The sequence below is a fragment of the Hoplias malabaricus genome, chromosome 4 (assembly GCF_029633855.1).
Source record: "Hoplias malabaricus isolate fHopMal1 chromosome 4, fHopMal1.hap1, whole genome shotgun sequence".
NCBI classification, from domain to species: Eukaryota; Metazoa; Chordata; class Actinopteri; order Characiformes; family Erythrinidae; genus Hoplias; species Hoplias malabaricus.
This window is the reverse complement of record NC_089803.1, coordinates 15,185,352-15,257,440: the sequence shown is the minus strand read 5'-3', so window position 1 is coordinate 15,257,440 and position 72,089 is coordinate 15,185,352. Positions and strand designations below refer to the sequence as shown.

General features: G+C 40.6%; 3 protein-coding genes and 2 long non-coding RNA genes across 6 annotated transcripts; 3 read left to right on the top strand and 2 right to left on the bottom strand.

Annotated features, from left to right (window-relative positions):
- Positions 1-10,981: 10,981 nt before the first annotated feature.
- Positions 10,982-13,489, top strand: LOC136695542 (uncharacterized). Its single transcript, XM_066669667.1, has 3 exons — positions 10,982-11,157; positions 11,841-12,842; positions 12,974-13,489. The coding sequence occupies exons 1-2, from the start codon at positions 11,011-11,013 to the stop codon at positions 12,819-12,821; spliced, it is 1,128 nt and encodes a 375-aa protein (XP_066525764.1). The 5' UTR covers positions 10,982-11,010; the 3' UTR covers positions 12,822-12,842; positions 12,974-13,489.
- Positions 13,490-31,566: 18,077 nt separating this feature from the next.
- LOC136695361 (uncharacterized) lies at positions 31,567-50,739 on the top strand. Of its 2 annotated transcripts, none has more exons than XM_066669403.1 (3): positions 31,567-31,792; positions 32,477-33,343; positions 50,468-50,739. In XM_066669403.1, exons 1-2 carry the CDS (start codon positions 31,598-31,600, stop codon positions 33,320-33,322), a joined length of 1,041 nt encoding a protein of 346 aa, XP_066525500.1. In that variant the 5' UTR covers positions 31,567-31,597; the 3' UTR covers positions 33,323-33,343; positions 50,468-50,739. The 2 variants fall into 2 exon arrangements, with proteins under 2 accessions (XP_066525500.1, XP_066525499.1); XM_066669402.1 differs by lacking the exon at positions 50,468-50,739 and adding an exon at positions 33,475-34,036.
- LOC136695697 (uncharacterized) lies at positions 47,987-50,412 on the top strand. The gene is made up of 2 exons (XM_066669934.1): positions 47,987-48,661; positions 49,332-50,412. The coding sequence occupies exons 1-2, from the start codon at positions 48,467-48,469 to the stop codon at positions 50,313-50,315; spliced, it is 1,179 nt and encodes a 392-aa protein (XP_066526031.1). The 5' UTR covers positions 47,987-48,466; the 3' UTR covers positions 50,316-50,412.
- Positions 50,740-52,830: 2,091 nt separating the features above from the next.
- On the bottom strand, positions 52,831-55,979 carry LOC136693770 (uncharacterized). Its single transcript, XR_010802106.1, has 3 exons — positions 55,934-55,979; positions 53,375-53,434; positions 52,831-53,189 (listed from the first exon to the last, which is right to left on the bottom strand). It is a non-coding gene; the product is annotated as an uncharacterized lncRNA (long non-coding RNA).
- Positions 55,980-57,044: 1,065 nt separating this feature from the next.
- LOC136693774 (uncharacterized) lies at positions 57,045-60,028 on the bottom strand. Its single transcript, XR_010802107.1, has 3 exons — positions 59,948-60,028; positions 58,381-58,781; positions 57,045-57,249 (listed from the first exon to the last, which is right to left on the bottom strand). It is a non-coding gene; the product is annotated as an uncharacterized lncRNA (long non-coding RNA).
- Between the last annotated feature and the right edge of the window lie 12,061 nt (positions 60,029-72,089).

Genomic DNA, 72,089 nt, shown 5'->3' with positions numbered 1-72,089 from the left:
ACTTAAGAGTGATTATCTTATGGTTATGACGTATACACTACCTTTATAAACTCTCTGTGAAAACATCTTCTTTGTCCACATTCACATAGTGCTCTGTGCTATTGTGTGTTGACCACCTTAAGGTTAATAAACTACTTTCTGATTGCAAATGCTCTGTTAGATTTCAATTCCTAATACTCGTACTTATTTCCTCCACCACCATGAACAGCTTAGAAACACCCTAGTTACCATGACAACTACACAAAAATACCCTAGCAATAAACAAAAGATGCAACAGTAATTGCATACCAACAACTTAGGGTACAAAGGAAGTACTTAGCAACACCCTAAGAATTATTAGAAATACCAACAAAGTTTCTAGAGGCACCCTAGCAATATACACTGCACCTTCCAGAAATCAGGGATAAAACAGAAAGGTGTATTCTCTCTTTTATTTATATATACAACAATGCTTTTATATAACAACAACACATTTCATAAATTACATTATGACATGTAAATCTATTAGGAAACTGTCATTTAAACACTTAAGACAAATTCATGTTTATAGTATTCGGTACTCCTTTTGAAGTGTATTAAGTTAAAAATGCTAAGACTCTGAACATGCATTCAAATTCACAAAACTTTTTAACAACTTAATGTCCTCTCTCTCTCTCAGTTGATTTAAAGGCCAGCTTTCCACCAAGTCCTGTCCAATTCATTTGCATAGCAAGGCCATTGGAGAAAAGTCTCCCCTTCATCCTCCTACTGCATCTTTTGTAGATGTCCCTCCCATAACAGCAAGCACATTGACCCTAAAATCATAAAATAGTAGTATAAAAAGTACGTTGACCATGTTGTCTGGCAGACACGTCTCCTTCCACACCACTCAAACTCTGCAAGACGTCTGTGTTGCGTCTGACTTGAACTTTAAGGTCCTTCATCTCTTCTGAAATCTCTCTCAGGTGCTGGAGAATGAGTCTGTAGAAATCTTAAAGCCAAAGAAAATACTAGCTACAAAAGTATGTGCAGTACAATTATCATAACACATTCAATGTGGCAATGCCAGCTTTTTACCTCGGGTGTGTACCAAATGAATGAATGAGTTACACTTAAAAACTCTATACAATGTACAAGATTTTAGAGTACTGTATAATTTATACGTCCTCTGGTTCTGTATCAATACTTTCACCAAAATAATAAAAAACACCTCACACTGACATCAGTTGAACAAGTGAAACAGAAAAACTATTTAAAATAGGCAGAACTTTGAAAAACACAAACACTAACGAACCAATGGAAAACACACAAAAACATGAAAAAGAATAATGCAAAACTATATACAAAATTAATAATTTAGGGCCCTCTTCACAGCTTTTCTCATTCTCTCATTTTTGGATTTTTGTGGGCAATGTTTCTTAGTCCAAAGTCTCCTTGGTGACACGCCTGATAATTTTAGTGGTGAAATTGCAGTCTTTTAAGCACCACACGAGGACCCATTTTCCTAAGGGGCTTTTTCCTGCCTTCATTTTTTTCCTCCTGCTGCTCCTCCTTCTCCTCTGCCTCCTGCTGCTCCTCCTCACAGCTTGTCATTTAACTGAGGGAAAAAAAACGGCTATGAGACAGTGTGTAGAATTAGGTTTTCATATTTTTACAAGTAGTGCACCACAGTATGACATACCTCTTCATGCGATGAACCACTTTCTTGGTATTTGATGTTGGCTTCCTCTTCACTTGTTGTCTCTTCTTCCTCACGTCTCTGTCTTTTTCTGGAATTTTCCTGTGCATTTTCCTTTTTGTTTCTGTTTTACTCCGGATTCATCTGCCAACACAGGCGGCTCCTCTTCAGGACCCTCCGCAAGGCTTTCAAACAATGACCTATGTTCAGCAGCCTTTTGAACACTCACATTTAGGGCATAATACTTGTTGGCAGTGGCGAGGTCATGACACATGGACTGAGATACTTTTGTTCTTTCCTGTGGTCCCAGGGCATTCCTAGCCTGTAAAGGATGACAATATATCAGGTCATTAGGGGAGAGAAGGGAAAAAAATGTGGTGTTATGATAGTCCTGCTCACACAATGCTTCACTTGCGTAGGTGGCGATGGAGCTGCTTATGTCTGTGAATGTGGGCTTCCCTGGCAGCTTCATCTTTGTCCAAGCCACTTGCATGTATTCATTTAGATTTTTGCAGGAATTCAGAGTTGAAGTTGAGAAGTAGTACTTGGAAGTAACATATCCCATCAGCCTTTGCCTGACTTTTATGTAGTCTGTCATCCACCCAAACTCTTTAGCTGTGAGGAGGAGCTGGGCGACACCAAACTCTTCGTTTGTTTTGTGCGTCTCAACCTGTTCAAATGGTAAGAGAGCAAATAAAGAACACATAACACATGTGCTGAGGAAGTAATGACGACGACTTTGTGTCATGTTCAGGTAGCACTACATCCTCCACTTTTAAGTTCTGGTTCTCCTTTGCCTGATAATCTTGGGCTATGTACATAATTATAATCTAGGGGGGTGGCTTCATTTAGTGCTGAATATTCATTTGGTCTAACCCATGTTTCTATGAGAAAGAAAACGTTGAATTTATGATCATTTATGATATAATTTACAATGACTGCTTTTGAGTTTAGTGATCTTATGTTGAGTAACCCACATTTTAGTTCTGAGGTGTTGCTGCTAGGTATTGTGTATGATTTAATATTGATTAGGTTGCTGAAACAGGCTGATATTGTTTTTCTACTTTTACGTTTAGTTTGGGAGAAAGACACAGTCTCAATACAGTTGAACCTAGGTGACGCCTCAAGGCAGTTCGCAGACGGTCTATTTAGCCTGTCTGTCTGCGGCCTGGTCCCGGCTCTGGTTTGTCAGCAGCTGTCTACACTATTCTGCTGACCAACTAAAAGGCTATGTGCTACGCTGCAAGAAAGTAAGGCAGCACCCTCCCGCGTGGGGTGGATACCATCCCTACCTATAAGACCAGGCTTGCCCTCAAAACGTAACCAATTGTCTATAAAGCACACTTGATCTTTGTAACACAACTTGGAGATCCAGCAGTTTAACGCCGAAAGTCTGCTGTAGGCTTCAGCGCCACGCCGCATTGGGATGGGACCAGAACAGATTACGGCATCAGACATCGTCTGGGCCAGTTTAATCACCTCTCTAATATTACCCTTAGTTACCTCAGACTGCCGCAGACGAATATCATTGGCCCCTACATGAATGACTATCCTCGAACATCTCCTATTAGCTATCAGTCTAAGGTTGCCACTAATATCCGGCGCTCTGGCTCCCGATAAACAGCTAACTGTTACTGCCGGCACCCCTAGAGGAGTAGCTAATTTCACGTGTTGAACAATAGAGTCTCGTATAACCAGAGCACTCTTAACAGGCTCCTCAGCAGGTGCTTCACTGAGCGGGGCAAACCTGTTTGACATGCGAATCTGAGGAGCATGGTGTCCCGGTGGGCTAGCTTTGGCCATAGTTAGAATCAGCCTTAGCTTTCCGGCTATGTTGCAGAGACGTCACCCATTCACCCTGCAGTGAGGGCTCTAACGCCGGATTCGAGGGGGTGCTAACTCCCCCTAAAGCACCCGGAGTTGCTAACACTGAATCTCGCTGTTTATCCCTTGATAATAATAAGCTCCGGATGCGCACTTCTAGCTGGTCCACTTTATCCACCAGAGAGCTAACTAGCTGACCTTTAGCACAAACACAACCACTATCATTATCACTAGAGGTGGAAAAGGGAGTTAAACTAAACATGCCACACTCTGAGCAGGCAAAGCAGCCAGTAGTAGCCATGGTATTGCAGGTACTTACTACTTTTGGTTGATTTTAGGAACTTACACCAGAAACGGTACTCCAGGGGCCGGTGGCAGTTTTAGTGCCTCTGTAATAAAGTTTCCTGTGGAGACAATCTATAAAATAGATCTATGGATGGTTAGTAAGTTGTAAAAACAGAATAAGTACAGAAATAAGAGTAGAAACAAGTAACAGGAAAGACAGAACGATCAAAACAGCTTCTTCGAAACCGGTCCAGGAACTATCAAAACTGGGTTGCCAGATCCTCAGAGATCCCCTTAATTTATTTATCCCTTTATTTAAACAAATTACACTTTCTAAAAACAAAAACACATAACAAATATGCTGAGGAACTAATGGCGATGGTAGGAAATTAAAGAAAATGCTTACATTTTATGAGCTACAAATCTTTCTTTGTGTCATGTTTAGCTAGCACTACCTCCTCCACTTTTAAGTTCTGGTACAGCCCTGTCCTGTGTCCATAAATATAGGACAGGTAGGCCACTAAATAACCATAAAACATCTGCTGCAGCTTGATTGAGCGTTTTTCAGTAAGAATCTCTGTGAACAAAAAGAGCAAACAATGAAAATTTGCATCGTCAGTGTGGAAAAGTGCATTAAGCTGGTTAATTAAAGCACCATTACCAAGAATATGCAGAATCTCTTTTTTGGTTTCTTCTTTGCACTTTAAAAGTGTAGCCTTGGAGATGATTTTGAAGTCTTTTTGGTTCTTCACCTTAATTTGGTGGACCACCACGGGTCGTCTCTGTTTTCTTATAATGCCTTTTATCTCCCTTGTGATGTTTATAAGGGAGACTCTTTTGAGGCGGCACATGGGAGCCTCCAGGACAGATGGCGGAGCTCTCCACCCCTCTCCAAGCTAAAAATCCTCAAAGTCCGGCCGTTTTCACTTCCGTTCTGCCCTCGCGCACCAGGTGGAGGGGGTCCCGGATCCAATTAATTTTAGCGCAGTTCTGATAGATTGGAAGTGTGATCCCACAAACCATATATTTGATTTGACTTAAATAGATTGTAAGTGGGATCTAGTGGGCCAAACATCCCACTCCCAATATATTCACATTCAAATTCATATATTCCACCAGTTTTATTAGTGATCTCTCTACCAGTTTCATTGGTGATCTCTCCACCAGTTTTATTAGTGATTTCAACTGAACCAGCGGCTCTCCGCCAGTTTTAGTAGTGATCTCTCCACCAGTTTTAGTAGTAATCTCTCCACCAGTTTTAGTAGTGATCTCTCCACCAGTTGTATTAGTGATCTCTCCACCAGTTTTATTAGTGATTTCTTGCCAGTTTTATTAGTGACCTCTCCACCAGTTTTATTAGTGATTTCTTGCCAGTTTTAGTAGTAATCTCTCCACCAGTTTTAGTAGTGATCTCTCCACCAGTTTTAGTAGTGATTTCTTGCCAGTTTTATTAGTGACCTCTCCACCAGTTTTATTAGTGATTTCTTGCCAGTTTTATTAGTGATCTCAACTGAACCGGCGGCTCTCCGCCAGTTTTATTAATAACGTCCACTGCACCACACCCCTTGTCTCCTCAGTGCAACACAAAATATATCTCTCCGTTCACAACTCTGTAATAATTTAATATTGAATATCTATACAGCAATCAACAATATTGATATAATATTGATTAACAATCTGCGGAGCCTGTAACCTGAAAATATGTCACAGCCTCAGCATTCATCTGGAGAAATTGTATTCATAGATATTTATTAAATATTTTGATTATTAAAAATTATTTTTAAATAATCTATAAATGATATCTTTATGGAAACAAATCTGTCTCATCAAACTTTGAAATATTACCACCTTTGAGTTTGTAGCACTGAGTTTATTTGCACTGAAATTATGCATCTGACTTTTGTTGCTTTTGAATTTAAGCCTTCAGTTTTCCACCTCTGAATATTTTTGCTTCTGAATTATCTACTGAATATAATTGCTCTTGAATTAACTTTTTCAAGAACACTTTTCACTGTTATTATTCAAGGATGAAAAAAAATCAAGCTCAAAAAAATTCAGACAATATATTTTGAAGTTGTTCACATTCGATAGCCCAAATTCAGATTCCAAAATACAAGTTACAAAAAAATTCAGAGAACACATCCAGGATACCAGTGGCGGATGCTGGTCTTTCAAGGAGGGGAAGCTCAATTTCGGCCTACATCATAAAATGTGTCGGTTTATTTATAACGTAAATTCTACCCTCCGTTCCTTTTCAAGAAAATGATCTGCGACCCTGTCGTACCAACAAGGCGTCTTTTCCAGGGACTTGACTAGTGTCCTCTCAATGACCAGCAGAGCTAAGCTACTTAAACGGCCTTGGCCCATGTGAAGTGCGTCCGCCTGTGAGTGATCTGTGACGGTGGAGGGGCTCAGCAGCACCCGCCGGACAGAAACTGCGATAGAAGTCAGAAAGAGTGATAGAAGTCAGTCTCCAAACACAAGCAGCTACAAAAAAACCCAACAGAAATAGAAGCTCGATTTGTCGCTAGTCGTTTTTAACAAAGAAAATGCCGCTAAGAGGATTAAGAAAGTCTCCGGTTCAACTCAGAACAGAAAGAAAATGTAATGCTCCCACGGATCTCTACACCAAAGGATCGCTGATTTGCTCATTTCGCTCATTTCAATCAAAAAGTGATTCAGCCTCAGACAGATCATCCAATCACCATGCAGAAGCTGAGCGTCCGGGCCAGCCGAGGCCAGCCCACTGCCCCATAGACCCCCAGAGACGCTGAGCGTCCGATGGGCGGGACAAAGCCCAGCATTTATCCAATGACTCGTTTCGCTGCACTTCACTGCTTCACTATTGAACTCTGTGGACTCTCAGCGTCCTCACTGTTTAAAGAACTGTGAAGCTGCGGGAATGATTGAGAGGAAAGCCACGTTTTTACCAGTGATAAGAAGCTGATTCTGAACAAAAGTTGAGCGCGTTGTAGTGCATATTTATTCAATTACATGTACACACAACAGTATATATTTGATCACTTATTTTTTGACATTTTAGGGGAAGCTGAGCTTCACTTGCAGTCTTAGAGCAATCGCCTCTGCGGGACACAAAGGATGAGCAATCGATTCATTAGGATTTCTCTTTCACCTTAAATGGTGCAGTAGTTGCATTCTGTCGCCGCTAGATGGCGAAATACGAACACAACTTCCACACCGTGGAAAAACTACACCTTTAGCTTCCTTCCGCGGATATTATCTCTTTATTTACAAAGTGTCTCAAAAATATGAAAGTCTCACTAAAGACACAATATAACAGACTATTGATGTCCTGAAGATGAAGACATTTTACTGTGGAGATTTTTTTGTAATGGCCCTGTGAACAGAGCATGGGATATGACAGAATCTGTGGAAACATGAACTGTGGGGGATACACGCGTGTGAAAATTAGGACACCCCATGAAACCTTTGTCTTTTTGAACATATTTAAACATATGGACATTTGACCTTCATTTGAACAGCACTAAGAAATGGAGCTTAAACAAATAAAACTGAAGAAATTACTTATAAACATTGGTTGTACAATGTAATTGGCGTTTGGCGGAGAGGATTTTCATGGGTGCAGCCCACACACTCAGCTCTACTGCTCCTCCCACAAATGCATGTTCCTTACAAATGTGGGACCATTGAAAAGAGAAATGTACAGACCTTTCAACGGTATAAGATTTATTGCCAAGAAACACTGTTACAAGAAATAAATAATCTACAATCACAAATTTCTATATAAATATTTATAATATTAGAAATAACCAGACATTGTGAATACACACACAGACATTCAGTGTTTAAAGAAACTTTATGAATTAAACTCTGCACTTTGGGATATTATATCTGTACTACACCTTCTGTAAAATCAATTTCAGATTCATGATAATCTGACAATTCAAAAATAAAAATGCCATAGGACATATACCCCAAAGTTCATGTTTCCACATGTTCATCATGTCACTTGCTATGTTCACAGGGCCATGACAAAAATTCCACAAAGACATTTCTTCATATTCAGGATATTATTAGTCTGTTATATTGTGTCTTCAAAGGGTCTTTCAGATTTTTGGGACACTGAAAAATAAAGAGATAATGCCCAATGAATTTAACCATTTGTATCGATCCAAACATCGATAATATCGATACCAACGCTGGTATTGATCAATACTCATGTAAAAAGATCGACACTCAAGCTTTTTTTCTCTCCCGCTGCTGCGCACGCGGACTCATTAAAGTGTACTCTCTCTCTCTCTGGGTGTGACTCGTAGCGTAGAGCAGCGCAGAAAAAAGTCACACATGCAGTAAATACTTATTCTACCTGATCTGATCATGTTCTCATCCATATCACAGCTTCCTTGTTTAGAAATACACAGTTCTAGGGATGTTTACAAAACAATAACTTTATTGGTTGTTTTGAAATTATTTTAAAACGTTATTTATGGGTCATGACTTATTGATGTTCACTAATGAAGTGATTAAGTTTAACTTAATCCCGCTGATGAAGCTGAGATCACTAATAAAACTGGAGAAAGATCACTATTAAGTAATTGTGTGTTGTTATGGTAATGTTTTTCTCATATTTTAAATGCATACCTTTATTTATTTAACACTTAGATCCACGTGAAAATGTATTGAAAGTACTTTGCTAAACATGGACAGTTAAGATAAGGACAGTTATTTGTCCTCATTCCATCGATGGCCTCGTTTTTCAGAGGATATTGAGTTGTGCACGGCCTGTAATCACTTTTTGGAGCGATTATTAATTCTGGAGATCCTTTCGTAAGACCAACATCATATTTGCCTTTGGACCACAGCCAAGGTTCAGTTGCCAATCAGTGACTGTTGAACAAGTTAAAATCAAATTTGACATGTCTTTCCATTGTTTATTTTTTCCCTTTGCTAAGGAAATGTGAGGTACCTCCCCTCGAAACCACTGACTCTGATGTGAGGTTAATTTTACTGCACAGTTCGCCCATTGCTCTCCATCAAATAGAGTGAATACAGAGACTAACTCACTGTCTCTACCTTGGGACACACACATTTGTTCCATATCAACAGGCCAGGTGTCCACACTAGCAGTGCAATGCACTGACATTATCATTAAAAAGGGTAACCATAGGTTTGATTTTTCTAACTGCCATCCCTTCTAAACGCGTGTAGGATTGGATGAAATAAAATAATATAATAAAATAAAATGAGAGATTAATAGATTTATATGGTTATTTTAATCATTATAAAATTAATGACTGAATTTTTCATCACAATAAGCCTAGTAAAGTGTGAAGAATAAATATCTGTACTTTTCTAGGTTGTTTTGATATCATTTGGTTCCATAACGTTTAATATTTATTTGGTTATTGAATTCATTAAAAATAAACAAAAAACAAATAAATAAATAATAACAATTTTTCACCAAAATTAACCTTAGTGTGTAAGCAATAAAAGTGTGTACATTTGCAAGTTGATGTGACATTATTAGGTACAATAAGGAAAGAGATTAATATTTGGACATTAACATTAAACACTACACATTTATTCTAATTGTGCGACGGTCCCTAACGCTGGAGCTGGGCGCAGGGGCAAAAACAGCGATGATCGGCTGCGTTTCTGCTTTAATCTCAGCAAGTACAGTTTAGTAAATAAAGGTTATGGATGTCGTTTTTTGGTTTTCTTTGTTACATTAGGAATCTGCAACTGTACCGATGAATATACGTTTGATAATTGGCGAAAAAAAAGCGGAATTACGAATGTCGAATATGAACCCAACTTTACCGCAGTGACTGTTTAACACACAGAATGCACTCAGAGGTCTTTCAACAACAAATAACACCGTTAAAACACCTTTAAACCTTAGTGTCTAACTGCGCACCCCCTGACTCCATTTTGTTTTGCTCCCCATATGTAAAAGTCCTAGGCTCAGAGCGAATATCACACTTTGTACTGATTTTATCCAGGTTACTGCATATAAATAAAGTCTTTCGTGCACAGAAAGCACTCAGAGGAACACGGCCTGGTTTGTGTACGTTATCGACAGCGAGAAGTCAGTCGTGTTTTAATCGGGTGTGACGTCAGCTGCCCGGGGGTCCTTGGGAAGGGGAATTAGGACGGGGATGTACAGTTAGGGTCCACACTGGCTTAACTGCAGTCTACACGACGAGCCGTCTCTTGCGATTTGTAAAATTAGCTCTCGATACGAGCTTAAAAACATGCCGGCACTGGAGGCTTCCTTCTGCACCTGCAGACCCCCACTGCAAAACTGTCCACAGACGCGAAAATCCTTTTAAAAACACCGCGCCTTCTACGTTTTGTTACTTCCGTGGTTAAACATGTCGAGGCAAAATAGTGAAAAAAAACAAAACAAAATTAAACTCGTTTTCTGAAATAACAACCACTGTGTTCCACGGACCCCGAGAACGCTTCTCATTGGTCGTCACTGTTATGTAGCCGATCAACAGCCGGAGTTAGCTCTCCATCGTTTAGTGCTGCAGCCAATTAGAGGGTCAGTCCCTCCTACAGGGGTTTGTTTTGCTGCAGCAGTAGGTCGTGGTGCCCACCCAAATCTCAAATGCTGCAGCTTCTAGATTATAATCGTCGTTGTAGAAAAGGTGACCGTAGTCAAGTGGAGCTGGAGTGAAATGTGCACGTTCAGCCGTTACCACAATCAGCACTGATCCAAGCCCTGCTACATCACTACAACTCCAGCGTCTGAGCTCATCTTAAAATAAAAGTCCCCTCTAACCAAGTCACATGACAGGACCCATGAGGTCAAATAAAGCAATTCATTAATTAACACAGAACAGCGTGCCGGTCCGAACAAATGAATGTTGTTTATTATATCTGAGTTCAAGATTATTGTAAATTTTGAGTTTTTTTATTTTATTTTACTGAGGTTCACTCTCCGGTTAGTTTTGCAGGACGCAGGGGAAAACGTTGTTTACTAGTTTCCAGATCTCGATCGACCAATCAGACGATGAGTTGCGTGCAGCCAATCAGAAGTCGCCCTGCGTCCACTTATCAGAAAATAGCTCACTCTCTGTCTGCCGGCGCGCGGACGAGCCGTGATGTCACAATGACCCTGGTTCCTGAACTTTACGGAACGTTACTGAACCTTCTAGAGATGAGGAAAAGGAGGAATGTGATTGGTTGCTGGTGGGGAACGGAATGCTATAAAAGCACCCCGCGACACGACTCACTCAGAATCACAAAAGTCGACGATGGAGAAAGGTTGGCTATTGTTGTCTCGCAGAGAGATGCTCAACATCTTTAACCCCTTCACGTTAAGGGGTGCCGTGGCTTTGGCCACTACCGGAGCTCTGATCTATGGTATCAGACGCGGTGGCTTTTCCTGGATCTGGGGAAGAGTAAGTTCAGTGATTTATTGGAGAATTATAGGGTTAACTAGCTCTACTCTGCTTTAGAGAGTGAAATAACCGTTTGAAAGAGCTGCAGTCGGTTTAATGTGATCGTATTACTTTAAATAGAAAGGCCACGAATGTACAAGGAACTGTTTACATCATATATTCATTCCTTCATCACACCTCGGTAAAATTAATAATGGGGCTTTAGTGTCAGTAAAGAGGCCTACTAGTCCTTCGGGAAAATAAGGGCTTTTAAATGAAGAAAAAGCTTCTGTTTTAGGGATAAAATTAAACTTTAAACAGTTTCCTCTTTTAATAAAAGTGTTATTGTGCAGTTAAATAAAGAATGTATATGGAATATAAAAACAATATTTATGTTAATTTTTAAATGTAATAGGATATAAATAACATTGTTATTAAATTGTACTGAGAATTATTACATTTACTGTATTTGGTTTTAATGTTTCATCATATGAATTTAAATGTATATGTTGTTTTTTATGTATTATTATTATTATTATTATTATTATTATTATTAATTATTACTGCGACCCTGAACTGGATAATGGGTTAAAGACAATGAATAAATGAGTGTTATTAATTACTATTATTATTAACTGACCCTAATTGGTCCTTTTAATTAACCATTTTCACTAAACTCCTCTTTTTTCCTTCTGAATTTGTAGAAATCACAAAACAATCAGGATGCTTCCCTGAACATGGGGGTAGATGGCTATATCTGTGTTGGCCTGCTGGACAATGAGGCAAACCAGCACAGTTCAGACCACACCCCTCTGAACACCGAGAGTGCCTCAGTAGCTGCATCAACCTCTGGATCCAATGAGGTTGATGACAGCAACGTCAGCTCTGAGCAGCCTGGTACCAGTCTGCGTCCCGCCAGGAGGACTTCCGCTTGGTACGATTTATCAAAAAGAGGCTGCACGACAAAGCCCCTCACAGCCTACGCTCTCGCTACAGGGGTGCACAAACGACAGCTGGAGGCACAGAAATATAGGCCACAAGTGGAGTGTCATATCGTGGTCATTCATGACCCGGAGTACGAGGAGATGGTGCGGAGGTTTGACGAAACCACATTCATAGGTCGAACCTATCGTGCGAGAGGTCCGAAGATCTTAGAGGCACGGACCTTTATCTTCTTGGATGAAGAGCCTGAGAGCAGCGTCAAGGAGGAGATGCCTTCAACCAGTCAGCAGCAGGACGTTGAAGGCAGTGTCTCAGGTGCTGAAGAGAGCGGGTCATCGGCAGGAGAAGTGGTTCAAGGTAATGGCCACAGTGAGAGCACCAGCACAGAGCAGTGTGCTCCAACTCCTGCCACACAGCCAGGTGAAGAGGACATTGAAGGCAGTGTCTCAGGTGCTGAAGAGAGCGTGTCATCGGCAGGAGTAGTGGTGGCTCAAGTTCTTGACCACCCTGAGAGCACCAGCACAGAGCAGTGTGCTCCAACTCCTGCCACAAACAGCAGACGGTGGAAGATTGGCTCCCGTCTGAGGAAGGCATTGAGAGCCTTCAGTTGCTGCTCTGCCTCCAGAGACAGCAACAGTGAACCTGAACCAGCGGTTCAGGACGAGCCCAATCAGAACCAGGGCTCCAGGACGCCTCGAAGATCTGGAGGGTTCCTGAGGAGGCTGTTCCACAAACGGAGATGAGCAGAGTCCACAGAAGTGTTGGTAAGTTCTGTCAGCTTCTGTTTATAAGCAGAAAAATGAAGGAGGAACATTGCGCAACTGGCGCTGAAAAAAACCTGGTTTGGGAATCCAGAAACACAGTGGACTGACTGAGTGAGTGAATTTTTCCACAGATGAGCGACTGTGATGCCTCGATGATGAACTTCACATCTCTCATTTGATCAGGATGTGGGTAAGATTATAAAAACAGCTTTCCTACATCTTTGTGGGGAACATCGTTGAGGTAAAAAATTCCTTCCAATCTGCTGCACTATTATTATGCCCCCAGACTATTATCATTATTGTACACTTAGTTGGTGGTCATTTAAAATCCGATCTGTAGTTTGATCAAAGGAGGATGGATCCCCTTTGTGAGTCTTGGTTCCTCCCAAGGTTTCTTCCTCCAGGCTCGAGGGAGTTTTTCCTTGCCACTGTCGCCTTCGGCTTGCTCACATTGGGCTTTGATTTAAATGTTGTGTTGTGACACTAACTATGTGAAGCTGATTTGTGACAACTTAAGTTGTAAAAGGGGCAATATAAACAAATTTGATAATCCTCTGCATGAAGCACAGTCGCACAGTGGAGTTCTCCGTGTGGATTTATATATATTTTTATATCCAAATTATATATTTTTATATACAAATGATATATTTTTATATCCAGATTATATATTTTTATATACAAATTATATATTTTTATATACAGATTATATATTTTTATATACATATATATATATATATATTTTTATATGTTTTATAATAAAAGGTTTTTCTAAAAAATTCAATGTTTGTCTGGTTTTGTACAACTTTGTTTTCTGGATTTTCACTGCTTTACTTTAAACATCTCTGCACAAAATATTTTTAGAAATGATGAAATGGTTAAAGTGGCAGATATTCATCTGAAGTGCTCACTGTAGCACAGTTTAAATTGTATTATGTTATTTTTATGAGGGTGTGTACTGAAGCCCACTGACATCTGTTTTCAGGTGTCTTTAATAAATGATTTTTCTAAGGAGTATCTGTTTATAAAATGCCAGATAAACTTCTCATTTCAAAATGTATGCATTAGTTCATGTAAATATTAGAATATAAGGTAAATAATGGTATTTTATGAATTGTGTCAAAAGTCTGACATGGGCTTTAATGGAGTGTACTAGGCTTAAATGGCCCCTTAGAGATTAATGGTGAAAAAAGACTATCCCTTCCTAAATAAAATATATATTTATGAAATCATTAAAGCTTAAATATATGGTCTAACCATTATATCATTTTGCCCACATACAGAAATATAATATATTCCCATTTTGTTGTGTCCACATTAAAAGAAAGCCCATTTTTAAAGATACTCATCTGTTTAGAACTTACAATGATCTGTAAACTAAAGTACAACAAATCAGAAAACCTTCCGTGTACAAACTTGACCAGTTTAAATATTTAGCAGTGTTTGTCTAAAGAAGATGGTGTTCAACTTCAGATTAGCTTTGTGTACTACCTCAAACTCCTCTTTCCACTTGAAAGAAAATGTCCTAAATCACGTAGTTCAGAAAAATCAAAACATATCTCTGGCTGAAAATAGCAAAGGAACGTGATGACAGGTACATTCCAAGAAACACACTTGAGCAATCGTCACAGTGGAATTTGTAGAAAATAATCAGTAAATTTGCTAAACACCAAGAATTTGTGAAGGTATAACTTTGAAGAGGTATTTGTGGGAGAGGAAATTTTCTACAACCCAAAGTTCCACTGTCACATGTGCTCATGAGTTTTGCTCTAAATATACCTCAGTATGAATGGCACATGGGGTTAATGGGTTCATTTTCAAGAGCATATATATAATACGAACAGAGTCCACAGGTCATAGTCTACCAGAAGCAGTGCAACGCCTGAAAACAGCAGCGCACCAGCACGAAGACACAGCACTTAGGACACACTCCCTCGGTCGACACCAACCACAGTCCCATCCGACAGAAGTGGAGAAGACTGCCAAACTGCGGCCATGGATGGGAGGTTGCAAAAAGCTAAAAACTCCTGGATCTTATGGAGAAATAGACCCATGCGGACACATGGCCAAAACTGACCAATGCTGCTGTAGAGAGAGGGCAAGACCGCCCACTCAGTTATCATACAAACATTTCATAAATAAGTCATTAAAATATACGAACAACAAATGTATTCATATATACACTGCACCATTTTGGGTGTAGAAATTTATTTCATGTCACACACACTGTGCACTACAACTTTTTTTTGTACCTCCCATTGTTCAAACAGTTACTTTGTTCAACTTAAAGCCAAGGGGCGGCACGGTGGTGCAGCAGGTAGCGTGTCAGTCACACAGCTCCAGGGACCTGGAGGTTTTGGGTTCGAGTCCTGCTCCGGATGACTGTCTGTGAGGAGTGTGGTGTGTTCTTCCTGTGTCTGCGTGGGTTTCCTCTGGGTGCTCCGGTTTCCTCCCACAGTCCAAAAACACATGTCGGTAGGTGGATTGGTGACTCGTAAGTGTTAGTGTGTGTGTTGCCTTGTGAAGGACTGGCACTCCCTCCAGTGTGTGTGTGTTGCCTTGTGAAGGACTGGCACTCCCTCCAGTGTGTGTGTTCCTGCCTTGCGCCCAATGATTCCTAGTAGGCTCCGGACCCACTGCAAACCTGAACTGAATAAGTGCTTACAGACAATGAATAAACTTAAAGCCAAAACTGTTATTGATAAACAGTGGTATTGGCCAATACAATCGGGATATTAATTTGCATATCGTTTTGTGTCTACTCTGAACTAATTTTACGCTCTCTCATTATCTTCGCTTTACTTACAGCTCAGCCAGAAAACAAAATGAAAACTGTTGAGAACTGAAATATAAATGGAGTAAATGTATTATAATTATATTATTACATCGTGTACTTACAGTACGTTTTGTACGTCTTACACAATGCAACGTCCTTAACTGAGAACAGACATATTCAAGGAATAAAACGTTCTATTTTAGGAGCTAGATTCTGAATTTGAGTTTTCCATTGCACCTTAAACAATGCAGCAGAAACGTTCTGACACCTAAATCTTAATTCCACTTCAAGTGGCAGCTAACATTCGGGTACATATCATTTACTTTTGTGAAACCCTTCACCTCCATCATAACGGGGCCAAAACTCAAAAGTAACAGGTTTTTGAACTGAAAGTGAGACAGAGAAACGCAACTGAGAAAACGCACAATTAAAAGCAGTCAATAATTATTTACGAAAGTGAAATTCAAACCTGACAGTTAAATGACAGATATTAGAACGAGCGGACATTTGTAGCACTACAGAAACCCTGAAGGGCCTGATAACTTCTTTCATTTACTTTTTGCTGCACTGATCAAGAATCCAATCAATGCTCTCACTAATGAAGGTGCTACTAAAGGAAAATAAAAGTTTAAAGCACGTTCCTGAGACTAACTTCCACATCATTTATTTATTTCTGCCTGTTATACGCACACCAAATACAGTTTAAATATTTATAGCATCACATGTACAAATTTAGCCATCAAAGCTTTAAATAAACAAAGACAAGAACAAATACAAAGACATTTAAAGAACGTCCTACTGGTGAGTTGAGCCCAAATGGTTCATAAATATGTTTAAATGGCTAAAATTGTACAAGTCATGCTAGAAATATGCTTTAGTGTATTTAACATCCAGAAAAAAATAGATAATGTGGAAGCAACATATATGAAACTTTTACTTTCCTTTTGTAGCACCTTCATTTAAAAGAGCATTGATTGGATTCTTGAACAGTACATTCATTTATTTGTACATTGTCTGTAAGCGCTTATCCAGTTCAGGGTCGCGGTGGGTCCAAGAATACACTCTGGAGTGGGTGCCAGTCCTTCACAAGGCAACACACACACACACACTCACACTCTCCCTCACACACACACACGCACACACACACACACGCACACAAAAACTCACACTTATGGATGCTTTTGAGTCACCAATCCACCTACCAGCATGTGTTTTTGGACTGTGGGAGGAAGGAAACCCACGCAGACACAAGGAGAACACACCACACTCCTCACAGACAGTCACCCAGAGGAAACCCATGCAGACTCAGAGAAAACACAACACACTCCTCACAGACAGTCACCCGGAGGAAACCCACGCAGACACAGAGAGAACACACCACACCCCTCACAGACAGTCACCCGGAAGAAACCCACGAAGACACAGGAAGAACACACCACAGCCCTCACAGACAGCCACCTGGAGTTGAACCCACAACTTCCAGGTCCCTGGAGCTGTGTGACTGTGACACTACCTGCACAGTACAGCACAAAGGAAAATGAAAAGATTATTAATAGTGTTTTGAGGCAGTAGCTGCGTCTTATTTGAGAGGCTGCATCCTTCGAAGGACGCATTTGTAGACCGATTACTTCACAGCGGCGTGAGTAGGCTGTCCCATTTCGGAAGTTCCTTCATATGCGGTGTGAAGCCTAATCGTATATCCTCGTCCTAATCCCCCTTCCGCTGGTTTCCTGTGGTTGATGTCATCATGTGATTGGATGAAATGTACGTCAATCAACAATTCGGCAAAGACCCTTTTAAACCTGACTAGACGGTTAATGCATGCCTGATGCATATTGGGTGTAGCTTTTACAGCAATGGTTGCTTTTATTTTTCATCTTATTTTTTCATTATCATTAATCATGACTACAGTAACACTTCAATTACTGAATCATAATCATTCTGACATGTCTTTTATACGTGAGGGAAATGGGAAATGCACTTTTATTAAATACATGTGCAATATAAAAAAACATTGTACATACAGTTGGAGCCAGAAATTTACATAGACCACATAAAAAGACACACATGCATATTTTTCTCACTGTCTGACATGAAATCAGAATAAACCTTTCCTGTTTTAGGTCAATTAGGATTACCAAAGTCATTTATATTTGCCAAATGCCAGAATAATGAGAGAGAGAGAGAATTTCTAAGGCATTTTTATTACTTTCTGCAAAAAGTTTACATACATTTCATTAGTATTTGGTACCATTTCCCTTAAACTGTATGACTTGGGTCAAACGTTTTGGATATCCTTCCACAAGCTTCTCACAACAGTTGGTAGGAATTCGGGCCCATTCCTCCTGACAGAACTGGTGTAACTGAGCCGTGTTTGTAGGCCGCCTTGCTCGCACCTGCCTTTTCAGCTTTGCCCATACAATTTCAATAGGACTGAGATCAGGGCTTTGTGATGGTCACTCCAAAACTTTGACTTTCTTATACTTAAGCCACTTTGTAACCAGTTTGGCGGTATGCTTTGGGTCATTGTCCATTTGGAAGACCCATTTGTGCCCAAGCCTTAACTTCCTGGCTGATGTCTTGAGATGTTGCTTCAGTATTGCCACATAATGTTCTTTCCTCATGATGCCATCTATTTTGTGAAGTGCACCAGTCGCTCCTGCAGCAAAACAACCCCACAACATGATCCTGCCACCCCCGCGTATCACAGTTGGGATGGTGTTCTCCGGCTTGCAAGCGTCTCCCTTTTTCCTCCAAACGTAACAATGGTCATTATGGCCAGACAGTTCAATATTAGATTCGTCAGACCACAGGACATGTCTCTAAAAATTAAGGTCTTTGTTCCTGTGTGTGTTTGCAAATAGTAATCTGGCTTTTTTATGTTTCTTTTGGAGTAATGTCTTCTTCCTGGCAGAGTGGCCTTTCATGCTCTCGTTTCACTGTGGATAAAGACACACTCTTACCAGCTTCAGCCAGCGTCTTCACAAGGTCTTTTGCTTTTGTTCTTGGTCTGAGATGCACATTTCAGACCAAAGCACGTTCATCTCTGGGACGCAGGTACACACAAAAATATAAAATACCTAAAGAGATGGATAGACATACCAGTAATTTAGCTAGAGTTGTATTTTCATGAGCTAATCACACATCTCTGTGTGTAAACAATTGACTTGAGTTCAACTAAACATGTTTATACTTTTATTTGTTAAATAAACTGCCACTATATTTTACATAGCTAAGACATTGGTTAACTTATTAGCAGCTGTTAACTTCATCATACTTGTTTTTTTTCATGCATAGTGGGGCCATTAATGTTCTTTAAATGTGATTGAGAAAAAATGCTGAACCGTGACAAAGGAGACAAAGAGATGTTTTCACTTGTATCCATTTACTATAATAAGAATTTCGAAATTATGAAGAAAATTCTCTGTAAGGTCCATCGCAGCATCCACAGACTAGTCCCCAAAAAGCAAGCCATTGGCAACGGTGGCAAGGAAAAACTCCCTGTCAGGAAGAAACCTTGGGAGGAATGGTAGACGCAGTAAATCCACAGTGGTGTTTAAAAGGCTTCTCACTAAATTTTTCAAAAGTGTCTCACCTCTCTGAATGTAAACTCAACAGGAGCCATTTCATATGAACACACACATGGACATCCAGAACCTGACATGCCTTTTGATCACCTACAAATGGATTTTATTGAATTAACACCACGTCTGAAAAAGAAATATTTGCTTGTGATTGTTGACGTGTTTTCAAATCTTTAACACACATCAGCTAAGTAATTGACATGCCACTACACAAACACTGTGCCTATCACCCTATGAGTGCAGGGGCGGTAGAAAGAGCAAGGGACACAATAAAACAAAAACTGATCAAAGTGTATCAAGAAACAGGGCTAAATCGGGTGGAAGCCCTGCCGCTGGTGTGCATGAGTCTGAGACAAAGAGTGTGGTCCAGGACGAAACTCTTCCCTTTCCAGATAATGTTTGGCCGTCGGCCAAATACAGGATGTGCTCCCAAAAGTGAAACACTGGCCTTGGAAGACGATCACATGCAAAAATACTGTGCAATGTTGTGTTCTGTTTTGTGTGATGTGCACAGGAGGGTGAGAGAATCTCTACCAAGCCCAGCAGTTACAGGACACACGGTGAAGCCTGGGGATTGGATCCTGACTAAGGTCTACATGAGGGCGAACTGGAAAGCGGATCGCTGGCAAGGACCGTTCCAGGTGCTCCTGACTACTCACACTGCAGTGAAGATTGCTGAGAGGGACACGTGGGTCCACATCTCACACTGCAAGAGCCCCAGCCCCAGAATTGACACAACAAATTCACCATGGCAGGAAAATGTACATCTTGTTCAACCTCTGCAAGGTGACAGCATTCATCTTCGCCTGCATCGTCCTGACAGCGTCCATCTGGATGACGGTGAAAATATGCAGGGAAGCAAAACCTGAGACTACAGAAAGGTTCATAGACTACAGTCAAAATGTTTACTGGCAATATGCAAACTTCACAGTGAAGACAACTGGTAACGCACATGACACGTACACTGTATGTTCACTAATGCCACATTCCAGCACTGATCCTTTTGAGTCTTCACTTTCTGAAAATACATATGATGAAGTGAATAAAGCTTGGATGGGTTTAGACCAGGGGTCGGCAACCTTTACCACTCAAAGAGCCGTTTGGACCCGTTTCACACAGTAAAGACAACACTGGGAGCCACAAAACCCTTTTGAAATTTTTAATGACATAACACTGCAGATAACAGGGTTTTTGCCTTTGTGTGATGTATAAACAAACTATACTGTGTTACATTCATGAAATCAACGAACGACTGCAGGGAAAATGAAATAACATTTCTGCATGCAACAAAACATTTTAACTCTGAAAAAAAGACGTTGGGTTGGCGACAAAAATATTTTAAATATTAAAATAATTTAGATGTTACAATCGCCACATCGCCATAATCTTCATAGAATTACATTTTGAAAATGAACAAACTAAAATAAAATAAATTTTAATTAAATTTTAAAAAATAATACTTATTTTCAAAAGCTGAGCCGCATCAAAGGGATCAAAGAGCTGCGGGTTGCCGACCCCTGGTTTAGACACAGCTAGTTATAATCTTACCAGCAAATTCATTCAGGAACATTTAAATCCCCATTCTCCAGCCATCTGCTTAGCTTTACAAAAAGGTTCCTATAACGAGACAGAAGCCTTTAAAACCACCTCCTTTATCGAAATTGAACAAACAAACATATATATTTTCTTCCTCCTTTAACGTCTGTGTAGTAATACAAGTTTCCTTGTGCAGATTCTAGAGTTTCTGTATGTGTTTAGTGTCCTTAGAGACAAGGGGGGACTGTAATGGAAATGTTTATATGTCTCTGTTAAAGACCGTCTGCTTCTTTTGTCTGTATATTCATTTCTAATCGTCAACAGAACTCACAAACTAAGTGTATGTCAGGTCAGTTCGAGGGCAGCTCTTTATCAGAACAAAACATTCTGTCCCTCATCTTGTTTATCAAACTGGGATGTCTCTAAGGACACTAAGCTTGCAGAAACTTAAGAGTGATTATCTTATGGTTATGACGTATACACTACCTTTATAAACTCTCTGTGAAAACATCTTCTTTGTCCACATTCACATAGTGCTCTGTAACAGTAATTGCATACCAACAACTTAGGGTACAAAGGAAGTACTTAGCAACACCCTAAGAATTATTAGAAATACCAACAAAGTTTCTAGAGGCACCCTAGCAATATACACTGCACCTTCCAGAAATCAGGGATAAAACAGAAAGGTGTATTCTCTCTTTTATTTATATATACAACAATGCTTTTATATAACAACAACACATTTCATAAATTACATTATGACATGTAAATCTATTAGGAAACTGTCATTTAAACACTTAAGACAAATTCATGTTTATAGTATTCGGTACTCCTTTTGAAGTGTATTAAGTTAAAAATGCTAAGACTCTGAACATGCATTCAAATTCACAAAACTTTTTAACAACTTAATGTCCTCTCTCTCTCTCAGTTGATTTAAAGGCCAGCTTTCCACCAAGTCCTGTCCAATTCATTTGCATAGCAAGGCCATTGGAGAAAAGTCTCCCCTTCATCCTCCTACTGCATCTTTTGTAGATGTCCCTCCCATAACAGCAAGCACATTGACCCTAAAATCATAAAATAGTAGTATAAAAAGTACGTTGACCATGTTGTCTGGCAGACACGTCTCCTTCCACACCACTCAAACTCTGCAAGACGTCTGTGTTGCGTCTGACTTGAACTTTAAGGTCCTTCATCTCTTCTGAAATCTCTCTCAGGTGCTGGAGAATGAGTCTGTAGAAATCTTAAAGCCAAAGAAAATACTAGCTACAAAAGTATGTGCAGTACAATTATCATAACACATTCAATGTGGCAATGCCAGCTTTTTACCTCGGGTGTGTACCAAATGAATGAATGAGTTACACTTAAAAACTCTATACAATGTACAAGATTTTAGAGTACTGTATAATTTATACGTCCTCTGGTTCTGTATCAATACTTTCACCAAAATAATAAAAAACACCTCACACTGACATCAGTTGAACAAGTGAAACAGAAAAACTATTTAAAATAGGCAGAACTTTGAAAAACACAAACACTAACGAACCAATGGAAAACACACAAAAACATGAAAAAGAATAATGCAAAACTATATACAAAATTAATAATTTAGGGCCCTCTTCACAGCTTTTCTCATTCTCTCATTTTTGGATTTTTGTGGGCAATGTTTCTTAGTCCAAAGTCTCCTTGGTGACACGCCTGATAATTTTAGTGGTGAAATTGCAGTCTTTTAAGCACCACACGAGGAACCATTTTCCTAAGGGGCTTTTTCCTGCCTTCATTTTTTTCCTCCTGCTGCTCCTCCTTCTCCTCTGCCTCCTGCTGCTCCTCCTCACAGCTTGTCATTTAACTGAGGGAAAAAAAACGGCTATGAGACAGTGTGTAGAATTAGGTTTTCATATTTTTACAAGTAGTGCACCACAGTATGACATACCTCTTCATGCGATGAACCACTTTCTTGGTATTTGATGTTGGCTTCCTCTTCACTTGTTGTCTCTTCTTCCTCACGTCTCTGTCTTTTTCTGGAATTTTCCTGTGCATTTTCCTTTTTGTTTCTGTTTTACTCCGGATTCATCTGCCAACACAGGCGGCTCCTCTTCAGGACCCTCCGCAAGGCTTTCAAACAATGACCTATGTTCAGCAGCCTTTTGAACACTCACATTTAGGGCATAATACTTGTTGGCAGTGGCGAGGTCATGACACATGGACTGAGATACTTTTGTTCTTTCCTGTGGTCCCAGGGCATTCCTAGCCTGTAAAGGATGACAATATATCAGGTCATTAGGGGAGAGAAGGGAAAAAAATGTGGTGTTATGATAGTCCTGCTCACACAATGCTTCACTTGCGTAGGTGGCGATGGAGCTGCTTATGTCTGTGAATGTGGGCTTCCCTGGCAGCTTCATCTTTGTCCAAGCCACTTGCATGTATTCATTTAGATTTTTGCAGGAATTCAGAGTTGAAGTTGAGAAGTAGTACTTGGAAGTAACATATCCCATCAGCCTTTGCCTGACTTTTATGTAGTCTGTCATCCACCCAAACTCTTTAGCTGTGAGGAGGAGCTGGGCGACACCAAACTCTTCGTTTGTTTTGTGCGTCTCAACCTGTTCAAATGGTAAGAGAGCAAATAAAGAACACATAACACATGTGCTGAGGAAGTAATGACGACGACTTTGTGTCATGTTCAGGTAGCACTACATCCTCCACTTTTAAGTTCTGGTTCTCCTTTGCCTGATAATCTTGGGCTATGTACATAATTATAATCTAGGGGGGTGGCTTCATTTAGTGCTGAATATTCATTTGGTCTAACCCATGTTTCTATGAGAAAGAAAACGTTGAATTTATGATCATTTATGATATAATTTACAATGACTGCTTTTGAGTTTAGTGATCTTATGTTGAGTAACCCACATTTTAGTTCTGAGGTGTTGCTGCTAGGTATTGTGTATGATTTAATATTGATTAGGTTGCTGAAACAGGCTGATATTGTTTTTCTACTTTTACGTTTAGTTTGGGAGAAAGACACAGTCTCAATACAGTTGAACCTAGGTGACGCCTCAAGGCAGTTCGCAGACGGTCTATTTAGCCTGTCTGTCTGCGGCCTGGTCCCGGCTCTGGTTTGTCAGCAGCTGTCTACACTATTCTGCTGACCAACTAAAAGGCTATGTGCTACGCTGCAAGAAAGTAAGGCAGCACCCTCCCGCGTGGGGTGGATACCATCCCTACCTATAAGACCAGGCTTGCCCTCAAAACGTAACCAATTGTCTATAAAGCACACTTGATCTTTGTAACACAACTTGGAGATCCAGCAGTTTAACGCCGAAAGTCTGCTGTAGGCTTCAGCGCCACGCCGCATTGGGATGGGACCAGAACAGATTACGGCATCAGACATCGTCTGGGCCAGTTTAATCACCTCTCTAATATTACCCTTAGTTACCTCAGACTGCCGCAGACGAATATCATTGGCCCCTACATGAATGACTATCCTCGAACATCTCCTATTAGCTATCAGTCTAAGGTTGCCACTAATATCCGGCGCTCTGGCTCCCGATAAACAGCTAACTGTTACTGCCGGCACCCCTAGAGGAGTAGCTAATTTCACGTGTTGAACAATAGAGTCTCGTATAACCAGAGCACTCTTAACAGGCTCCTCAGCAGGTGCTTCACTGAGCGGGGCAAACCTGTTTGACATGCGAATCTGAGGAGCATGGTGTCCCGGTGGGCTAGCTTTGGCCATAGTTAGAATCAGCCTTAGCTTTCCGGCTATGTTGCAGAGACGTCACCCATTCACCCTGCAGTGAGGGCTCTAACGCCGGATTCGAGGGGGTGCTAACTCCCCCTAAAGCACCCGGAGTTGCTAACACTGAATCTCGCTGTTTATCCCTTGATAATAATAAGCTCCGGATGCGCACTTCTAGCTGGTCCACTTTATCCACCAGAGAGCTAACTAGCTGACCTTTAGCACAAACACAACCACTATCATTATCACTAGAGGTGGAAAAGGGAGTTAAACTAAACATGCCACACTCTGAGCAGGCAAAGCAGCCAGTAGTAGCCATGGTATTGCAGGTACTTACTACTTTTGGTTGATTTTAGGAACTTACACCAGAAACGGTACTCCAGGGGCCGGTGGCAGTTTTAGTGCCTCTGTAATAAAGTTTCCTGTGGAGACAATCTATAAAATAGATCTATGGATGGTTAGTAAGTTGTAAAAACAGAATAAGTACAGAAATAAGAGTAGAAACAAGTAACAGGAAAGACAGAACGATCAAAACAGCTTCTTCGAAACCGGTCCAGGAACTATCAAAACTGGGTTGCCAGATCCTCAGAGATCCCCTTAATTTATTTATCCCTTTATTTAAACAAATTACACTTTCTAAAAACAAAAACACATAACAAATATGCTGAGGAACTAATGGCGATGGTAGGAAATTAAAGAAAATGCTTACATTTTATGAGCTACAAATCTTTCTTTGTGTCATGTTTAGCTAGCACTACCTCCTCCACTTTTAAGTTCTGGTACAGCCCTGTCCTGTGTCCATAAATATAGGACAGGTAGGCCACTAAATAACCATAAAACATCTGCTGCAGCTTGATTGAGCGTTTTTCAGTAAGAATCTCTGTGAACAAAAAGAGCAAACAATGAAAATTTGCATCGTCAGTGTGGAAAAGTGCATTAAGCTGGTTAATTAAAGCACCATTACCAAGAATATGCAGAATCTCTTTTTTGGTTTCTTCTTTGCACTTTAAAAGTGTAGCCTTGGAGATGATTTTGAAGTCTTTTTGGTTCTTCACCTTAATTTGGTGGACCACCACGGGTCGTCTCTGTTTTCTTATAATGCCTTTTATCTCCCTTGTGATGTTTATAAGGGAGACTCTTTTGAGGCGGCACATGGGAGCCTCCAGGACAGATGGCGGAGCTCTCCACCCCTCTCCAAGCTAAAAATCCTCAAAGTCCGGCCGTTTTCACTTCCGTTCTGCCCTCGCGCACCAGGTGGAGGGGGTCCCGGATCCAATTAATTTTAGCGCAGTTCTGATAGATTGGAAGTGTGATCCCACAAACCATATATTTGATTTGACTTAAATAGATTGTAAGTGGGATCTAGTGGGCCAAACATCCCACTCCCAATATATTCACATTCAAATTCATATATTCCACCAGTTTTATTAGTGATCTCTCTACCAGTTTCATTGGTGATCTCTCCACCAGTTTTATTAGTGATTTCAACTGAACCAGCGGCTCTCCGCCAGTTTTAGTAGTGATCTCTCCACCAGTTTTAGTAGTAATCTCTCCACCAGTTGTATTAGTGATCTCTCCACCAGTTTTATTAGTGATTTCTTGCCAGTTTTATTAGTGACCTCTCCACCAGTTTTATTAGTGATTTCTTGCCAGTTTTAGTAGTAATCTCTCCACCAGTTTTAGTAGTGATCTCTCCACCAGTTTTAGTAGTGATTTCTTGCCAGTTTTATTAGTGACCTCTCCACCAGTTTTATTAGTGATTTCTTGCCAGTTTTAGTAGTAATCTCTCCACCAGTTTTAGTAGTGATCTCTCCACCAGTTTTAGTAGTGATTTCTTGCCAGTTTTATTAGTGATCTCAACTGAACCGGCGGCTCTCCGCCAGTTTTATTAATAACGTCCACTGCACCACACCCCTTGTCTCCTCAGTGCAACACAAAATATATCTCTCCGTTCACAACTCTGTAATAATTTAATATTGAATATCTATACAGCAATCAACAATATTGATATAATATTGATTAACAATCTGCGGAGCCTGTAACCTGAAAATATGTCACAGCCTCAGCATTCATCTGGAGAAATTGTATTCATAGATATTTATTAAATATTTTGATTATTAAAAATTATTTTTAAATAATCTATAAATGATATCTTTATGGAAACAAATCTGTCTCATCAAACTTTGAAATATTACCACCTTTGAGTTTGTAGCACTGAGTTTATTTGCACTGAAATTATGCATCTGACTTTTGTTGCTTTTGAATTTAAGCCTTCAGTTTTCCACCTCTGAATATTTTTGCTTCTGAATTATCTACTGAATATAATTGCTCTTGAATTAACTTTTTCAAGAACACTTTTCACTGTTATTATTCAAGGATGAAAAAAAATCAAGCTCAAAAAAATTCAGACAATATATTTTGAAGTTGTTCACATTCGATAGCCCAAATTCAGATTCCAAAATACAAGTTACAAAAAAATTCAGAGAACACATCCAGGATACCAGTGGCGGATGCTGGTCTTTCAAGGAGGGGAAGCTCAATTTCGGCCTACATCATAAAATGTGTCGGTTTATTTATAACGTAAATTCTACCCTCCGTTCCTTTTCAAGAAAATGATCTGCGACCCTGTCGTACCAACAAGGCGTCTTTTCCAGGGACTTGACTAGTGTCCTCTCAATGACCAGCAGAGCTAAGCTACTTAAACGGCCTTGGCCCATGTGAAGTGCGTCCGCCTGTGAGTGATCTGTGACGGTGGAGGGGCTCAGCAGCACCCGCCGGACAGAAACTGCGATAGAAGTCAGAAAGAGTGATAGAAGTCAGTCTCCAAACACAAGCAGCTACAAAAAAACCCAACAGAAATAGAAGCTCGATTTGTCGCTAGTCGTTTTTAACAAAGAAAATGCCGCTAAGAGGATTAAGAAAGTCTCCGGTTCAACTCAGAACAGAAAGAAAATGTAATGCTCCCACGGATCTCTACACCAAAGGATCGCTGATTTGCTCATTTCGCTCATTTCAATCAAAAAGTGATTCAGCCTCAGACAGATCATCCAATCACCATGCAGAAGCTGAGCGTCCGGGCCAGCCGAGGCCAGCCCACTGCCCCATAGACCCCCAGAGACGCTGAGCGTCCGATGGGCGGGACAAAGCCCAGCATTTATCCAATGACTCGTTTCGCTGCACTTCACTGCTTCACTATTGAACTCTGTGGACTCTCAGCGTCCTCACTGTTTAAAGAACTGTGAAGCTGCGGGAATGATTGAGAGGAAAGCCACGTTTTTACCAGTGATAAGAAGCTGATTCTGAACAAAAGTTGAGCGCGTTGTAGTGCATATTTATTCAATTACATGTACACACAACAGTATATATTTGATCACTTATTTTTTGACATTTTAGGGGAAGCTGAGCTTCACTTGCAGTCTTAGAGCAATCGCCTCTGCGGGACACAAAGGATGAGCAATCGATTCATTAGGATTTCTCTTTCACCTTAAATGGTGCAGTAGTTGCATTCTGTCGCCGCTAGATGGCGAAATACGAACACAACTTCCACACCGTGGAAAAACTACACCTTTAGCTTCCTTCCGCGGATATTATCTCTTTATTTACAAAGTGTCTCAAAAATATGAAAGTCTCACTAAAGACACAATATAACAGACTATTGATGTCCTGAAGATGAAGACATTTTACTGTGGAGATTTTTTTGTAATGGCCCTGTGAACAGAGCATGGGATATGACAGAATCTGTGGAAACATGAACTGTGGGGGATACACGCGTGTGAAAATTAGGACACCCCATGAAACCTTTGTCTTTTTGAACATATTTAAACATATGGACATTTGACCTTCATTTGAACAGCACTAAGAAATGGAGCTTAAACAAATAAAACTGAAGAAATTACTTATAAACATTGGTTGTACAATGTAATTGGCGTTTGGCGGAGAGGATTTTCATGGGTGCAGCCCACACACTCAGCTCTACTGCTCCTCCCACAAATGCATGTTCCTTACAAATGTGGGACCATTGAAAAGAGAAATGTACAGGCCTTTCAACGGTATAAGATTTATTGCCAAGAAACACTGTTACAAGAAATAAATAATCTACAATCACAAATTTCTATATAAATATTTATAATATTAGAAATAACCAGACATTGTGAATACACACACAGACATTCAGTGTTTAAAGAAACTTTATGAATTAAACTCTGCACTTTGGGATATTATATCTGTACTACACCTTCTGTAAAATCAATTTCAGATTCATGATAATCTGACAATTCAAAAATAAAAATGCCATAGGACATATACCCCAAAGTTCATGTTTCCACATGTTCATCATGTCACTTGCTATGTTCACAGGGCCATGACAAAAATTCCACAAAGACATTTCTTCATATTCAGGATATTATTAGTCTGTTATATTGTGTCTTCAATGGGTCTTTCAGATTTTTGGGACACTGAAAAATAAAGAGATAATGCCCAATGAATTTAACCATTTGTATCGATCCAAACATCGATAATATCGATACCAACGCTGGTATTGATCAATACTCATGTAAAAAGATCGACACTCAAGCTTTTTTTCTCTCCCGCTGCTGCGCACGCGGACTCATTAAAGTGTACTCTCTCTCTCTCTGGGTGTGACTCGTAGCGTAGAGCAGCGCAGAAAAAAGTCACACATGCAGTAAATACTTATTCTACCTGATCTGATCATGTTCTCATCCATATCACAGCTTCCTTGTTTAGAAATACACAGTTCTAGGGATGTTTACAAAACAATAACTTTATTGGTTGTTTTGAAATTATTTTAAAACGTTATTTATGGGTCATGATTTATTGATGTTCACTAATGAAGTGATTAAGTTTAACTTAATCCCGCTGATGAAGCTGAGATCACTAATAAAACTGGAGAAAGATCACTATTAAGTAATTGTGTGTTGTTATGGTAATGTTTTTCTCATATTTTAAATGCATACCTTTATTTATTTAACACTTAGATCCACGTGAAAATGTATTGAAAGTACTTTGCTAAACATGGACAGTTAAGATAAGGACAGTTATCTGTCCTCATTCCATCGATGGCCTCGTTTTTCAGAGGATATTGAGTTGTGCACGGCCTGTAATCACTTTTTGGAGTGATTATTAATTCTGGAGATCCTTTCGTAAGACCAACATCATATTTGCCTTTGGACCACAGCCAAGGTTCAGTTGCCAATCAGTGATTGTTGAACAAGTTAAAATCAAATTTGACATGTCTTTCCATTGTTTATTTTTTCCCTTTGCTAAGGAAATGTGAGGTACCTCCCCTCGAAACCACTGACTCTGATGTGAGGTTAATTTTACTGCACAGTTCGCCCATTGCTCTCCATCAAATAGAGTGATTACAGAGACTAACTCACTGTCTCTACCTTGGGACACACACATTTGTTCCATATCAACAGGCCAGGTGTCCACACTAATGCACTGACATTATCATTAAAAAGGGTAACCATAGGTTTGATTTTTCTAACTGCCATCCCTTCTAAACGCGTGTAGGATTGGATGAAATAAAATGAAATAAAATAATATAATAAAATAAAATGAGAGATTAATAGATTTATATGGTTATTTTAATCATTATAAAATTAATGACTGAATTTTTCATCACAATAAGCCTAGTAAAGTGTGAAGAATAAATATCTGTACTTTTCTAGGTTGTTTTTGATATCATTTGGTTCCATAACTTTTAATATTTATTTGGTTATTGAATTCATTAAAAATAAAAAAATAAATAATAATTTTTCACCAAAATTAACCTTAGTGTGTAAGCAATAAAAGTGTGTACATTTGCAAGTTGATGTGACATCATAAGGTACAATAAGGAAAGAGATTAATATTTGGACATTAACATTAAACACTACACATTTATTCTAATTGTGCGACGGTCCCTAACGCTGGAGCTGGGCGCAGGGGCAAAAACAGCGATGATCGGCTGCGTTTCTGCTTTAATCTCAGCAAGTACAGTTTAGTAAATAAAGGTTATGGATGTCGTTTTTTGGTTTTCTTTGTTACATTAGGAATCTGCAACTGTACCGATGAATATACGTTTGATAATTGGCGAAAAAAAGCGGAATTACGAATGTCGAATATGAACCCAACTTTACCGCAGTGACTGTTTAACACACAGAATGCACTCAGAGGTCTTTCAACAACAAATAACACCGTTAAAACACCTTTAAACCTTAGTGTCTAACTGCGCACCCCCTGACTCCATTTTGTTTTGCTCCCCATATGTAAAAGTCCTAGGCTCAGAGCGAATATCACACTTTGTACTGATTTTATCCAGGTTACTGCATATAAATAAAGTCTTTCGTGCACAGAAAGCACTCAGAGGAACACGGCCTGGTTTGTGTACGTTATCGACAGCGAGAAGTCAGTCGTGTTTTAATCGGGTGTGACGTCAGCTGCCCGGGGGTCCTTGGGAAGGGGAATTAGGACGGGGATGTACAGTTAGGGTCCACACTGGCTTAACTGCAGTCTACACGACGAGCCGTCTCTTGCGATTTGTAAAATTAGCTCTCGATACGAGCTTAAAAACATGCCGGCACTGGAGGCTTCCTTCTGCACCTGCAGACCCCCACTGCAAAACTGTCCACAGACGCGAAAATCCTTTTAAAAACACTGCGCCTTCTACGTTTGTTACTTCCGTGGTTAAACATGTCGAGGCAAAACAGTGAAAAAAACAAAACAAAATTAAACTCGTTTTCTAAAATGTTTAATATCTGAGTTCAAGATTATTGTAAATTTTGAGTTTTTTTTATTTTACTGAGGTTCAGTCTCCGGTTAGTTTTGCTGGGCGCAGGGGAAAACGTTGTTTACTAGTTTCCAGATCTCGATCGACCAATCAGACGATGAGTTGCGTGCAACCAATCAGAAGTCGTCCTGCGTCCACTTATCAGAAAATAGCTCGCTCTGTCTGCCGGCGCGCGGCCGAGCCGTGATGTCACAATGACCCTGGTTCCTGAACTTTCCTGAACGTTACTGAACCTTCTAGAGGTGAGGAAAAGGAGGAATGTGATTGGCTGCTGGTGGGGAACGGAATGCTATAAAAGCACCCCGCGACACGGCTCACTCAGAATCACAAAAGTCGACGATGGAGAAAGGTTGGCTATTGTTGTCTCGCAGTGAGCGTGTTATGGAGATCAGCATCCCCTCCAAGAAGACCGTGGAGGAGGTGCTGCTCAACATCTTTAACCCCTTCACGTTAAGGGGTGCCTTGGCTTTGGCCACCACCGGAGCTCTGATCTATGGTATCAGACGCGGTGGCTTTTCCTGGATCTGGGGAAGAGTAAGTTCAGTGATTTATTGGAGAATTATAGGGTTAACTAGCTCTACTCTGCTTTAGAGAGTGAAATAACCGTTTGAAAGAGCTGCAGTCGGTTTAATGTGATCGTATTACTTTAAATAGAACGGCCACGAATGTACAAGGAACTGTTTACATCATATATTCATTCCTTCATCACACCTCGGTAAAATTAATAATGGGGCTTTAGTGTCAGTAAAGAGGCCTACTAGTCCTTCGGGAAAATAAGGGCTTTTAAATGAAGAAAAAGCTTCTGTTTTAGGGATAAAATTAAACTTTAAACAGTTTCCTCTTTTAATAAAAGTGTTATTGTGCAGTTAAATAAAGAATGTATATGGAATATAATAACAATATTTATGTTAATTTTTAAATGTAATAGGATGTAAATAACATTGTTATTAAATTGTACTGAGAATTATTACATTTACTGTATTTGGTTTTAATGTTTCATCATATGAATTTAAATGTATATGTTGTTTTTTATGTATTATTATTATTATTATTATTATTATTATTAATAATTATTACTGCGACCCTGAACTGGATAATGGGTTAAAGACAATGAATGAATGAGTGTTATTAATTACTATTATTATTAACTGACCCTAATTGGTCCTTTTTAATGAACCATTTTCACTAAACTCCTCTTTTTTCCTTCTGAATTTGTAGAAATCACACAACGAACAGGATGCTTCCCTGAACATGGGGGTAGATGGCTATATCTGTGTTGGCCTGCTGGACAATGAGGCAAACCAGCACAGTTCAGACCACACCCCACTGAACACCGAGAGTGCCTCAGTAGCTGCATCAACCTCTGGATCCAATGAGGTTGATGACAGCAACGTCAGCTCTGAGCAGCCTGGTACCAGTCTGCGTCCCGCCAGGAGGACTTCCGCTTGGTACAATTTATCAAAAAGAGGCTGCACGACAAAGCCCCTCACAGCCTACGCTCTCGCTACAGGGGTGTACAAACGACAGCTGGAGGCACGGAAATATAGGCCACAAGTGGAGTGTCGTATCGTGGTCATTCATGACCCGGAGTACGAGGAGATGGTGCGGAGGTTTGACGAAACCACATTCATAGGTCGAACCTATCGTGCGAGAGGTCCGAAGATCTTAGAGGCACGGACCTTTATCTTCTTGGATGAAGAGCCTGAGAGCAGCGTCAAGGAGGAGATGCCTTCAACCAGTCGGCAGCAGGACGTTGAAGGCAGTGTCTCAGGTGCTGAAGAGAGCGGGTCATCGGCAGGAGAAGTGGTGGCTCAAGTTGATGACCACCCTGAGAGCACCAGCACAGAGCAGTGTGCTCCAACTCCTGCCACAAACAGCAGACGGTGGAAGATTGGCTCCCGTCTGAGGAAGGCATTGAGAGCCTTCAGTTGCTGCTCTGCCTCCAGAGACAGCAACAGTGAACCTGAACCAGCGGTTCAGGACGAGCCCAATCAGAACCAGGGCTCCAGGACGCCTCGAAGATCTGGAGGGTTCCTGAGGAGGCTGTTCCACAAACGGAGATGAGCAGAGTCCACAGAAGTGTTGGTAAGTTCTGTCAGCTTCTGTTTATAAGCAGAAAAATGAAGGAGGAACATTGCGTAACTGGCGCTGAAAAAAACCTGGTTTGGGATTCCAGAAACACAGTGGACTGACTGAGTGAGTGAATTTTTCCACAGATGAGCGACTGTGATGCCTCGATGATGAACTTCACATCTCTCATTTGATCAGGATGTGGGTAAGATTATAAAAACAGCTTTCCTACATCTTTGTGGGGAACATCGTTGAGGTAAAAAATTCCTTCCAATCTGCTGCACTATTATTATGCCCCCAGACTATTATCATTATTGTACACTTAGTTGGTGGTCATTTAAAATCCGATCTGTAGTTTGATCAGAGGAGGATGGATCCCCTTTGTGAGTCTTGGTTCCTCCCAAGGTTTCTTCCTCCAGCCTCGAGGGAGTTTTTCCTTGCCACTGTCGCCTTTGGCTTGCTCACATTGGGCTTTGATTTAAATGTTGTGTTGTGACACTAACTATGTGAAGCTGATTTGTGACAACTTAAGTTGTAAAAGGGGCTATATAAACAAATTTGATAATCCTCTGCATGAAGCACAGTCGCACAGTGGAGTTCTCCGTGTGGATTTATATATATTTTTATATCCAAATTATATATTTTTATATACAAATTATATATTTTTATATCCAAATTATATATATTTATATACAAATTATATATTTTTATATCCAGATTATATATTTTTATACCTTTTTATATACATTTTATATGTTTTATAATAAAAGGTTTTTCTAAAAAATTCAATGTTTATCTGGTTTTGTACTTTGTTTTCTGGATTTTCACTGCTTTACTTTAAACATCTCTGCACAAAATATTTTTAGAAATGATGAAATGGTTAAAGTGGCAGATATTCATCTGAAGTGCTCACTGTAGCACAGTTTAAATTGTATTATGTTATTTTTATGAGGGTGTGTACTGAAGCCCACTGACATCTGTTTTCAGGTGTCTTTAATAAATGATTTTTCTAAGGAGTATCTGTTTATAAAATGCCAGATGAACCTCTCATTTGAAAATGTATGCATTAGTTCATGTAAATATTAGAATATAAGGTAAATAATGGTATTTTATGAATTGTGTCAAAAGTCTGACATGGGCTTTAATGGAGTGTACTAGGCTTAAATGGCCCCTTAGAGATTAATGGTGAAAAAAGACTATCCCTTCCTAAATAAAATATATATTTATGAAATCATTAAAGCTTAAATATATGTTCTAACCATTATATCATTTTGCCCACATACAGAAATATAATATATTCCCATTTTGTTGTGTCCACATTAAAAGAAAGCCCATTTTTAAAGATACTCATCTGTTCAGAACTTACAATGATCTGTAAACTAAAGTACAACAAATCAGAAAACCTTCCGTGTACAAACTTGACCAGTTTAAATATTTAGCAGTGTGTGTCTAAAGAAGATGGTGTTCAACTTCAGATTAGCTTTGTCTACTACCTAACTCCTCTTTCCACTTGAAAGAAAATGTCCTAAATCACGTAGTTCAGAAAAATCAAAACATATCTCTGGCTGAAAATAGCAAAAGAAAGTGATGACAGGTACATTCCAAGAAACACACTTGAGCAATCGTCACAGTGGAATTTGTAGAAAATAATCAGTAAATTTGCTAAACACCAAGAATTTGTGAAGGTATAACTTTGAAGAGGTATTTGTGGGAGAGGAAATTTTCTACAACCCAAAGTTCCACTGTCACATGTGCTCATGAGTTTTGCTCTAAATATACCCCAGTATGAATGGCACATGGGGTTAATGGGTTCATTTTCAAGAGCATATATATTATGAACAGAGTCCACAGGTCATAGTCTACCAGAAGCAGTGCAACGCCTGAAAACAGCAGCGCACCTGCACAAAGACACAGCACTTAGGACACACTCCCTCGGTCGACACCAACCACAGTCCCATCCGACAGAAGTGGAGAAGACTGCCAAACTGCGGCCATGGATGGGAGGTTGCAAAAAGCTAAAAACTCCTGGATCCTATGGAGAAATAGACCCATGCGGACACATGGCCAAAACTGACCAATGCTGCTGTAGAGAGACGGCAAGACCGCCCACTCAGTTATCATACAAACATTTCATAAATAAGTCATTAAAATATACAAACAACAAATGTATTCATATATACACTGCACCATTTTGGGTGTAGAAATTTATTTCATGTCACACACACTGTGCCCTACAACTTTTTTTTGTACCTCCCATTGTTCAAACAGTTACTTTGTTCAACTTAAAGCCAAGGGGCAGCGCGGTGGTGCAGCAGGTAGCGTGTCAGTCACACAGCTCCAGGGACCTGGAGGTTGTGGGTTCGAGTCCCGCTCCGGGTGACACTCTGTGAGGAGTGTGGTGTGTTCTTCCTGTGTCTGCGTGCTCCGGTTTCCTCCCACAGTCCAAAAACACATGTTGGTAGGTGGATTGGTGACTCGTGTGTTGCCTTGTGAAGGACTGGCACTCCCTCCAGTGTGTGTGTGTTGCCTTGTGAAGGACTGGCACTCCCTCCAGTGTGTGTGTTCCTGCCTTGCGCCCAATGATTCCTAGTAGGCTCCGGACCCACTGCAAACCTGAACTGAATAAGTGCTTACAGACAATGAATGAACTTAAAGCCAAAACTGTCATTGATAAACAGTGGTATTGGCCAATACAATCGGGATATTAATTTGCATATCGTTTTGTGTCTACTCTGAACTAATTTTACGCTCTCTCATTACCTTCGCTTTACTTACAGCTCAGCCAGAAAACAAAATGAAAACTGTTGAGAACTGAAATATAAATGGAGTAAATGTATTATAATTATATTATTACATCGTGTACTTACAGTACGTTTTGTACGTCTTACACAATGCAACGTCCTTAACTGAGAACAGACATATTCAAGGAATAAAACGTTCTATTTTAGGAGATAGATTCTGAATTTGAGATTTCCGTTGCACCTTAAACAATGCAGCAGAAACGTTCTGACACCTAAATCTTAATTCCACTTCAAGTGGCAGCTAACATTCGGGTACATATCATTTACTTTTGTGAAACCCTTCACCTCCATCATAACAAGGCCACAACTCAAAAGTAACAGGTTTTTGAACTGAAAGTGAGACAGAGAAACGCAACTGAGAAAACGCACAATTAAAAGCAGTCAATAATTATTTATGAAAGTGAAATTCAAACCTGACAGTTAAATGACAGATATTAGAACGAGCGGACATTTGTAGCACTACAGAAACCCTGAAGGGCCTGATAACTTCTTTCATTTACTTTTTGCTGCACTGATCAAGAATCCAATCAATGCTCTCACTAATGAAGGTGCTACTAAAGGAAAAGAAAAGTTTAAAGCACGTTCCTGAGACTAACTTCCACATAATTTACTTATTTATGCCTGTTATACGCACACCAAATACAGTTTAAATATTTATAGCATCACATGTACAAATTTAGCCATCAAAGCTTTAAATAAACAAAGACAAGAACAAATACAAAAACATTTAAAGAACGTCCTACTGGTGAGTTGAGCCCAAATGGTTCAAAAATATGTTTAAATGGCTAGAATTGTACAAGTCATGCTAGAAATATGCTTTAGTGTATTTAACATCCAGAAAAAAATAGATAATGTGGAAGCTACATATATGAAACTTTTACTTTCCTTTTGTAGCACCTTCATTTAAAAGAGCATTGATTGGATTCTTGAACAGTACATTCATTTATTTGTACATTGTCTGTAAGCGCTTATCCAGTTAAGGGTCGCGGTGGGTCCGGAGCCTACCAGGAATCACAGGGCGCAAGGCAAGAATACACTCTGGAGTGGGCGCCAGTCCTTCACAAGGCAACACACACATACACACTCACACTCTCTCTCTCTCACACACACAAGGCAACACACACATACACACTCACACTCTCTCTCTCTCTCACACACACACACACACGCACGCACACACAAACTCACACTTATGGATACTTTTGAGTCACCAATCCACCTACCAGCATGTGTTTTTGGACTGTGGGAGGAAACCGAAGCACCCGGAGGAAACCCACAAAGACACAGAGAGAACACACCACATCCCTCACAGACAGTCACCCAGAGGAAACCCACAAAGACACAGAGAGAACACACCACACCCCTCACAGTCACCCAGAGGAAACCCACGCAGACACAGAGAGAACAGACCAAACCCCTCACAGACAGTCACCCAGAGGAAACCCACACAGACACAGGGAGAACACACCACAGCCCTCACAGACAGCCACCTGGAGTTGAACCCACAACTTCCAGGTCCCTGGAGCTGTGTGACTGTGACACTACCTGCACAGTACAACACAAAGGAAAATGAGAAGATCATTAATAGTGTTTTGAGGCAGTAGCTGCGTCTGATTTGAGAGGCTGCATCCTTCGAAGGACGCATTTGTAGACCGATTACTTCACAGCGGCGTGAGTAGGCTGTCCCATTTCGGAAGTTCCTTCATATGCGGTGTGAAGCCTAATCGTATATCCTCGTCCTAATCCCCCTTCCGCTGGTTTCCTGTGGTTGATGTCATCATGTGATTGGATGAAATGTACGTCAATCAACAATTCGGCAAAGACCCTTTTAAACCTGACTAGACGGTTAATGCATGCCTGATGCATATTGGGTGTAGCTTTTACAGCAATGGTTGCTTTTATTTTTCATCTTATTTTTTCATTATCATTAATCATGACTACAGTAACACTTCAATTACTGAATCATAATCATTCTGACATGTCTTTTATATGTGAGGGAAATGGGAAATGCACTTTTATTAAATACATGTGCAATATAAAAAAACATTGTACATACAGTTGAAGCCAGAAGTTTACATAGACCACATAAAAAGACACACATGCATTTTTTTCTCACTGTCTGACATGAAATCAGAATAAACCTTTCCTGTTTTAGGTCAGTTAGGATTACCAAAGTCATTTATGTTACGGAAATTTTTAAATGAATCTACGTGTAACCAGGAAGGACGATCGATAGATCAATATCTCAAAGAATTCTTTGGCGAGAACAGAGGAATAAGACACACAGTCAAAGATTCTCTCTTATCTCACCAGTTTATTTAACAGAATCAAGTCATATATATAGAACCCCAGTCACGTACACCATCAACGTTTCTCATACCTTTAACCCAAACATTCCCTTATTGGTTGAGAAATGGTGAGAATGTCCTTCAGTTCCTTCTAATCTGCTCAGGCCTTTTCCCCACAGGTCACCATAACCACACAATGCAATAAATCCCTTCAACTTCAAGCACTAAGGCCTACTATATGACTAAGTATTAACCAAGATTAATCAAACCCCATATCTTTTGTCATTAGTTATTATGGATCATTACTCATTAGTGTTAATCTGCATTTTTGCATTACATTCCTCCCTTTCTATGATTTAAAACATTTAATTATAATATTGAAAAAGAAAATGCAAAAGATAACATCAACCATAGACTAGCTAAGCTAAACTTATAAAATCATAAAATCAACCTGAAATCAGCATTAATAAATGAAAAGTTAATAAATGAATCAATGAATGAATGAATAAAAAAAAAAAAAAATTTACTCCTCATCAAATGAGGCATGGAGTGGCTGGGGCATTTCAAGAGGCATCTCATCCAGCGGATTTTTCTCGGCTGCAGGGTCAAGCTCCATGTACACATCTGCACTCACCATACTGAACTGCATACCAACAGCTCGTTCAATAATTTTGATGATTAGGCCTCTGGGAATAATACAACATCTGATTAGTGCAAATACTAATAGAGAAATAAGTTTCATTATTTATACCTGAAAATTCATACAACTCCTCAGTAAAAGTTGTTAACTCCTTCATTGCCTCAGTGAATGACCCGTTTGCTGCTGTGTGATTAGGAATGAAAGTGCTGCAGCGATCACCAAACATGTGACATACACCTCCCTTTTCTGCCAAAATCATATCTAGGGCAATTCGGTTTTGATATGTCATTTGTGAAGTGTAATGCAACTGTTTCCCCAGAATTCTCAGTGTGTCACGAGTCATATTAGCCAGACGCTGTTGATTCTACCATATGAAATTTATCCAATCCACATTTTTGTTCATCGTTACCCGTATGAAAATAGACTCAAACCCTGCGGCTATAGGTTCCATGCTTTAAATTCATTGAGAACCCCACGTGGAATGACTATTCGGTCCCCCAAGAAATCTCTCTTCGCCCTGTGAATCACCTTTTTAGTCGGAAGGTCAGACAATTTGGATGCAGGAAAAATAAGTGTTGGCTCTGCCAACATAACCAGAGCACATGTACCTGTACGGTTTGAAGGAAGGGTCGATCTAAGACGACCTCCGTTACCACACCGCCAAAATATGTCAGCCCTTGGTCTCCGTTGGGTCACCAGGAGCGTGTAGCGTGGGGGATAGAGAGTATACATGTTCTGAAATGTAGTTGTGTGATCAGACCCCAGTTTAAACACCCTTTGATTTTGATCAACCACCCACATGATGGAGCGATGCCCTGGAAAATGTCCCACTTCTTTCTCACAGGGGCGCAAGCGGTTTGACACGACACACATTACATCTTTTGACAAGTTTCTAGTGTAACACTCATAGGGAGTGTTCAAATTGTCAACATAATCATCTGGGTTTTATATCATCTCTGCAGGGGACAACTTTAAGAAGGAGTTAAGCCACGTGGGACATTCACGATGTATAACTGAATAGTTGAACGTTTCGGAGCCAGCTGCTAGAGCACAATCTCTTGGACGCATAAAGCCCCCCTTTATTGACTGATCTAGGATGTCTTCATCCTTACACATTTTACCTTTATTCCCCTGCAGTGAGCATTCTATATTTAATGGATCTGGATGCATTTTTCTCATGTATTTGGCACAAGTGGAAGCACTGTAAGGAAACGGCATGATAATTGGAATGTCCCGTGCCCCCATACAGACATAACATGATGGATTTGTGGCTGTTGTGACAGCGTATTTAGCTTTTTGATACCAAAGATTTGTACCTGAACGTATGGTGCCGCTGAGATAGCCTGAACCTGGAAATGACCCAGCCAATGCCAGTGCCAACAACATCACCCAAATGATTAACAGTTGGTAATCTTTCATTCTTGCTTCACGGTGTCGCTGTCGTCCCTCTGTAAGGTTGGTGCCTTTTTGCAGTGCGACACGTGGATCCAGGGTGCGTGTCCCTCGACCTTCACCCCAGTTTCAATAGTGAGCAGGACTTGGAAAGGCCCCAACCACCGTTGATTCTTGCAGTGCTTATGCCTGTGATCCCTTATCACCACCCAATCTCCTGGTTTCAGAGAGTGTAGCTTCCCCTCCAATGGTTTAGGCAAAGCTGCTGCTGCCTGTGAGTGAACAGAACACAAAATTGTTAGTAATTTCTTACAATAGGACAACATGTGATCTTCCAAAAGTCCCATGTCGTCCACGTGGCCTGGTGGATCCAAACCCCATCTCGGTGGCCTGCCAAACAAAATTTCAAAAGGTGTTAAACCAGTTTTGGTTCTGGTTCGCATCCACATATACATCAAAACCAGTCTTAATGCCTGCACCCAATTGAGCCCCGTTTCTACACAACATTTCTGAAGCTTGCTTTTGATTGTTGCATTTTCTCTCTCGACTGCTCCTGCACTCTGTGGATGATATGCACAGTGTAATTTCACATCAATGCCCAATTTCTCTTCCAGCTGAGTGAGTGCTGTGCTGATAAAAGCTGGTCCATTGTCACTCACTCCCAATGCGTCGAGGAATACCCCAACGAGGAATAATATGCTGAATCAAAACTTTGGACACTGCCTGAGCATCTTTTTTGCTGGTAGAGAAGCATTCAACCCACTTAGAAAACATATCCACTACCACCAGACAATACCTTTTCCCCTTGCACTGATTGAGTTCAATAAAATCCATCTGCAAATGTTCAAATGACTCATTGGGTGGAGCATGTGCCCCTGCTGTTATTTTAATGCCTTGAGCAGCATTGTGCTGGGCGCATATGAGACATTTTTCACAAAATCTTTGTGCAAAAATAGTGAACCCTTTTGTGTACCAGATTCGCTGTACTGCAGATACCATAGCCCCTTTGGATGCATGATCTTTCCCATGAGATAATTTTGCAAAATAGGGAAAATAAGCAGAGGGTAGGCAAGGCCTACCATCTAAAGTTTGCCGCATTCCGTCCTTGAAAACACAACCTGCTTTGCACCAAGCAGAACGCTCTGCTTCTGAGGCCTGCGAGATTACTTTTGTGTGGTGTGAGAGTGTGAGAGGGTGGGGCTCCGGAACAAAGAATTCCTGGAAAAGAGAAAACATTATGTCATTACCAGCTGCTTTTGTCGCTGCTTCATCTGCAAAAGCATTTCCTCGTGCCACTTCTGAAGTGTCTTTTGTGTGAACCTGGCATTTAATCACAGCAACAGCTTTTGGCAACAGGAGTGCTTTTAATAATGCTGCCACCAATGTGTGATGTGCAATGTGTTTCCCTGTGGATGTCAGAAAATTTCTGTAGGACCATATCATTCCACAGTGGCGGATGCTGGTCTTTCAAAGAGGGGAAGCTCAATTTCGGCCTACATCATAAAATGTGTCGGTTTATTTATACGTAAATTCCACCCTCCGTTCCGTTTCAAGAAAATGATCTGTGACCCTGTCGTACCAACAAGGCGTCTTTTCCAGGGACTTGACTAGTGTCCTCTCAATGGCCAGCAGAGCTAGACTGCTTAAACGGCCTTGGCCCATGTGAAGTGTGTCCGCCTGTGAGTGCTTTGTGACAGTGGAGGGGCTCAGCAGCACCCGCTGGACAGAAACTGAGATAGAAGTCAGAAAGAGTGATAGAAGTCAGTCTCCAAACACAAGCAGCTACAAAAAACCCACCAGAAATAGAAGCTCGATTTGTCGCTAGTCGTTTTTAACAAAGAAAATGCCGCTAAGAGGTTTAAGAAAGTCTCAGTTCAACTCAAAAAAGAATGAAAATGTAATGCTCCCACGGATCTTTAAACCAAAGCATCACTGATTCGCTCATTTCGCTGTCAATCAAAAAAGGATTCAGCCTAAGACAGATCATCCAATCATCATGCAGAAGCTGATGCGTCCGATGGGCGGGACAAAGCCCAGCCTTTATCCAATGACTCGTCTCATTTCCCTGCACTTCGCTGCTTCGCTATTGAACTCTGTGGACGCTCAGCATCCTCACTGTTTAAAGCACTGTGAAGCTGTGGGAATGACTGAGAGGAAAGCCGCGTCTTTACCAGTGATAAGAAGCTGATTCTGAACAAAAGTTGAGCGCGTTGTAGTGCATATTTATTCAATGACACACAACAGTATATATTTGATCACTTATTTTTTGACATTTTAGGGGAAGCTGAGCTTCCCTTGCAGTCTTAGAGCAATCGCCACTGTCATTCCAAAATCAAACACACAGGAATATGCATATTTGGAATCAGTCCAAATATGTACAGTCTTATCCTTAGCCAGTTTGCATGCTTCTGTGAGAGCCACCAATTCTGCTGCCTGCGCTGATAGAGAACTTGAAAGCCTGCCAGAACACCAACACTCATGCAAGGTCACAACTGCAAATCCCACTCTGTTTTTTTCGCAGTCATCCCGAGACCCGGATCCGTCCACATACAAATTGAGATCAGCGTTATGAATTGGAACATCAGTTAAATCAGGCCTGGGAGAACACACCTGTGAAATGGCTGCTAAACAGTCATGAGGTTCTCCATCATCTGATGTAGAGAGTAAAGTTGCTGGATTTAAAATGATACAACGCTGAATGGTGGCATTGGGTGAATCGAGCAGCATAACATGATACCGCAACCATCTCACTGCGGACATATGAGATGTTTTCTGCTCCAACAAAATCATTGAAACTGCATGTGGAACCAACAATGTCAGAGGGTTGTAACACACAAGATCTCGGGAAGCTAAAACTGCTCTCTCTGCTGCTGCTACTGCACGCAGACACTTAGGCAACCCTTGTGCTACAGAATCAAGTTTGCTAGAGAAATACGCCACTGGGCGCTTACGACCCCCATGCTCTTGCAGCAACACAGAAGTCATGAATCCATTTTTCTCATCCACTGTCTGAAAGAAAGGTTTATTAGGATCTGGTAAACCCAAAGTAGGTGTTTGTGTTAAAGCAGTTTGAGTGGATAATTCTTTCCCATGAATCAGAGCAGATCATGGTGCCTCTCGCTACAGTAGGATGTCATACCCAGAAAACTCATCAGCTGCCTTTTAGTCACAGGTTTTGGAATTGGAACTGCCTGCACACATGAGGAGGACAGTGATTTTCCCCCTGCAGATATGTCATGTCCTAAATAAGACACTTATTGTTGGACAAATTGAAGATTTTTCTGACTGACTTTGTGTCCCCTCTCAGCAGTGCTATTGTGTCTTCTCTGCATGTGCATTAGGTGAACAAACCAACAAATCATCAACATATTGTACAAGTGCACTTCCCCCCGGGAAAACAAAATCTTCCAAATCAGCCTTAAGGGCTGCATTAAAAATGGTTGGAGACTCCACATACCCCTGGGGCAGGTGTGTCCATGTCCACAATTTACCCTTAAATGAAAAAGCAAACCAGTACTGGCTTTCCGGATGAACCGGAATGCTAAAAATGCATTTGCTAGATCAATTACAGAAAAATGAGTACTATTTGCAGGTACCTGTGATAGGATTGTGTGTGGATTCGGAACCTCTGGCGCGCGCGGGTGAATGGCGGAGTTTACAGCTTGTAAATCCTGTACAAACCTCCATTCATCAGGCTCCCCTGGACCGCGGATTTTTTTTGACCGGAAATATTGGAGTCCTTTTTTTCTCAACCCCCCCCCCCCCCCCCCCACACACACACATATATATATATATATAAACCTTTTTTCTCAATCTCTCTCTTAGAGATTACTGTAACGTCACCTGTTTGTTCATCTATAGCGGACTCTTTCTAAAGGCACCTTACTCAATAGAATATCCTGCCCTAGGAGCTCGTCAGCTCTGGAAAAAAAAAATCAACAACACCTTACCGCGGGTCATTCGGTGTTCCCTCCTGGCGTCCCTTGTCAAGTTCTATATCAGCGGTGCCGGTGGACCCAGAACGGAGCCACCTCCTCACTCTGGAGGCTTCTGGTGGATGGCTGGATTTGCTCTTTTCAATCCACCTTTTTCCCCCACTCGACACACGAGATATAACGGACAAGCCCCCAAATTGTTATGGAATTTTTTTTTATCTACGTGTAACCAGGAAGGAAGATCAATAGATCAATTGCTCAAAGAATTCTTTGGGGAGAACAGAGGAATAAGACACGCAGTCAAAGATTCTCTCTTATCTCACCAGTTTATTTAACAGAATCAAGTCATATATATAGAACCCCAGTCACGTACACCATCAACGTTTCTCATACCTTTAACCCAAACATTCCCTTATTGGTTCCTCATTATCTCCAACTTTATAGTTGCCAGGGAGAAATGGTGAGAATGTCCTTCAGTTCCTTCTAATCTGCTCAGGCCTTTTCCCCACAGGTCACCGTAACCACACAATGCAATAAATCCCTTCAACTTCAAGCACTAAGGCCTACTATATGACTAAGAATTAACCAAGATTAATCAAACCCCATATCTTTTGTCATTAGTTATTAGGGATCATTATTCATTAGTAATTTAAATTTAATTTAATTTAAAATAAAAATCTGCATTTTTCCATTACAATGGCAACAAAGAGACACAAAATATTAATGAGTAGATTCTAACTTTCAAACTTTTAATTAACATTCATTGAATAAATTAACAAAATTTAAGCAAGAAAATGTAAATATTAATAAAACGCAGATAAATGTGTTGGACTTAGTACTAACATGCCTACATTTGAATTAATATAGCTCAAAAATATTGAGTAAATACAAATTAATTTCACAAGAATAATTAATATTTACTAAATATCTTGCAAGTATTGTTTTACATTTACTATATTTCTTGCAAAAATTGAGTAAAATCAATAATATTAGGTGTGACTTTTGTTGCCATAATTTTTTTTATTTTAATTCTACTTAATATGTCCATTTTGTGCCATGTTTGAGTCAACAGATCAATGTGCATAAAAATAATACCAGGTAAACATTTATTCAACTCTTGAAACATTTATTCATACAAAAATTGAAAATTGATACAACTACAACAAGGATCACAGGCAGAATATTTTTGGGGATGTGATGCAATATCAAAACTTGTTGGTGCACTTAAATCACAACGTTTTGAGACTGCACTCATCTTATACTAGATCAATTTAATTAGGATTTAGAATGCTCCTGCAAATAGATGAATTTTAGTTTTAACTTCACAAGCAAGTGTAATGTTTTAGTGTTGGTTTTAGTTCATTCAGAAATGTTCATTTTGGTTTGGTGATATATGAAGTTAAAACTAATAGCTATTCATCTATTTGCAGGTGCATACTAAGTCTGAATTAGATTGACTGGGTATAATTGTTAAGAAAATATGATATCTTGTATTTCAAATACATTATGTACATAAAATATAAACAGATATAACCTTGCTGTATGTAGACAGTGAGCAAACATAGCTCATAAGATTTCTATAGAAATGATTGGAATTTAAATTTTTCTTGCTTTTAAAAAGTACTAATTATATTGTTTATAGTAGTGCCCTCAAGTCACGCTCGAATTTGGTTTTACAATTCAGATTCACAGAAAAAATTAAATTGGGAGCCATATTGGCTACAGCCGGTTTTCGAACACTACAAAATGGCCGAAACACAAATTAGTGCAGTTAAACAGTGAATATAACACCGTTTTGGACACAGAAATAACATCAGCAGTAAAAATTAAGAGTGATCTGATTGGTCTACTTTAACAGAAACCATCGGGTATATGGTGCGAAAAGAGAAAATGCTATTGGGAAATCTATATATTTTTTAAACTTAGCAGGAAACCAAAGAGATTAAAAAAAACAAATGTAGCTAGGTGTTCCTACACAATATTATGAAAAAATGCATTCGGATATATTGAGTATGGAATGCTAACATAATACGTAAAATGTTAAAAGTTTAGTAAACAGACGAATCATTGTCTCTGACTTTGTGGTGTGCAGTGTCCTCTAATTTGCTGAACTCTGTATTCAAATGTAACTCTTTGTATTAAGTGAGAGTGAGCTAGTGCGCTAGTGCTGCAATGACCGTTTGAAAGTACTCTGACAGAGACTGAGCATCCTGTCATGGCTTCATTATACTGTCAACAGACATATAAACGACATGCAAACTACAGAAAGCACAACATCAGCTCCTTAAAACCGTAATTCAGAATTGTAATTACAAAAACACTTCGTTTTTTAATCAAGCGTTGTTCCTCACCATCTGCTAACTCTCCAGACTGTGCTCAAAACCTTGTGTTTACAAAGCACCAATGTTTGTAAATAAACAGTCTCAGTCCGTTACCTAGGTCTCTCTCTCCCTGCTCATAGCAGAGGCATCTGGCGTTCTTTTAGACAACGAAAAGAACTCCAAACACCACGAACAGAAATGAGGAAGTGTATGATGATTAAAATTAAAGACCTCCCAATGAGAAAAATCTGGATTTTCTGGATCTTTGGTGTTACTGATAAAATATGAATAAATTCTATTCAACATTTCCTAGCTAATTTTATTCAGCCAAAATTGTGTACATTGCAATTAATAGTTTTTAACTAAATATTAATTGACCCACATTTTACAGTGTACAAGACCACAAACCAAGTGAAGAATTCCACTCACACACTCTGCCATCACATGAAGAATTCCACTCACACAGTCCGCAGTCACGTGAACAATTTTTATAATTAGAATTTCAAAATGATGAAGAAAATTCTCTGTAAGGTCCATCACAGCATCCACATCCTAACCCCCAAAAAGCAAGCCATTGGCAACAGTGGCAAGGACAAAGTCCCTGTCAGGAAGAAACCTTGGATGGATCCAGATTATTTAACACACAGAATGCATTCAGATGTCTTTCAACAACAAATAACACCGTTAAAACACCTTTAAACCTTAGTGTCTAATTGCGCACCCCCTGACCCCCACTGCAAAACTGTTCACAGACGTGAAAATCCTTTTAAAAACACCTTCTACGTTTGTTACTTCCGTGGTTAAACATGTCGAGGCAAATTAGTGAAAAGAAAAATAAAATTAAACTCGTTTTCTAAAATAAAAACCATTGTGTTCCACGGAACCCTGAGAACACTTTTCATTGGTCGTCACTGTTATGTAGCCGATCAACAGCCGGAGTTGGCTCTCCATCGTTTAGTGCTGCAACCAATTAGAGGGTCAGTCCCTCCTACAGGGGTTTGTTTATCTGCAGCAGTAGGTCATGGTGCCCACCCAAATCTCAAATTCTTTTGTACAGTGATCCCTCGTTTTTCACAGGGGGATGCGTTCCACCCCCGACCACCCCCGAAAAACGAATTTGCGCTAAGTACAGGATATATATATATATATATATATATATATATATATATATATATATATATATGTGTATATATATATGTATGTATGTATTTAACGAGTATTTGGACTTTTAAAACCCTCCCTGTACTTTTAACAACCCACCCTTTGCATTAAACAGTCGTTCTATAATGTTTTTCTGCTGGAACTACACGTGATATCCTACCAGTTTATTTGAGTAATTCCTAAGCTGTGTAATTTAGCGTAAGTAAATTTCACTCGGATGTGGACATGAACAATACATGTACTTTACGTAAGAAATACTTGTAAATGATATATTTTGTCACCTACAGGCCTAGTCTAAGACATGTAAGTAAAAAATAATTTTAATTTACACACCATAAAAAACATTTTTAGGAGATATAGCGGCCAAAAGCCCCCTTGAAAAAACCCGCGAAATAGAGGGTCCTTGAAAGATGAACTGCGAAGTAGCGAGGGATTACTGTAGACGAGTATTCCTGCTGCAGCTTCTAGATTATATTCGTCAACTTTACTGAACCTTCTAGAGGTGAGGAAAAGGAGGAATGTGATTGGCTGCTGGTGGGGAACGGAATGTTATAAAAAAACACCCCGCGACACGTCTCCCTCAGAATCACAAAATCGACAATGGAGAAAGGTTGGCTGTTGTTACTTCTCAGTGACCGGGTTGTGGAGACCAGCATCCTCTCCAAGAAGACCGTGGAGGAGGTGCTGCTCAAAATGTTCAACCCCTTCACGCTGAGGGGCGCCTTGGCTTTGGCCACCACCGGAGCTCTGATCTACGGCATCAAACGCGGTGGCTTTTCCTGGATCTGGGGAAGAGTAAGTTCAGTGATTTATTGGAGAATTATAGGGTTAACTAGCTCTACTCTGCTTTAGCGAGTAAAATAACCGTTTGAAAGAGCTGCAGTCGGTTTAATGTGATCATATTACTTTAAATGGAAAGGCCATGAATGTACAAGGAACTGTTTACATCATATATTCATTCCTTCATCACACCTCGGTAAAATTAATAATGGGGCTTTAGTGTCAGTAAAGAGGCCTACTTGTCCTTCGGGAAAATAAGGGTTTTTGAAAGAAGTAAAAGTTTCTGTTTTAGGGATAAAATTAAACTTTAAACTGTTTCCTCTTTTAATAAAAGTGTTATTATGCAGTTAAATAAAGAATGTATATGGAATATAATAACAATATTTATGTTAATTTTTAAATGTAATAGGATGTAAATACCATTGTTATTAAATTGTACTGAGAATTATTACATTTACTGTATTTGGTTTTAGTGTTTCATCATATGAATTTAAATGTTTATGTTGTATTTTATGTATTATTATTATTATTATTATTATTATTACTGCGACCCTGAACTGGATAATGGGTTAAAGACTATGAATAAATGAGTGTTATTAATTACTATTATTATTAACTGACCCTAATTGGTCCTTTTAATTAAACATTTTCACTAAACTCCTCTTTTTTCCTTCTGAATTTGTAGAAATCACAAAACAATCAGGATGCTTCCCTGAACATGGGGGTAGATGGCTATATCTGTGTTGGCCTGCTGGACAATGAGGCAAACCAGCACAGTTCAGACCACACCCCACTGAACACCGAGAGTGCCTCAGTAGCTGCATCAACCTCTGGATCCAATGAGGTTGATGACAGCAACGTCAGTTCTGAGCAGCCTGGTACCAGTCTCCGTCCCGCCAGGAGGACTTCCGCTTGGTACGATCTATCAAAAAGAGGCTGCACGACAAAGCCCCTTACAGCCTACGCTCTCGCTACAGGGGTGCACAAAGGACAGCTGGAGGCACGGAAATATAGGCCACAAGTGGAGTGTCGTATTGTGGTCATTCATGACCCGGAGTACGAGGAGATGGTGCGGAGGTTTGACGAAACCACATTCATAGGTCGAACCTATCGTGCGAGAGGTCCGAAGATCTTAGAGGCACGGACCTTTATCTTCTTGGATGAAGAGCCTGAGAGCAGCGTCAAGGAAGAGATGCCTTCAACCAGTCAGCAGCAGGACGTTGAAGGCAGTGTCTCAGGTGCTGAAGAGAGCGGGTCATCGGCAGGAGTAGTGGTTCAAGGTAATGGCCACAGTGAGAGCACCAGCACAGAGCAGTGTGCTCCAACTCCTGCCACACAGCCAGGTGAAGAGGACATTGAAGGCAGTGCCTCAGGTGCTGAAGAGAGCGTGTCATCGGCAGGAGTAGTGGTGGCTCAAGTTCTTGACCACCCTGAGAGCACCAGCACAGAGCAGTGTGCTCCAACTCCTGCCACAAACACCAGACGGTGGAAGATTGGCTCCCGTCTGAGGAAGGCATTGAGAGCCTTCAGTTGCTGCTCTGCAGCCTCCAGAGACAGCAACAACGAACCTGAACCAGGGGTTCAGGACGAGCCCCATCAGAATCAGGGCTCCAGGACGCCTCGAAGATCTGGAGGGTTCCTGAGGAGGCTGTTCCACAAACGGAGATAAACAGAGTCCACAGACGTGTTGGTAAGTTCTGTCAGCTTCTGTTTATAAGCAGAAAAATGAAGGAGGAACATTGCGTAACTGGCACTGAAAAAAACCTGGTTTGGGAATCCAGAAACACAGTGGACTGATTGAGTGAGTGAATTTTTCCACAGATGAGCGACTGTGATGCCTCGATGATGAACTTCACATCTCTCATTTGATCAGGATGTGGGTAAGATTATAAAAACAGCTTTCCTACATCTTTGTGGGGAACATCGCTGAGGTCAAAAATTCCTTCCAATCTGCTGCACTATTATTATGCCCCCAGACTATTATCATTATTGTACACTTAGTTGGTGGTCATTTAAAATCCGATCTGTAGTTTGATCAGAGGAGCATGGATCCCCTTTGTGAGTCTTGGTTCCTCCCAAGGTTTCTTCCTCCAGCCTCAAAGGAGTTTTTCCTTGCCACTGTCGCCTTTGGTTTGCTCACATTGGGCTTTGATTTAAATGTTGTGTTGTGACACTAACTATGTGAAGCTGATTTGTGACAACTTTAGTTGTAAAAGGGGCTATATAAACAAATTTGAGATCATTGAGTTCTCCGTGTGGATTTATATATATTTTTATACCTTTTTATATACATTTATATATATTTTTATTTGTTTTATAATAAAAGGTTTTTCTAAAAAAATTCAATGTTTGTCTGGTTTTGTACAACTTTGTTTTCTGGATTTTCACTGTTTTACTTTAAACATCTCTGCACAAAAATATTTTTTAGAAATGATAAAATGGTTAAAGTGGCAGATATTCATCTGAAGTGCTCACTGTAGCACAGTTTAAATTGTATTATGTTATTTTTATGAGGGTGTGTACTGAAGCCCACTGACATCTGTTTTCAGGTGTCTTTAATAAATGATTTTTCTAAGGAGTATCTGTTTATAAAATGCCAGACGAACCTCTCATTTCAAAATGTATGCATTAGTTCATGTAAATATTAGAATATAAGGTAAATAATGGTATTTTATGAATTGTGTCAAAAGTCTGACATGGGCTTTAATGGAGTGTACTAGGCTTAAATGGCCCCTTAGAGATTAATGGTGAAAAAAGACTATCCCTTCCTAAATAAAATATATATTTATGAAATCATTAAAGCTTAAATATATGGTCTAACCATTATATCATTTTGCCCACATACAGAAATATAATATATTCCCATTTTGTTGTGTCCACATTAAAAGAAAGCCCATTTTTAAAGATACTCGTCTGTTTAGAACATACAATGATCTGTAAACTAAAGTACAACAAATCAGAAAACCTTCCGTGTACAAACTTGACCAGTTTAAATATTTAGAAGTGTTTGTCTAAAGAAGATGGTGTTCAACTTCAGATTAGCTTTGTGTACTACCTCAAACTACTCTTTCCACTTGAAAGAAAATGTCCTAACTCACTTAGTTCAGAAAAATCAAAACACATCTCTGGCTGAAAATAGCAAAAAAATGAGATGACTAGTACATTCCAAGAAACACACTTGAGCAATCATCACAGTGGAATTTGTAGAAAATAATCAGTAAATTTGCTAAACACCAAGAATTTGTGAAGGAATAACTTTGAAGATGTATTTGTGGGAGAGGAAATGTTCTACAACCAAAAGTTCCACTGTCACATGTACCCCTTCTCGATCTGCTGCCCCTTTCAAAAATATGGACATTTATCGTTGGAGACCTTCTTCGGTTGTGTCTTTGCTTTGTAGATTCTTTCTAACTGCTCCAGTTAAAAAAAAAAAAAAAAAAAAAGTCAGCTGTGAATATGAACTGTAGTCTTAACTGGAACTGAACTGTCCTAGACAATCCATATCAAAGACTAAGGCCTAATGTATCACTTATATGTGGTACATTAAGGCCCCTTAGAAAAACCTATTAATACACTGAACTTATTGTTATAATACTAAATTTGGGTGTTACATGAAGTGTTCACCAAAGTTTAAATCGTGATCTTAATATTCATCATCATAATTCTAATATTCTATAATTTGCTGGGTTTGCACGGACTGACGTTGGAAGAACATAGAGAAGGGAGCAGTGCAGATCCAATCCAGCAAACCATTTTTAGAATTTGAGAAGATATTTATAAGAAATGATTACTGCCACCTGAATTAAAAAGAAAACTTTTGTATTTAGGTTCCCAAAGGGAATGCCTATTGCTAGTTGTTAAATGGGGACGTCTATGTTTGTGGAAAAAGGTATTTCTCTCCAGTTTGTTTACTTCACAACTTTTAAGGTGGAACAGTAAGTTTGATGAGAAAAACGACTGTTGTTTGAACGTAGCTGTAAGCTTCTATTCACCACAAAATTACCACAAACTCATTTGTAACGCATTTTCTGTGATGTGATTTTCCACCTGAAGTGATCCAAAACAGCAAAAAATATGCCAATATTACCCCCCTATGGAGCAGAAATAGAGCATGCAAACAGACTTGAGAACAGCAGATGGTGAGGAAACATCTTCTGAATTTGACAAAATGTGTTTTTTAATTACAATTGTGAATGACACCTTTATTGAACCTTACTGTGCAGCACACTCTTGAGTGGGAGGGATTTAAAGGCCAGCTTTCCACCAAGTCCTGTCCAATTCATTTGCATAGCAAGGCCATTGGAGAAAAGTCTCCCCTTCATCCTCCATACTGCATCTTTTGTAGATGTCCCTCCCATAACAGCAAGCACACTGACCTTAAAATCATAAAATAGTAGTATAAAAAGTACATTGACCATGTTGTCTGGCAGACACGTCTCCTTCCACACCACTCAAACTCTGCAAGTCGTCTGTGTTGCGTCTGACTTGAACTTTAAGGTCCTTCATTTCTTCTGAAATCTCTCTCAGGTGCTGGAGAATGAGTCTGTAGAAATATTAAAGCCAAAGAAAATACTAGCTACAAAAGTATGTGCAGTACAATTATCATAACACATTCAATGTGGCAATGCCAGCTTTTTACCTCGGGTGTGTACCAAATGAATGAATGAGTTACTCTATACAATGTACAAGATTTTAGAGTACTGTATAATTATTATATATTTTTTTTACCTTAAGAGGTGTGGAGAGGGGTTGAATTGTTAAGACAGTTTATCGCTTGACTTGTGGATGCTGTTTTAAAAAAAAGCAAAGCACCAGAAATCAACATGAGCTACCCATACAAGAATAATTGTGTGTGGACTGACTGTTCAGTTGTATTGTGCAAGATTAGTTGCTACAGTTTTAAAGTCCTAAGTCAAACAAAATAAGCTGTATGATACATGAGAGCTTTCATAAAATCACTGTGGCAGTGAAAAGCACAAGATCTTTTAAAAAAAAAGTTTATTGATTAAAACATTCTCTCCATCAGACCTGAAAATCCACTGTTTCACTGTCAAGTAGTGTGTTGCATCATTTAACCTCTATGTGCTTGGAAAGATTTCTTTGTACTGCTGAGCCTTTAGTCTGTTAATATGACTGCTGCAGATGTGACCAGGTAGCCTGAGCTGAAACGTCAGTGAACGTAGCATGGCCCCAAGTTTCTCAGGTTTCAAGCTTGAGAAAAGAAGGGAGAAGGGCATCAGTGTAGATAAGGGACACAGTGTTACCTAAAGGAGGGCATCGGTGTTAGCTATAAGTGGGCATCAGTGTAAGCTATAAGTGGGCATCAGTGTAAGACAGGGTTGTCAAACATACGGCCCGCCAGTGAGTTCAGTCCAGCCCGCAGGATAAACCTGCATTATTAAGTAAGAATAAACTCTATTTTATTTAAAATCTGCAGTTCCTATATCGTTCGATAGGGTGTTTTAGTCAGTTCTATCGCTTTACCCACTTTTTCTGTTGACCTTGGCACCCTCTTAAGTGAAATGTCTTTGTCAATAAAGAGAAAATTGGACAGAGTGTCGGATTTTTCAAGAAAAATGCATAGTGCACTTAAATAAATGTTTAACTGAGTAAAAGTGTTGTTGAAATTGCATGTACTTTTCTTAAAAAGTAAAAAATAAAAGTAAAAAGTTGTTCATAATATATTTAGTAAAAGGACAATATATTTCATATACTGATTTTTTATAATACAAATACAAATAATGCACTAATACAAAGAAAAAAAAGTGGACTTATTGTTAGTTCCATGTAATTTTGGAATGAGTTTACTGGTCTGGCCCCCTTGAGATCTGATTACGTTGTATGCGGCCCCCCAAACAAAATGAGTTTGACACCCCTGGTGTAAGATCAAGGAGGGCTTCAAATGTTAGCTATAAGTGGGAATCAGTATAAGGAAGGGCATCAGTGATAGCTATAAATGGGAATCAGTGTAAGAGAGAGCATCAGTGTAAGATAATGGAGGGCATCAGTGTAAGATAAAGAAGGCCATCAGTGTTAGTTATAAGTGGGAATCAGTATAAGGGAGGGCATCAGTGTTAGCTATAAATGGGAATCAGTGTAAGGGAGGGCATCAGTGTAAGATAATGGAGGGCATCAGTGTAAGATAAAGAAGGCCATCAGTGTTAGTTATAAGTGGGAATCAGTATAAGGGAGGGCATCAGTGTTAGCTATAAATGGGAATCAGTGTAAGGGAGGGCATCAGTGTAAGATAAAGGAGGGCATCAGTGTTAGTTATAAGTGGGAATCAGTATAAGGGAGGGCATCAGTGTTAGCTATAAATGGGAATCAGTGTAAGGGAGGGCATCAGTGTAAGATAAAGGAGGGCATCAGTGTTAGGTATAAATGGGAATCAGTGTAAGATAAGGGAGGGCCTCAGTGTTAGCTATAAGTGGGAATAACTGTAAGATAATGGAGGGCATCAGTGTAAGATAAAGGAGGCCATCAGTGTTAGCTATTAGTGGGAATCAGTGTAAGGGAGAGCATCAGTGTAAGATGAGGGAGGGCATCCGTGTTAGCTATAAATGGGAATCAGTGTAAGGGAGGGCATCAATGTAAGATGAAGGAGGGCATCCGTGTTAGCTATGAATGGGAATCAGTGTAAGATAAGAGAGGGCATCAGTGTAAGATTAGGGGGGGAATCAGTGTTAGCTACAAGTGGGAATAAGTGTAAGATAATGGAGGGCATCAGTGTAAGATAAGGGACGGCACCCATGTTAGCTATAAATGGGAATCAGTGTAAGATAAGGGAGGGCATCAGTGTAAGATGAGGGAGGGCATCAGTGTTAGCTACAAGTGGGAATAAGTGGAAGATAAGGGAGGGCATTAGTGTTAGCTATAAGTGGGCATCAGTGTAAGATGAGGGAAGGCATCCATGTTAGCTATAAATGGGAATCAGTGTAAGGGAGGGCATCAGTGTAAGATAAGGGAGGGCACCCGTGTTAGCTATAAATGGGAATCAGGGTAAGATAAGGGAGGGCATCAGTGTAAGATGAGGGAGGGCATCCGTGTTAGCTACAAGTGGGAATAAGTGTAAGATAAGGGAGGGCATCAGTGTTAGCTATAAGTGGGAATCAGTGTAAGGGAGGGCATCAGTGTTAGCTGTAAGTGGGAATTGGTGTAAGGGAGGGCATCAGTGTAAGATAAGCAAGGGCATCAGTGTTAGCTATAAGTGGGAATCAATGTAAGGGAGAGCGTGAGTGTTAGATGAGGTGGGGAGGAGACATTGGTGTAAGCTATAGACAGTTTTACCTCCTTAGGTGGGAACACATGGATGCTGGTGAGAGAGACCTGGGTCCTGTTAATTAAAAATAATAATAATAAAATTTAAAAAAAGTATAGATGTATAGGAGCAAACGCTTAATTTCAGATTAGTAAAAAATGCAGTGTCCAATCACACGTTCAAACAAAGGTTAACAACACTTTAATGAATGCATTTGTTTTGTTGTATAGATCATTTCCCATGTAACAGCTTAATGTTTGGATAAGCACTGTCTAAAAAATAAAATGATTCTTATGTTATAATAATCCAAAAGGTGATATTGCTGTTCTTGTTATTGTTGATATTGAAAAGGTCTGCTGAAAACGAATTTAATCAGCTGAGAGACCTATTTAATCATCAACACAAGTTTGCAGAGGAGAAGTCAGTGTACAATCCTAGTCTGAGGTGCAAAACCTCCTCCTCCTTACCTCCAGAAGAAATTGAGGGTCCATCAGCCTGACCAGGGGGGCCCTTAAAAAATATTACAGTTTAGAAAGTAACAAATTCATTATATTAGCCTGTTGTGTTTCATGCCATTGATGTTACTAACTTTGAATGAGTTTATTAGTTCCTTTTTTGGTGAACTGTTTTGGTTGTGGGGTGTTTGGAGCAGGAGGGAGATAACTGTCCTTATCGTCACTATCCATGTTCAGCAAAGTCCATGCAATACATTTTAGAGTGGACCTAAGTGTTCAATAAATAAATGTATGCATTTAAAATATGAGACAAACATTGCCATAATAACACATAATTACTTAAAATGTCTGCTTACTTTCTTTTTCATTTTGTACATACATTCTCTGGTTCTGTATGAATACTTTCACCTCTTTTGACTCCTAAGTAATATTCATGAGCTTTTTCATAGTTATCTGAGGGGAAAAAAACCCCCAAACAATTAAAAAAAAAAAAAAAAAAACTCCAGCAGAACATAGCATAACATCATCTTATCTGTATAAAAAGACCCCCCCCCTCTCTCTCTCTCTCTCATATATATATATAAAATCAATAACCATAAATATTACTGATCTGACCATGAACTCAAGTCAATGTGTAAATGTAAAAACTTAACTACTGTAAACTAACCTTTAGCTTTTAGCACACTTGCTGGGTGATAAGTCCAGGATCAGGGTCAAAAGTCCAGGATCAGGATCAAAGTCAGGGTCTGAGGACTCACTATTCACTGCTGCTTTTTTGACCCTCTCAAGTGCATTGTACGGTGGCCAGTAGCATTGGCCCTCATGGTACCAGGTGTCAGGCACAAATGCTGACAGATTATTTTCTTCCGGGAATGAAACAAGATACATTCCTGTAGTAAAAGAGGAGAAAACACTGGTAATTTGTTAATGAAAACCACCAGAAACATGCAAATTAAAGACTGTGTCTCTATGCATGTTTGGATTTGGTATCAAGGTAAAAATACCTTCTACTTGCAGTAATTCTATAGATGTAATAGTGGCACTCCAGCAAAGCCTTCTTTGCATGGAAAGAGGACATACTTTCTTTTTATATTTTATATATGCCGCTGGTTTGCAGTGCAGACAGGTGGTAGATGTCAAGTTCAGAGGATGGCAGAGGATAAGTGAACAAGTCAGATCTTTTCTTAAATGATTTGAAAACTATGTGTATCACTCCACAAGTGTCAACTGTAATGTTTTGAATAATCACTATAATGCATTAATATTAATATATTAATATTTCTATGCTCCATCTTCAGATTACAGGAAAAGCAGGGTGCACTCTTGGCTTTAGCCTCTTTCTCAGAGAGACAGCGCATCACTTACTCCAAAGGCTTGTCAGGTTTGTGGACCATTTTTTAAAGCTGCCCAAGAAAATTCTCAAAAGGAAAGCAGGATATGTTATCCAAAGCTCTATACTTTTTTTTGTTTCTTCGCTAAGGTAGCATCACAAATTAATGCTGATAATGATACAGTGATGTGATTGTCCTGAAAATGAACACCATCTTTCTCAAGATGATTAGCCTTGTGAACAAAATCATTGAGAAATTCCAAGTTGGTTGGTTTTTGATGACCAAAATAGATGCCTATAACAAATGGATTCTTGTGTTTTTGTATTCGGTTTTCAAAATTTTCAATGAGTCCTAAAATTGGCCAGAACTGAGAATTTGCGGCTTTGTGAAGTGGAAGACCATCTACGTTAATTTGTAATGATAAAGCACTGCGAAAGTTAAACTCTTTTTCCATCACATGCATTAAAATGCCACAGTTTAAGCCTGAATGAAAGTAAATGCCTCTAGAGACATTTTGACTTTAAGATTTTTTATTTTATTTTAAGAAATGTTCTGAATCCTTTGGTAATTCTGGGATTATTTGAGAAAGAATTCTCAATAAATCTGACACTGCTGCCTGAGTAATTTGTCGTTTGACTGCCCAGTCAAATAGCCGATCCTGTAAATCTTCTACTTCTTCTGTGCTTTTACCTGAGAAACCTTCATGAGTTTCTTCTTCACTGCTTTCTGTATAACTTTCTTTTTCCTGTTCCTCGTTAGTCTTATCTGTATATTTCAAGTGCTGTCGCTCATTCTCCAGAATATCCTCTTCTTGTGCCTTAGGTAAAAGGCACACTTCTCTCCTGTGCTTGATAAGAACACTCAGGCTCATGCGTCAAACATATCCTATATGTTCTTATATTCTCTTCTTCTGTCTCTGAAGATGACGATCCTCACTTTTGTAAGTCTTCTACTATTCCACGGTGAATTCTCCTGCATTTACTCCAGTAACTGGCCATTTTTGTCCTTATGAAATTTCCATTCATAGACTATAACACATAAGCTACAGTCATTTTGAAATTTCCCTTAGGCTGATTCAAGTTAAAGTTCACCTGGGGAAAAAAACATGCATAATTTAATGCCTTAGAATGCATATTAGGTCACATTAACACAAGAGGTTCTGATTTTATTCAGAACAGTACTCTTAAGAATTGCTCATGTGCATTTTCGGTTTAAAGATTTAGAATGTACATACTAATGTTGACATAACCTTAAAATAAAAGTATATCCTACAAAATTACTGTATAAATCCTCATAGATATATCCTTCACTTTTATCCAAATGCATAAATTGCCATCCAAATCACATTGTAAACTTTGTAAAAGTCTTTAAGTAAAAGACCAATTTTAAAATAACCATAAAAATATTTTATCCAAGAAAATTTGTAAATAAAATCGGTTTTAACAAAGTTATTCAAAGCTGTTTGGTGCAAAACTGAATAGGATCTCTGGTGACAGGAAGCATATGTCTGAAGCATATAATGCCTTTGAAATCTCCCTCATGGAAAGTCATTACATAAAATGTATTAACTTCCCCCCAGAATACGTAAGATGTTCTACCATTTTACTACCATCAATATTCCTAAAAATATCAGAAGGCTTGTGGAACTGCCTTGGAAACTGGAGGTTTTGGAAAGTAAATAAAAACAGCTGTAGAATGCATTGCATGTAGAAAGTATCTGACTAGTTATCGCTAGCTAAGTATATCTCTACAATGAGCCAATTCGAATTAAACCACTCTAAAAGACTTATTAGATATCTAAGCCTAAAATGAATTTACCCTTTGGCAATTACAGTCTTACAACGACAGTACTGCTCCTACATAGGCTGGAACGTCTGATAGCAGCTAACATGATCTAAAGTTACTTATCACTAGCTAACTTACCTAACGGGCATTTTAAAACTATGAGCACTTTGACAAAAATATATATTTAGTAGGTGTTGAACTATTTGTAAATGTACCGTAATGTGTGACGTTCATGTAAGTAACGCAGATAACTAGATACATGTGACCTAAGAAAACATTACTTCTACTCCAGCCTGCCTTAAACTTTAACGGACTTTTGCAACTAGGTAACGTTAGCTTAGCCTGTTAAACGGAATTTTACAAAACCCACAAATATCATCCCCACTTGTTATAATTCTTTCCCACTAAGACACGAAAAAGATGTGCTGCACATAAATAAGCTAAATAGCCAGTTAAAAGCTGTTTTTCTTACCGTGTTTCTAAGCTGTTACCCGCAGACGGTTAAAAAGCTTCCCCTCAGAAGAGCCGAGCAGCAGCGCGAGCGGCTCTTCAGTTTACTAGAATTTTCTGGAATCTTCTGTTGGTCTGTAAATTTCTAGAACTTTAAGGAATTATGTAGAAGTGGGCAGGGCTTATGTGTGCTCAGCCAATCAGAGTCGAACCAAGGTTATAAAAGAAAGTGGCTGCATTATTATGTTATGAAGAAGTGTTTCGCGTGAGTGGGATTCTTCTCGACACGGCGGAGCGTCTGAGTGTAATTCTTCGCGTGACGGCGGACCGTGTCAGCGGAGTTCTTCGCGTGACGGCGGACCTTGTGAGCGGAGTTACTCGCGTGACGGCGGAGCGTCTGAGCGGAGTTCTTGGCGTGACGGATGGCGGACCGTGTTGGCGGAGTTCTAGGCGTGACGATGGCCTGTGTGGGCGGAGTTATTAGCCTTACGGAGGACCGTATGAGCGAAGTTCTTCGCGTGACGGCAGACCTTGTAAGCGGAGTTCCTCGCGTGACGGCTGACCGTGTAAGCGGAGTTCTTCGCGTGATGGCCGACCGTGTGAGTTCCTCGCATGGATGGATAACAGTCCTCCAGAACGAGGTGGTGGTGGGTCAATACTACACAGTAAATTCACCAGTGTTACATTAACACTGTTAGTGTAATAATTTAACACTTTAAGTGTTAAGTTAACACTAACAGTGTTGATTAAACACTTGATAATTTACTGTGTGAACTAATATTGAGTGGATTTACTCGCTTGACGACAGACCATGTAAGCGGAGTTCTTCGCGTGATGGTGGACTGTGTGAGTGGAGTTCCTCGCAAGGATGGATAACAGTCCTCCAGAGCGAGGGGGTGGTGGTGGGTCAATACTTCACAGTAAATTTACCAGTGTTAAATCAACACTATTAGTGTTTAATTAACACTGTTAGTGTAATAATTTAGCACTTTCGGTGTTAACACTAACAGTGTTGATTTAACACTGGAGAATTTACTGTGTAAACTGGTATTGAGTGAGCGGATTTACTTGCGTGACGGCGGACCACGTAAGCGGAGTTCTTCGCGTGATGGTGGTCTGAGTGGGTGGAGTTATTCGCTTTACAGAGCACCGTATGAGCGAAGTTCTTCGCACAAGAGTGGACCGTGTGAGTGCAGTTCTTTGTGTGACGGCAGACCATGTGAGTGCAGTTTTTCGCGTGATGGTGGACCGTGTGAGTGAAGTTCCTCGCAAGGATGGATAATAGTTCTCCAGAGCGAGGGGGTGGTGGTGGGTCAATACTTCACAGTAAATTCACCAGTGTTAAATCAACACTATAAGTGTTTAATTAACACTGTAAGTGTAATAACTTAACACCTTCGGTGTTAACACTAACAGTGTTGATTTAACACTGGAGAATTTACTGTGTAAACTTGTACTGAGTGAGCGGATTTACTTGCGTGACGGCGGACCACGTAAGCGGACTTCTTCGCGTGATGGCGGTCTGAGTGGGTGAAGTTATTTGCCTTACAGAGCACCGTATGAGCGAAGTTCTTCGCGCAAGAGTGGACCGTGTGAGTGCAGTTCTTTGTGTGACGGCAGACCATGTGAGCACAGTTTTTCGCATGATGGTGGACCGTGTGAGTGGAGTTCCTCGCATGGATCTATAATAGTCCTCCAGAGCGAAGGGGTGGTGGTGGGTCAATACTTCACAGTAAATTCACCAGTGTTAAATCAACACTATTAGTGTTTAATTAACACTGTAAGTGTAATAACTTAACACTTTCGGTGTTAACACTAACAGTGTTGATTTAACACTGGAGAATTTACTGTGTAAACTGGTATTGAGTGAGCGGATTTACTTGCATGATGGCGGACCACGTAAGTGGAGTTCTTCGCGTGATGGTGGTCTGAGTGGGTGGAGTTATTCGCCTTACAGAGCACCGTATGAGCGAAGTTCTTCGCGCAAGAGTGGACCGTGTGAGTGCAGTTCTTTGTGTAACGGCAGACCATGTGAGCGCAGTTTTTCGCGTGATGGTGGACCGTGTGAGTGGAGTTCCTCGCAAGGATGGATAATAGTCTTCCAGAGCGAGGGGGTGGTGGTGGGTCAGTACTTCACAGTAAATTCATCAGTGTTAAATCAACACTATTAGTGTATAATTAACACTGTAAGTGTAATAACTTAACACTTTCGGTGTTAACACTAGCAGTGTTGATTTAACACTGGAGAATTTACTGTGATAAACTGGTATTGAGTGAACGGATTTACTTGCATGACGGCGGACCACGTAAGCAGAGTTCTTCGCGTGATGGTGGACCGTGTGAGTGGAGTTCCTCGAATGGATGAATAACAGTCCTCTAGAGCGAGGGGGTGGTGGTGGGTCAATACTTCACAGTAAATTCACCAGTGTTAAATCAACACTATTAGTGTATAATTATCACTGTAAGTGTAATAACTTAACACTTCGCGTGATGGTGGACCGTGTGAGTGGAGTTCCTCGCATGGATGGATAACAGTCCTCCAGAGCGAGGGGGTGGTGGTGGGTCAATACTTCACAGTAAATTCACCATTGTTAAATCAACACTTTTAGTGTATGATTAACACTGTTAGTGTAATAATTTAACACTTTCGATGTTAACACTAACAGTGTTGATTTAACACTGGAAAATTTACTGTGTAAACTGGCATTGAGTAAGCGGATTTACTTGCGTGACGGCGGACCACGTAAGCGGAGTTCTTCGCGTGATGGTGGACCGTGTGAGTGGAGTTCCTCGAATGGATGGATAACAGTCCTCCAGAGCGAGGGGGTGGTGGGGGGTCAATACTTCACAGTAAATTCACCAGTGTTAAATCAACACTATTAGTGTTTAATTAACACTGTAAGTGTAATAACTTAACACTTTTGGTGTTAACACTAACAGTGTTGATTTAACACTAGAGAATTTACTGTGTAAACCGGTATTGAGTGAGCGGATTTACTTGAATGATGGCGGACCACGTAAGCGGAGTTCTTCGCGTGATGGTGGTCTGAGTGGGTGGAGTTATTCGCCTTACAGAGCACCGTATGAGCGAAGTTCTTCGCGCAAGAGTGGACCGTGTGAGTGCAGTTCTTTGTGTGACGGCAGACCATGTGAGCGCAGTTTTTCGCGTGATGGTGGACCGTGTGAGTGGAGTTCCTCGCAAGGATGGATAATAGTCCTCCAGAGCGAGGGGGTGGTGGTGGGTCAATACTTCACAGTAAATTCACCATTGTTAAATCAACACTTTTAGTGTATGTTTAACACTGTTAGTGTAATAATTTAACACTTTCGGTGTTAACACTAACAGTGTTGATTTAACACTGGAGAATTTACTGTGTAAACTGGTATTGAGTGAGCGGATTTACTTGCGTGACGGCGGACCACGTAAGCGGACTTCTTCGCGTGATGGCGGTCTGAGTGGGTGGAGTTTTTCACCTTACAGAGCACCGTATGAGCGAAGTTCTTCGCGTGACAGTGGACCGTGTGAGTGTAGTTCTTTGTGTGACGGCAGACCATGTGAGCGCAGTTTTTCGCGTGATGGTGGACCGTGTGAGTGGAGTTCCTCGCATGGATGGATAACAGTCCTCCAGAGCGAGGGGGTGGTGGTGGGTCAATACTTCACAGTAAATTCACCATTGTTAAATCAACACTTTTAGTGTATGTTTAACACTGTTAGTGTAATAATTTAACACTTTCGATGTTAACACTAACAGTGTTGATTTAACACTGGAAAATTTACTGTGTAAACTGGCATTGAGTGAGCGGATTTACTTTCGTGACGGCGGACCACGTAAGCGGAGTTCTTCGCGTGATGGTGGACCGTGTGAGTGGAGTTCCTCGAATGGATGGATAACAGTCCTCCAGAGCGAGGGGGCGGTGGGGGGTCAATACTTCACAGTAAATTCACCAGCGTTAAATCAACACTATTAGTGTTTAATTAACACTGTAAGTGTAATAACTTAACACTTTCGGTGTTAACACTAACAGTGTTGATTTAACACTAGAGAATTTACTGTGTAAACTGGTATTGAGTAAGCGGATTTACTTGCATGATGGCGGACCACGTAAGCGGAGTTCTTCGCGTGATGGTGGTCTGAGTGGGTGGAGTTATTCGCCTTACAGAGCACCGTATGAGCGAAGTTCTTCGCGCAAGAGTGGACCGTGTGAGTGCAGTTCTTTGTGTGACGGCAGACCATGTGAGCGCAGTTTTTCGCATGATGGTGGACCGTGTGAGTGGAGTTCCTCGCAAGGATGGATAATAGTCCTCCAGAGCGAGGGGGTGGTGGTGGGTCAATACTTTACAGTAAATTCACCATTGTTAAATCAACACTTTTAGTGTTTAATTAACACTGTACGTGTAATGACTTAACACTTTCGGTGTTAACACTAGCAGTGTTGATTTAACACTGGAGAATTGACTGTGTAAACTGGTATTGAGTGAGCGGATTTACTTGCGTGACGGCGGACCACGTAAGCGGACTTCTTTGCGTGATGGCGGTCTGAGTGGGTGGAGTTTTTCACCTTACAGAGCACCGTATGAGCGAAGTTCTTCGCGTGACAGTGGACCGTGTGAGTGCAGTTCTTTGTGTGACGGCAGACCATGTGAGCGCAGTTTTTCGCGTGATGGTGGACCGTGTGAGTGGAGTTCCTCGCATGGATGGATAACAGTCCTCCAGAGCGAGGGGGTGGTGGTGGGTCAATACTTCACAGTAAATTCACCATTGTTAAATCAACACTTTTAGTGTATGATTAACACTGTTAGTGTAATAATTTAACACTTTCGATGTTAACACTAACAGTGTTGATTTAACACTGGAAAATTTACTGTGTAAACTGGCATTGAGTGAGTGGATTTACTTGCGTGACGGCGGACCACGTAAGCGGAGTTCATCGCGTGATGGTGGACCGTGTGAGTGGAGTTCCTCGAATGGATGGATAACAGTCCTCCAGAGCGAGGGGGGGGTGGTGGGTCAATACTTCACAGTAAATTCACCATTGTTAAATCAACACTTTTAGTGTATGATTAACACTGTTAGTGTAATAATTTAACACTTTCGATGTTAACACTAACAGTGTTGATTTAACACTGGAAAATTTACTGTGTAAACTGGCATTGGGTGAGTGGATTTACTTGCGTGACGGCGGACCACGTAAGCGGAGTTCATCGCGTGATGGTGGACCGTGTGAGTGGAGTTCCTCGAATGGATGGATAACAGTCCTCCAGAGCGAGGGGGTGGTGGTGGGTCAGTACTTCACAGTAAATTCATCAGTGTTAAATCAACACTATTAGTGTATAATTAACACTGTAAGTGTAATAACTTAACACTTTCGGTGTTAACACTAGCAGTGTTGATTTAACACTGGAGAATTTACTGTGATAAACTGGTATTGAGTGAACGGATTTACTTGCGTGACGGCGGACCACGTAAGCAGAGTTCTTCGCGTGATGGTGGACCGTGTGAGTGGAGTTCCTCGAATGGATGGATAACAGTCCTCCAGAGCGAGGGGCGGTGGGGGGTCAATACTTCACAGTAAATTCACCAGCGTTAAATCAACACTATTAGTGTTTAATTAACACTGTAAGTGTAATAACTTAACACTTTCGTGGTTAACACTAACAGTGTTGATTTAACACTAGAGAATTTACTGTGTAAACTGGTATTGAGTAAGCGGATTTACTTGCATGATGGCGGACCACGTAAGCGGAGTTCTTCGCGTGATGGTGGTCTGAGTGGGTGGAGTTATTCGCCTTACAGAGCACCGTATGAGCGAAGTTCTTCGCGCAAGAGTGGACCGTGTGAGTGCAGTTCTTTGTGTGACGGCAGACCATGTGAGCGCAGTTTTTCGCATGATGGTGGACCGTGTGAGTGGAGTTCCTCGCAAGGATGGATAATAGTCCTCCAGAGCGAGGGGGTGGTGGTGGGTCAATACTTTACAGTAAATTCACCATTGTTAAATCAACACTATTAGTGTTTAATTAACACTGTAAGTGTAATAACTTAACACTTTCGGTGTTAACACTAGCAGTGTTGATTTAACACTGGAGAATTTACTGTGTAAACTGGTATTGAGTGAGCGGATTTACTTGCGTGACGGCGAACCACGTAAGCGGACTTCTTCGCGTGATGGCGGTCTGAGTGGGTGGAGTTTTTCACTTTACAGAGCACCGTATGAGCGAAGTTCTTCGCGTGACAGTGGACCGTGTGAGTGCAGTTCTTTGTGTGACGGCAGACCATGTGAGCGCAGTTTTTCGCGTGATGGTGGACCGTGTGAGTGGAGTTCCTCGCATGGATAGATAACAGTCCTCCAGAGCGAGGGGGTGGTGGTGGGTCAATACTTCACAGTAAATTCACCATTGTTAAATCAACACTTTTAGTGTATGATTAACACTGTTAGTGTAATAATTTAACACTTTCGATGTTAACACTAACAGTGTTGATTTAACACTGGAAAATTTACTGTGTAAACTTGTACTGAGTGAGCGGATTTACTTGCGTGACGGCGGACCACGTAAGCGGACTTCTTCGCGTGATGGCGGTCTGAGTGGGTGAAGTTATTTGCCTTACAGAGCACCGTATGAGCGAAGTTCTTCGCGCAAGAGTGGACCGTGTGAGTGCAGTTCTTTGTGTGACGGCAGACCATGTGAGCACAGTTTTTCGCATGATGGTGGACCGTGTGAGTGGAGTTCCTCGCATGGATCTATAATAGTCCTCCAGAGCGAAGGGGTGGTGGTGGGTCAATACTTCACAGTAAATTCACCAGTGTTAAATCAACACTATTAGTGTTTAATTAACACTGTAAGTGTAATAACTTAACACTTTCGGTGTTAACACTAACAGTGTTGATTTAACACTGGAGAATTTACTGTGTAAACTGGTATTGAGTGAGCGGATTTACTTGCATGATGGCGGACCACGTAAGTGGAGTTCTTCGCGTGATGGTGGTCTGAGTGGGTGGAGTTATTCGCCTTACAGAGCACCGTATGAGCGAAGTTCTTCGCGCAAGAGTGGACCGTGTGAGTGCAGTTCTTTGTGTAACGGCAGACCATGTGAGCGCAGTTTTTCGCGTGATGGTGGACCGTGTGAGTGGAGTTCCTCGCAAGGATGGATAATAGTCTTCCAGAGCGAGGGGGTGGTGGTGGGTCAGTACTTCACAGTAAATTCATCAGTGTTAAATCAACACTATTAGTGTATAATTAACACTGTAAGTGTAATAACTTAACACTTTCGGTGTTAACACTAGCAGTGTTGATTTAACACTGGAGAATTTACTGTGATAAACTGGTATTGAGTGAACGGATTTACTTGCATGACGGCGGACCACGTAAGCAGAGTTCTTCGCGTGATGGTGGACCGTGTGAGTGGAGTTCCTCGAATGGATGAATAACAGTCCTCTAGAGCGAGGGGGTGGTGGTGGGTCAATACTTCACAGTAAATTCACCAGTGTTAAATCAACACTATTAGTGTATAATTATCACTGTAAGTGTAATAACTTAACACTTCGCGTGATGGTGGACCGTGTGAGTGGAGTTCCTCGCATGGATGGATAACAGTCCTCCAGAGCGAGGGGGTGGTGGTGGGTCAATACTTCACAGTAAATTCACCATTGTTAAATCAACACTTTTAGTGTATGATTAACACTGTTAGTGTAATAATTTAACACTTTCGATGTTAACACTAACAGTGTTGATTTAACACTGGAAAATTTACTGTGTAAACTGGCATTGAGTAAGCGGATTTACTTGCGTGACGGCGGACCACGTAAGCGGAGTTCTTCGCGTGATGGTGGACCGTGTGAGTGGAGTTCCTCGAATGGATGGATAACAGTCCTCCAGAGCGAGGGGGTGGTGGGGGGTCAATACTTCACAGTAAATTCACCAGTGTTAAATCAACACTATTAGTGTTTAATTAACACTGTAAGTGTAATAACTTAACACTTTTGGTGTTAACACTAACAGTGTTGATTTAACACTAGAGAATTTACTGTGTAAACCGGTATTGAGTGAGCGGATTTACTTGAATGATGGCGGACCACGTAAGCGGAGTTCTTCGCGTGATGGTGGTCTGAGTGGGTGGAGTTATTCGCCTTACAGAGCACCGTATGAGCGAAGTTCTTCGCGCAAGAGTGGACCGTGTGAGTGCAGTTCTTTGTGTGACGGCAGACCATGTGAGCGCAGTTTTTCGCGTGATGGTGGACCGTGTGAGTGGAGTTCCTCGCAAGGATGGATAATAGTCCTCCAGAGCGAGGGGGTGGTGGTGGGTCAATACTTCACAGTAAATTCACCATTGTTAAATCAACACTTTTAGTGTATGTTTAACACTGTTAGTGTAATAATTTAACACTTTCGGTGTTAACACTAACAGTGTTGATTTAACACTGGAGAATTTACTGTGTAAACTGGTATTGAGTGAGCGGATTTACTTGCGTGACGGCGGACCACGTAAGCGGACTTCTTCGCGTGATGGCGGTCTGAGTGGGTGGAGTTTTTCACCTTACAGAGCACCGTATGAGCGAAGTTCTTCGCGTGACAGTGGACCGTGTGAGTGTAGTTCTTTGTGTGACGGCAGACCATGTGAGCGCAGTTTTTCGCGTGATGGTGGACCGTGTGAGTGGAGTTCCTCGCATGGATGGATAACAGTCCTCCAGAGCGAGGGGGTGGTGGTGGGTCAATACTTCACAGTAAATTCACCATTGTTAAATCAACACTTTTAGTGTATGTTTAACACTGTTAGTGTAATAATTTAACACTTTCGATGTTAACACTAACAGTGTTGATTTAACACTGGAAAATTTACTGTGTAAACTGGCATTGAGTGAGCGGATTTACTTTCGTGACGGCGGACCACGTAAGCGGAGTTCTTCGCGTGATGGTGGACCGTGTGAGTGGAGTTCCTCGAATGGATGGATAACAGTCCTCCAGAGCGAGGGGGCGGTGGGGGGTCAATACTTCACAGTAAATTCACCAGCGTTAAATCAACACTATTAGTGTTTAATTAACACTGTAAGTGTAATAACTTAACACTTTCGGTGTTAACACTAACAGTGTTGATTTAACACTAGAGAATTTACTGTGTAAACTGGTATTGAGTAAGCGGATTTACTTGCATGATGGCGGACCACGTAAGCGGAGTTCTTCGCGTGATGGTGGTCTGAGTGGGTGGAGTTATTCGCCTTACAGAGCACCGTATGAGCGAAGTTCTTCGCGCAAGAGTGGACCGTGTGAGTGCAGTTCTTTGTGTGACGGCAGACCATGTGAGCGCAGTTTTTCGCATGATGGTGGACCGTGTGAGTGGAGTTCCTCGCAAGGATGGATAATAGTCCTCCAGAGCGAGGGGGTGGTGGTGGGTCAATACTTTACAGTAAATTCACCATTGTTAAATCAACACTTTTAGTGTTTAATTAACACTGTACGTGTAATGACTTAACACTTTCGGTGTTAACACTAGCAGTGTTGATTTAACACTGGAGAATTGACTGTGTAAACTGGTATTGAGTGAGCGGATTTACTTGCGTGACGGCGGACCACGTAAGCGGACTTCTTTGCGTGATGGCGGTCTGAGTGGGTGGAGTTTTTCACCTTACAGAGCACCGTATGAGCGAAGTTCTTCGCGTGACAGTGGACCGTGTGAGTGCAGTTCTTTGTGTGACGGCAGACCATGTGAGCGCAGTTTTTCGCGTGATGGTGGACCGTGTGAGTGGAGTTCCTCGCATGGATGGATAACAGTCCTCCAGAGCGAGGGGGTGGTGGTGGGTCAATACTTCACAGTAAATTCACCATTGTTAAATCAACACTTTTAGTGTATGATTAACACTGTTAGTGTAATAATTTAACACTTTCGATGTTAACACTAACAGTGTTGATTTAACACTGGAAAATTTACTGTGTAAACTGGCATTGAGTGAGTGGATTTACTTGCGTGACGGCGGACCACGTAAGCGGAGTTCATCGCGTGATGGTGGACCGTGTGAGTGGAGTTCCTCGAATGGATGGATAACAGTCCTCCAGAGCGAGGGGGGGGTGGTGGGTCAATACTTCACAGTAAATTCACCATTGTTAAATCAACACTTTTAGTGTATGATTAACACTGTTAGTGTAATAATTTAACACTTTCGATGTTAACACTAACAGTGTTGATTTAACACTGGAAAATTTACTGTGTAAACTGGCATTGGGTGAGTGGATTTACTTGCGTGACGGCGGACCACGTAAGCGGAGTTCATCGCGTGATGGTGGACCGTGTGAGTGGAGTTCCTCGAATGGATGGATAACAGTCCTCCAGAGCGAGGGGGTGGTGGTGGGTCAGTACTTCACAGTAAATTCATCAGTGTTAAATCAACACTATTAGTGTATAATTAACACTGTAAGTGTAATAACTTAACACTTTCGGTGTTAACACTAGCAGTGTTGATTTAACACTGGAGAATTTACTGTGATAAACTGGTATTGAGTGAACGGATTTACTTGCGTGACGGCGGACCACGTAAGCAGAGTTCTTCGCGTGATGGTGGACCGTGTGAGTGGAGTTCCTCGAATGGATGGATAACAGTCCTCCAGAGCGAGGGGCGGTGGGGGGTCAATACTTCACAGTAAATTCACCAGCGTTAAATCAACACTATTAGTGTTTAATTAACACTGTAAGTGTAATAACTTAACACTTTCGTGGTTAACACTAACAGTGTTGATTTAACACTAGAGAATTTACTGTGTAAACTGGTATTGAGTAAGCGGATTTACTTGCATGATGGCGGACCACGTAAGCGGAGTTCTTCGCGTGATGGTGGTCTGAGTGGGTGGAGTTATTCGCCTTACAGAGCACCGTATGAGCGAAGTTCTTCGCGCAAGAGTGGACCGTGTGAGTGCAGTTCTTTGTGTGACGGCAGACCATGTGAGCGCAGTTTTTCGCATGATGGTGGACCGTGTGAGTGGAGTTCCTCGCAAGGATGGATAATAGTCCTCCAGAGCGAGGGGGTGGTGGTGGGTCAATACTTTACAGTAAATTCACCATTGTTAAATCAACACTATTAGTGTTTAATTAACACTGTAAGTGTAATAACTTAACACTTTCGGTGTTAACACTAGCAGTGTTGATTTAACACTGGAGAATTTACTGTGTAAACTGGTATTGAGTGAGCGGATTTACTTGCGTGACGGCGAACCACGTAAGCGGACTTCTTCGCGTGATGGCGGTCTGAGTGGGTGGAGTTTTTCACTTTACAGAGCACCGTATGAGCGAAGTTCTTCGCGTGACAGTGGACCGTGTGAGTGCAGTTCTTTGTGTGACGGCAGACCATGTGAGCGCAGTTTTTCGCGTGATGGTGGACCGTGTGAGTGGAGTTCCTCGCATGGATAGATAACAGTCCTCCAGAGCGAGGGGGTGGTGGTGGGTCAATACTTCACAGTAAATTCACCATTGTTAAATCAACACTTTTAGTGTATGATTAACACTGTTAGTGTAATAATTTAACACTTTCGATGTTAACACTAACAGTGTTGATTTAACACTGGAAAATTTACTGTGTAAACTGGCATTGAGTGAGCGGATTTACTTGCGTGACGGCGGACCACGTAAGCGGAGTTCTTCGCGTGATGGTGGACCGTGTGAGTGGAGTTCCTCGAATGGATGGATAACAGTCCTCCAGAGCGAGGGGGGGGTGGTGGGTCAATACTTCACAGTAAATTCACCATTGTTAAATCAACACTTTTAGTGTATGATTAACACTGTTAGTGTAATAATTTAACACTTTCGATGTTAACACTAACAGTGTTGATTTAACACTGGAAAATTTACTGTGTAAACTGGCATTGAGTGAGCGGATTTACTTGCGTGACGGCGGACCTCGTAAGCGGAGTTCATCGCGTGATGGTGGACCGTGTGAGTGGAGTTCCTCGAATGGATGGATTACAGTCCTCCAGAGCGAGGGGGGGGTGGTGGGTCAATACTTCACAGTAAATTCACCAGTGTTAAATCAACACTATTAGTGTTTAATTAACACTGTAAGTGTAATGACTTAACACTTTCGGTGTTAACACTAACAGTGTTGATTTAACACTGGAGAATTTACTGTGTAAACTTGTACTGAGTGAGCGGATTTACTCGCGTGACGGCGGACCACGTAAGCGGAGT

What these genes read in the sequence shown, in the direction of transcription:
- LOC136695542 (XM_066669667.1), top strand. Translation starts at nt 11,011, where the DNA reads ATGGAGAAAGGTTGGCTATTGTTGTCTCGCAGAGAGATGCTCAACATC. An exon ending in TTTCCTGGATCTGGGGAAGA is followed by an intron (nt 11,158 to 11,840) that starts GTAAGTTCAGTG and finishes CTGAATTTGTAG; the next exon opens with AAATCACAAAACAATCAGGA.
- LOC136695697 (XM_066669934.1), top strand. Translation starts at nt 48,467, where the DNA reads ATGGAGAAAGGTTGGCTGTTGTTACTTCTCAGTGACCGGGTTGTGGAG. An exon ending in TTTCCTGGATCTGGGGAAGA is followed by an intron (nt 48,662 to 49,331) that starts GTAAGTTCAGTG and finishes CTGAATTTGTAG; the next exon opens with AAATCACAAAACAATCAGGA.
- LOC136695361 (XM_066669403.1), top strand. Translation starts at nt 31,598, where the DNA reads ATGGAGAAAGGTTGGCTATTGTTGTCTCGCAGTGAGCGTGTTATGGAG. An exon ending in TTTCCTGGATCTGGGGAAGA is followed by an intron (nt 31,793 to 32,476) that starts GTAAGTTCAGTG and finishes CTGAATTTGTAG; the next exon opens with AAATCACACAACGAACAGGA.